General features: G+C 51.9%; 3 protein-coding genes across 5 annotated transcripts; 2 read left to right on the top strand and 1 right to left on the bottom strand.

Moving 5' to 3' along the window:
- Nucleotides 1-5583: 5583 nt before the first annotated feature.
- PSMG3 (proteasome (prosome, macropain) assembly chaperone 3) lies at nt 5584-9865 on the top strand. Of its 3 annotated transcripts, none has more exons than XM_012729273.1 (4): nt 5584-5648; nt 5891-5997; nt 6222-6465; nt 7068-9865. In XM_012729273.1, the coding sequence occupies exons 3-4, from the start codon at nt 6250-6252 to the stop codon at nt 7218-7220; spliced, it is 369 nt and encodes a 122-aa protein (XP_012584727.1). In that variant the 5' UTR covers nt 5584-5648; nt 5891-5997; nt 6222-6249; the 3' UTR covers nt 7221-9865. The 3 variants fall into 3 exon arrangements, with proteins under 3 accessions (XP_012584727.1, XP_004688407.1, XP_012584726.1); XM_004688350.2 differs by having other exon boundaries at nt 5891-6076; nt 6228-6465; XM_012729272.1 differs by having other exon boundaries at nt 5891-6076; nt 7068-9864.
- A 7949-nt stretch (nt 9866-17814) lies between these two features.
- On the top strand, nt 17815-25843 carry TMEM184A (transmembrane protein 184A). Its single transcript, XM_004688349.2, has 9 exons — nt 17815-17856; nt 18548-18766; nt 21092-21257; nt 21685-21775; nt 21874-21949; nt 22139-22230; nt 23166-23335; nt 23872-24069; nt 24748-25843. The coding sequence occupies exons 2-9, from the start codon at nt 18548-18550 to the stop codon at nt 25005-25007; spliced, it is 1272 nt and encodes a 423-aa protein (XP_004688406.1). The 5' UTR covers nt 17815-17856; the 3' UTR covers nt 25008-25843.
- Nucleotides 25844-27103: 1260 nt separating this feature from the next.
- Nucleotides 27104-39206, bottom strand: MAFK (v-maf avian musculoaponeurotic fibrosarcoma oncogene homolog K). The gene is made up of 3 exons (XM_004688348.2): nt 39045-39206; nt 31130-31209; nt 27104-30441 (listed from the first exon to the last, which is right to left on the bottom strand). The coding sequence occupies exons 2-3, from the start codon at nt 31163-31165 to the stop codon at nt 30010-30012; spliced, it is 468 nt and encodes a 155-aa protein (XP_004688405.1). The 5' UTR covers nt 31166-31209; nt 39045-39206; the 3' UTR covers nt 27104-30009.
- Between the last annotated feature and the right edge of the window lie 18128 nt (nt 39207-57334).

The raw sequence follows: 57334 nt of genomic DNA, 5'->3' as shown, positions 1-57334 counted from the left end.
GTAGTTTCCATGTGGCTCTTCTTTGATATACATCATTTAGTAACATTTAAACTGAAATTGTTGTACATTAACTGTTGTACAGTGCTTTGATCAGATGTGGCATGTGGTCCAAAAGTGGCCAATAAATATATTCCATCCCCAGTAAGGGACTGGCCAAAGACAGGCACATGACCCAGGTTTCTCTAAGATTGATTACTGAGACATTTACTGGCAATACTGGGAAGAAAAGCTACTGAGGTATAGAAGCTGGAGGTCTATCAGAGCAAAGGGACAGACCATCTGAGAATGAAGCCAACACAACAAAGACAGAGATAAGAAATGGAAACATGGGCTCTCCCTGGTGTCCCAACAGGTTAAGGCTCCACAATATGAAGCTCTGGGAGGTCACTGCTGCATGAGTTCGATCCCCAGCCAGGGAGCTGACCCACATGGCGCAGCAGACCTCTCCCGGCCTGCCCACTGCTGCCCTCAGCAGTGTGTTTCAGTAGATCTGCCTGTTCTGTTCTCCGCTCTGTCTCTGGTGAATCCTCTCACCCACCACACCTCTGACCTGTACTATAAGCATAAATAAATAAATCTTTTAAAAAAAGAAAGAAATGGAGAGACAAATTGTCTGCATCTCTGGGTCTTTTCTGCTATATGAGCCCCTCTATTTTCCCTGAGAGGAAAAATTTTTCACATGTGTGTCTGTCACTGATGCTTAAAAGAATCCAATAGATACATCTTCAAAAATACCTAAAAGTCTAATGCCACTATCTGCTGTCTGCATCACATAAGTAGTCTCCAACTGTCACTACCAGCTCCTCTAGGAAGATGATGGAGTGACAGAAATGACAGTGGTTGTCATTTAATTATGTAGTATTAATAATAAAAGGGTTATACCTATTAACAAAACCTCAGAGGGAATGTTGCATCTATAATTGGTTATTCAGACAAACTCTGGGGGCTCCCAGGGCCTTCAGGCAATGCAGGTCAGGGGTACCTAACAGTGCCTAAATGCGAACCCAAATTACTCCCCACCTAGCATGTAGCTATAGAATTTTATTTATTGAAGGACAAGAGAACCACTGATTAGTAATAAATGCTATAGCTAAATGCATAAAGTCCTAGTGAATCACAGTACAAGTATCACCTCACTCAATCCCTGGGAGGCACAACTGTTATCTTCACTTCTAAGCTGAGAAACTGAGGCCGACAGCGCAAGCTACTCTAAAGAGCAAAGGACCAAAGAAGTTGGCTCTGATGCCCCAGGTCCTCCTCATGGCCAGCCTGGTATGCCTCGGGGTCCTTACTGCTGAAGTTCAGTTACCTGAGCACCTGCAGTGGTGAGACTGCAGAAGAAAATAGAAATCATCCCAACAAGGGCCTCTCTGGTGGCGCATGGGGTTAAAGTGTAGCACTATGAAGCTATCTGCAGCCACTGCAGCACCAGTTGAATTCCCAGCTAGAGAGGTGACCCACATGACACAGCAGACCTCTCCTGTCCCTCCCGCTGCTCCCCTCAGCAGTGTATTTCAGTCAGGATGCCTATTGTACTCCTTACTCTGTCTCTGGTGAATCTTCTCACACACTCTTACCCCCACACCTCTGACATACATCCCAGCTCTTGTATGCACAAATAAATAAATCTTTAAAAAAAAAAATAACCTAACAAAAAGTCCTAAGAGTTAATTGACCTGTTACACAATCAGGCTCCACTCAAATACCCTTCCTACTATAGCTCCAGAAAGTTCCCATCCCCTGTATTGAAAGGCCTAGAAATCATAATAAAAATCAACTGCAGAAACAAATTGCAAATCGAATGAAAGCTGCAAGATTTCAGGAAGACCACCAATGAACTAGAGGATGTGCAGACCCAGCCCTAAACCAGTGGCAAGTGAGAGAAGGCCTAGCAATGCCAGGCAAGCCTGCAACTAAGAATGAGGAAACTGACAAGGCTAATGACAGGATAGCATATCAACAAGAAGTGATTTAAATATCAAAGGATTGAGAGAGGCTCTTGGGGAAATTGATGGTGCCCTTGTACATTATAGCAAAACCAATCCTCTTTCTAACAGAGCTAGGAAAATCACACTTAATGTGAAGAATAATATATTGAGCTATCATACAATTTATTGGGAAAATTATGATCCTATCAAATCAACGCTTGATTCTTTGTTGATTCTACAAATTAACACATAATTGCATTCATAACCTGAAAGTCCTTGACTAAAAGATACACTCAAGATATTTTCCAAGATAAATTCTTTTTTTTTTAAAGATTTATTTATACATACAGGCCAGAGGTGCAGGGGCGGTGAGAGGATTCACCAGAGACAGAGTGGGGAGCAGAACAGGCAGATGGACGAAGTACACTGCTGAGGGGAGCAGCGGGCAGGTCAGGAGAGGTCTGCAGCACCATGTGGGTCACCTCAGGGGCCAGGGATCGAACTCACACTGAAGCAGCTACGGCCAGCTTGCAGTGCTGCCCTTTAGATCTCTGCGCCACCAGGGAGGGCCACAATATAAATTCTTAAACTCTTTTGCCCCAGCACTGACACTATTACTATTTGATTCCCATTTTAAATGAATTCATTTGATTCCCATTTGCAGTCTAGTTACCCACTACCTAGCACTGGGAACAGTCAATAGTAGGCATTATTTTAAAGGTGTAAATTCTGCCCACACATCCATTTAGCCCTCCAGAAAGCCCCTTTGCTGGACTATGGAGGACAACCTGCCCACCTTGTTTCCTTCATATTCAATCTTTACCAAAGATCTACACTAAAAAACAGGCAAAGTGCAAGCATTTAGTTTCTTAGCATTGTCATCGAAACATCATCCACTATGTTCTTCAACACCTTTTGTAAAGGTGATAAGTTTATTTCAAAGTTGACAGGTCTTTGGGGGATGTCAGGTTTCACTACAAAGAGAACATGTATAAGTAGGTGAATTAAAGTGAACTTTTTGAAGGTTTCACATGGTAAAGCAATACATTGGCAATTTGCTTTGGGTGTGTGTGTGGGTGGATGCATGTTTAAATTTAGAACCAGCAAAAATTTAGACTCTCCTTGGAAATTGATATGCTTCCTCCTTTTTGAGTCTTGGAACCATGAAACGCATAATCTTTCCCTCTGTGATTTGGCTGCAAGAAAGCTCAAAAACAAATTTCCTCCTGTTCTTAAATCTATTTTGATAATGTTTTGTATACATGGCTTTTATTTTAGACCAGCAGAAATCATTTTGGCAGGAGCATGCTTCATTTGACTTGACTTGGATTGTACAAGGAGTCATTAAATCAAGAGAAAAGAATGAAGACTTAGGGATGCCAAGGCTTCCCAAGGAGTAAGCGGCATAGACACATCAGGCCCTGCTGTCAGAAAACTGGACAGGAAAATTTCTGGGGGTAAGGTTTAGGGGGTGTAAGGAAGTATTAATCCCCTGAGGAAGAGGCTCAGGGCTGAAATTACTATAGTATCAGCCCAACACTCTCCACCCTACCTCAGCTCTCCTCCAGCCTGCCAATAAAACTTCCAGCTTGAAGAAATGGAGGATAAATGGTAAGGAACTCTCAGGACTCCCCAGAGGAACCAGAAATCATCCTGTTCCTGGCATAGCCTTGGTGCTGCCTCTTTCCCCTTGCCTGGGCATGCATGAGAGCATTATTAAGGGCAACGGCTTGAAGCCCAGAGCCAATCCTTATCAGCTTCATGACCTTGGACAAATTCTCTGAACCCGAAAATCCTGTCTATAGAAGCAGTAATAGGGCCCTCCCTGGTGGCACAACAGGTTAAAGCACAGCACTATGAAGCTATCGCAGCCACTGCAACAAAGTCTGATCCCCAGCCAGGGGGGTGACTCACATGGTGGGGCAGACCTCTCCTGACCTGCCCACTGCTCCCCTCAGCAGTGTTTTTCTGTCAATTTGCCTATACTGCTCTCCACTCTGTCTCTGGTGAAGCCTCTTACACCCTGCACCTCTGGCCTGTACCCCAGTTCTGTATGCATAAATAAATCTTAAAAAAAAAAAAAAAGAACCAGTAATAATGTTTCTACTTTAAGGTTAAGATCAAATGAGTTACACATAAAGTACTTAGAACAATGTCTGGCATTGTGCCAAATGATTGCCATCTCTTTGTATTCCCTTGAACATGAACAGATGTCCCTCATGGGCTTTTGAGGTGCTAACTTTGTAACTGAGGGCAGTGGGCTCTGACAAAGAATCCATCTTACATAAAACTTTATTCAGGTTCCCCTAAACATTTTTAACCCTGACGTTTGGACTTGTGTTCCAGCTCAGCATTTTCCAGTTTTACCAAGAATTCCATCCTCCATAGCTGGTCACCCTGGATACCTTAGTTTCTCCATCCCCCAACACCCAGAGAGTATGACTGGCCCTGGCGTACCTTTAGCAAGTATCCTGTTAGGTTGATTTAGCCAGAACCCCAGTCAGTCCTGAAGTTTCCTTAGTAGTTTCCCCATGATGGGGTTCTGATGAGATGTTGGGTTCAGATGAATGGGGTCCTTGAGTTGCCTGAGAAAAGTTTCCAGTATCTCTTTCAGCAGCACACAGCAAGTTTGCAGAGGAGATAAGGATGTTTGCACAGATACAGGCAGGAAGAAAGAGCTGCATTTGAAAGGAACAGGTTTGTTCAGAGTTGCCTGCAGAGACACAGGAAGGCAATCTTGGGACAAGAGCTGCATTTTGCCAAGAGAGAAGTTGTTCTTACAGTGTTCCCTTTTGGGGGGAGGAGTTCATTCCTTTGAGAATTTTTTATCAATTGTTAAAATTAATCACTTCTAGGGGATGACTGGATTAATTTATAAGGACCCGTGATTTTCTCCATATCCCCACCTTGCGGTGCCTACAGATATTTCCTATAGCAGTCCTTTATAATGACTGAGTTTCCATCTGTCCAAGCAGTGCTTAAGGATTTTTCATTTCTATGGTTAGTTTACTGGTGATGTTAACAATTTCTACACCCCCTCGCCCCACCCCTCACCCCCAGCTTCTGGTCATATGAGGTTTCCACCCCAATTTTCTATTCTATGCTGCAACAAACCCCACCTGCCCTGGCTGTAACTGTATTCGGGATTGAGTGGGGCTCTACACTGTCATCTCTCTTGTCCCTTATTACAATGTTCACAAATCTCTTTTCAGAGCTTTAACCACTTTCCAAGTCCGGTTTTTCTCGGACAGACACCAGCGGTCTCCATACACCGATACAGCGTCCTTGTTTAAGTGTTCCGGACCCTCCGCCCAGAGCCCATTTCTGAGGGTCCCCTGACCACAGAGCCACAGCAACGTCCAGGATCTCCCTACGGGGACCCGGTGGTCCCTTTACCGAGTATCTGGGGCCGAGGGGCTCGAAGCCGGTAAGTTGAAGCCTGCTAACGCGCTTCCCAGTCACCCAAACCTCTCCTCAATACACAAACCCACCACTCTGGGGCCAGAGGCCCGGGCTCGGGGGCGGAAGCCCCGCCGACTACACTTCCGGCGGGGGCAGGGGCGCGAGCGAGTGGGCCGGGCGCGCGCGGGCGGGGTCCCGTCGGGAAGGGCGGGACAGGTCTCGCGCTTACGTCACTTCCGGGCGCGGCGCGGTGAGCGCGGGAGGCATGGCTACCTGCTTGGCGTGGCTGGCGGGGCGGGCCGGCGCAGGGCGGGACGGGTGGGTGTCCCGGCGACCCCCTCCCCCCCAGATGCCCCTAGCCGGGGTGCTATTGCGTCTCCGCGCTCCCTGATGGGTGGTGTCTAGCGTCGTCGGCTGGGGCGGTTTTCACCGACATAAGCCCGCCGGGGGCGGCGGGGCGGGGGACGGGGAGGATGCGGATCTTTGCTCTCGCTGCGGCTATCGGAGCTTTACGCTTATGGTGATGGCATGGCTGAAACCCCCTCTCTCCCACCCCGCAGGATTCTGAACCGCTCTAGCTTGGGTGTGGAGTCTTGAACGAATGCTGAGCGCGTGGGAAGTGCTTCTCGCAGGAGGAAATGACATACCTCACTTCATAAAGACAGAAGTGTGTTTTGACATTCCATTCTCTGCTGGGCCTGCTTGTATATACATGTGTGTCTAATCCTGAATCCAGAAAGTCCCAGGTGAAATCTGTATGGGCGGGCAGACACTTGCTTTTTTGAATGAGCCTTCTTGTGTTTCTGTTTTAATGCCAAGTGATACATCGTTTGGAGCCCCAAGGCATTTCTGACACTGATTGACTCGCTCCCTTTTTCTTTTTTGCATAAGTTAAAGGTGCCATTGAGAAGACCCAGCTATGGAAGACAAACCTGTGGTGATATCAAAACAGAAGACAGAAGTGGTGTGTGGGGTCCCCACCCAGGTGGTCTGCACAGCCTTCAGCAGTCACATCCTTGTGGTGGTGACCCAGTTCGGGAAGATGGGTACCCTGGTCTCCCTGGAACCTAGCAACGTCACCAGTGACATCAGCAAGCCCATGCTCACCACTAAAGTCCTCCTCGGGCAGGACGAGGTAAAGTGGTTGGGAAGGGAGCCCCACCGTGGAGAAACAGCTCCTGTGTCTGTAATTTGTCATTGCAGACATAGAATATCTGGTAGCTAGCCTCGGTAGTTATTGCGTTTTCCGGATCCTTTGTGGGTCAGAGGGTGTCCAGCTGCCCTTGGTGGATACTTTCCCCAGTCCATTGCATTTTATCCAGCAGGCTTGTGGAAGTATTGATTTTGTAATGTAGGCCTTCCCCTGGGTTTGACCCTGCCATGATATATTATAGTAATGAGTGGGTGTCATGTGCTCAGTTCTGAAAGATTATCTGTGCAATTGTACAGAGTCCCCCCCCACACACACGTCTGTCTTTGATGAGTCCTTCCAGATTACAGATAGCCGGAAGAGACAGGCAATCAGAAGGCACTAAGAAAATAAATGTAATGATGCCTCTTTAGCAGTTTGTTTATGACTGCAGGTGTTCTGGGAATCTCCTGAACTCTGAATCATTGTTGCATCAGATTTATGGGGTGCAGGAAGCCTGTCTGGATTCCTAGGGGTTCCTAATGAAATCATTAAGAAAGAAGCAGGTTTCTTGCAGTGAAAATGTTTTTCCCCCTATCCTTTACCAGCCTCTCATCCATGTCTTTGCAAAGAACCTGGTGACATTTGTGTCTGAAGAAGCCGGAAACAAAGCAGTTCTCCTAGCCATGGCCATGAAGGACAAAAGCATGGAGGGGGTAAAGGCTTTAAGGGAGGTAATCCAGATGTGCCAGGTGTGGTGATCTTGGAATTAGCAGACACACCTACTCAGGAGAGCCAGATGGAAATAAAACATCATCTCAGTGATTTGAAGACCACCCCTACCCCCTTCATTCCCTCAGAAGGAGGAACCCCATTTGGCTGTAGCTCTTATATTCAGAAGAAAGGCGCACGTATCAGGCAGACTCTCTGTTAGGTCACTAATAACATCAATGAATGGGGGTTAGGGAGAAACATGGAATGTGTCGGGGGCGAGGGAGGGGGCAGCGGGTGTTGTGAATGGTTCTCACCAGGGTCCAAATCCAAATCCCTGCATGTGTTTGAAAATGGAAAGAATGAGTCATCAGACATGAGTCATGGCCCTTAATGTGAAATATCAATTGTTGGAGGAAGTTTTTTTATTAAAAATAAATGTATCCCAAAATACTTCACCATCCTTCTTACAATACTGAGAAATTTCATTCATACAGCACAGTTCAATTTAGAATACCCTAACTGGGAGAAAAACTGGTTTGGCACAAAGATCATAGTTCAATCTGGACCAAATGAATCCCAGAAGTTGATTCTGTGAACTTATCTTGCTCCTCCTGTGACTCCTTCCTGTGACTTCTCAGCATGCCAGGATGTCATCATTCCACAAATACTTCTTGTCTTGCTTACAGCTGGGGGCACAGACCCTAGTCTCAGCAATCATATCCTACAAGGACAGGAAACAGATGCTTGTTACCCCTTCAGGCGTGGGGCTGCTAGGGGAGGGCCAGGTGAGTCAGCCACCTGACCTCACAGAAGCAGCTGTAACCACTCTCTGCAGTGGAGGACGATGGGAGAAGGTGACTCCAGTGAAGGTCGGGAGGAAGAGCACAGCCAGGGCAGGCTGCTGAGAGCAGACCATGGGATGTGCTCATTTGGCTGACCATGAAGCAGAGGTGCAAGGACCTTCAGCGCTCTACAAAGGCCTTAGCACTAAGTCCTCAAAGCTTCAGGATGGCATGTATGCCATATCATTCAGTCTGTGGGTACCTGAGCTGATGGAAGGGGTCCTGGGGTCCACCTAGGTTCTCCATCTTCCCTCTAGCCACAGTTGCACATGTCGCCAGTTGTACCTGAAACCAATTTAGGTCTGTGTCATTGACTCAGAAGAAAATGGGGTGACTGGAGAGTAGAGGTAGGACATATCTAGCAGAAATGTTGGGATCCAATAGCAAACATCCAGGACATCCTTTGAGAAAATTTAGGACTCACTGCTAAAATTCATGTAAAGAAATACTTTATGAGATTAGATAGGGTATTTGTATTTGGTTTCTCTTCAGAATCCACAGCCTTTCCCCAGAGGGAGAGCTGCCTGGTGTCTAGGACATGATAGGAAAGGGGGCTCAAACCGTCGGTCCATTGTAAAAGGATTTGGAGAGTGACTTAACTGAAGATGGACCTGAGGAAAGCTGTCTTCAAGGGCTCGTTCCCTCAACAGGTGAGAGCCTGTGTGTACCACGGGGTGCTGGGCCACCCACAAGGTCACTAGTAGCCAGGGTCCTGCCCTTGCAGTTCACAGTCGCATCCAGTGGAGAGATGTGTAAACCTATAGACAGACAACTTGTGTTCTCGGGACGCGAGGAGGACCAAGACTTGTGAGAAACCCTGGAAGACCCAGGAGTCTGATATGGCCAAATTTGGCTCAAGGACTCCCAGACAGCTTTGCCCCATCTTCCTGGACACATGACTTTGGCCCCACCTTCCTCTTTCCCTTGAGGAAACACACTGCAGTCTTATGGCCCCCACAAACTTTTTGCTCTTTCTACTTGTTCTCATGCCAGTGTGTCCCCTGACAAGATCCTGCCTATGGAGGACTAGACTCAAGTTTGAAAGTCCACAAGAGACTTTCAAGAAGGGACAGGACTTTCTAGACACATGAGGACCCCTGGGTGATCCATGTGTCATGGCATATGTGACACTAATGCCACTGATGAGGTAAAGAGAACTTGGGGCATGATCCACACTGTAGGGCTCGCACTCAGGCAGTCTTACTTCAAAATTAGCACATAATTAGGCCTTGGAGACAACACCATCGCCGGACCCCCCACATTGTGTAACCCTGGTCAATCCCACTGTGTTCAACATTGCTGTCGGTGGTGAACCCTGGGCTGTGTCTCCTACAGCAGAAAACTTTGGTGCTCTGGGCACTAGGAAGAAGATTCGCAAAAGTTCCTGCTTTCACAGAATTACCCCAGGATTTACATACCAAGGTGGTGACTTCACATGCCATAATGCATGTGGCAAGTGCATCTGGGGGGAAACTGGATGATGAGAATTTAATCTGGAGACTTGTCCGTGGCAAATGCTGAGCACGACACAGACTGAGGGGTTGAATGGGGAGCGTGGGGTCTTTGGCAAGGTGAGGAGGGCATGAAATTTGTGGAAGCCAGGAGGCTTGGGTCTAGGAATGGCAAAACTAGCAAGAAGATCACCATTGCAGACTGTGACCAAATCTAATAAATTTGACTTGTGTTTTATCCTAACCACCAGACCATTCATTCCACAGCTCAGGAGATCACCTCTTCCTTCCCATCTGCTCAAAATAGCCTATAATCTGTATGCTCTCCCTTCAGTGCTTTGGGCTCCATGTTTTCCTTATCCCCTTCCAAAGCTAGCTGGTTGCAGTTAAGTTTATGATTATGAAATAAACAATAACAAAAAATAAGCACATAATTACTCTTGTCATCTAAAAATTAGATGTTTGTGGAATTATAGCTTCTCTCATTTAACAAATGGGAAAATGAAGACTGGGTAGGATTCCAGTGTGAGCCTATATTCAGATCTGAAGCTTTTGGTTTCCTGATTCAGTCCCTAAATGCCGAAGAACTCGTGCTGCCTACGCCAGCCAGGTGCAGTGATCAGCCCACACGGTAACTCACCTGATCTTCACCGCAGCCCGGGGAGATTACTCAGGCTGTGCGTGCGACAGGTGAGGAAAGTGAGGCACAGTCATACACTGCCACTGAGTGTCAGAACTGGAATCTGAACCCAGACACAGGGCCCTGGTCTCTACTCTCCATCTGTCACTGGGCCCCCCTTTATCTCAAGCTGCCCAGTCTGCACAACAGTCTCTTAAGTGGGAGGAGAAGTGTTGCCTTGTCCCCGCATGGGACCTCATACGCCAGGCCCTGGCAGGGTCTGTACCATCTAATTGAGACCTCATGCCACCCTCACAAGAGAAGTACTGGAGAAATTTGAGGCTTGAAAAGATGGGGTGAAGATGGGGTGAATGACTTGATGACACCAGATGATAAGTGGTGGCCCCAGGATGTAAACACAGCTGTGCCCTTGTTATTTGCACAGGGAGGTGGCGGTGTATAATTGAAACCAGGGTCCAACGCCTCTCTAAGCCATACTTACGGCTGCCTGAAGCTTTCTGGTAGCTATTAAATAGAGACCAAGGCTTCTGTCTTTGCCACCAGTGCCTTCCTACTCTGCCCTGCCTTCTGAATGAAGATGTAGGACGTACGTGAAAGGCACTAGGCCCTTGCTTTCCTTGGTGCTCTGCTCCCAGCTGCTATAATTCAGGAGGCGAGATACATGCTCCAATAAAGATCTATAAAGCCGGCAGCTTCCGCAGGCAGGGCTGTCTGCTTTGTGGAAATTGTTACTCCTTTAGCTGGAAAGGCTGCATATGGCGCTCACCCAGTGATCAAACTATAATTACAACTTCCAGCAATTTACAGCCAAATGTAAATAATGAACACTGGGCTCATTTGCCAGCCCCTGCGGCACGTCTGGTAAATGAAGTTGACTCTTTCAAGGCCATACCCTTGGACCAGCACGGTGTGACTTGTCTACATTTGCTGCTGTGCTGCACACAGAGTCCCTCATCCACCCCACCCTGTTCCCTCCCACTCCCTCCCAGTTCCAGAGTGGACACAGGATGTGGTTCCAGCTCAACTCTCAGGGTAAGTGGGGGCCTTGGGGGGTCATCGAAGGGCAGGGAAAGGCACTCACCCTTGGCTGTGGTTCTGAGCAACTCAGACCTTGACAGGCCTGGACCCACCTTAACCAGAGATTACAAAGAACCCATGGAAAGACTGGCACCGGACTGACTGAGTGCTCTGACATTGGCCATTTTGTAGTGAAATTGGAGATCGGGAGAGGGCACTGGGCAGGTGACAGCAGAATGGCCCAGTCAATGGACTCGTGGAATCCGAGAGACAGAATGATGTGGAACTGGTTGCAGGGAAGTACTGCCATCACTGAGGAAACAGCACAAACCTGCGAGGGGAAAAGGGTGACTGGTGAGCATGAGGACTCCGATTCTAGGAAGACTGTGAGATCAAAGGCACAGAGCCCTGGAAAAGAGGGCAAATTTCCAGAAATAAGCCCAAACTTGGGGACATTTTGATGAAGACCATCTCTGAGTCCCTGGCTACTGTGAGGATGACAGGACAATTGCTGGCTGTCCCCCTGGGCTGTCTCTCCTGAAAGTCTAGAGCCCCCAAGTGGGCTACACAGAGCCCTGAGCCCCATTTCCTGGTGAAGATGGAAAATTGCCTGAGGGTTGGAAATTGTTCACCGGCAGGATGGCTGAAACCAGACTGGCGGAAGGTAGGATAGGGATATGCTAGGAGAAACCTGGACTGGAAGAGGACGGGAGGGAGGGGTGAGGAGAGACTCGGATGGCAAAGGAGAGGGGAGGAGAGAGGAAAGGCAAGAAAAGGGAAATAGGGGGACAAGGAGAGAGAAATGGGCCAGACACACAGAGTGGGGTCTCAGAGCAGAAGAACGCAGAAACACCAGCCCTACAGCCTGTCTCCCCAAGCCCACGGCCAGTACCCAGACATGCAGGCTCTGCTCAGCAAGTTCCATCGGTTACCTTCTGGTGAGCCCACCTCACATGTGGGAAGACTGAGGACCAGAACCAAGTAGGGGGAACAGCCAGGATAGGGGTGCAGCAGCCCCCCTGCAGGCTGAGTGTCCTCCCTGTCCCACGCTACCTAAGGAGGCCCCAGCGTGGGGTAGTCCCGTAGGCAAGTAGGAGAGCGCTCTGGTCAGAGTGAGGCAGGTGAGCTTGTTGAGACTGCTGGCCCCCTGATGTGTGACTGTGAGGAGGAAAAGGAAGGGGAGGGAACAGAAGGAGAGCTGAGGGCCACTTAGAGATGTCAGGACTTAACCCTGATAAGTGGGACCCCCGCCCCAGATGGACCAGAACGATGGCTCCAGCCTTCCAGAGCTGCACCTGGTCATTGATCCAACAAGATCCACACCCAAATGTCAGAGGCTACAGCCCAGTTTGTCCCCCCGCTGGCAGTGATGGGACAGACATCTGGTCCCAAAATCTGGGCAGGGCATGGTGGGGGTGTGGCCCCAACTGTGCCGGACAGGTAGGGCCGGCCTGGCAGGGCAGGCAGGGCGAGCAGAGTTTTCTAGGTCTAGGGAGAGGCCAACTTCACAGAGCAGCAGTGTCTGAAACAGGCAGGCTGCCGCAGTGCTGGACAACAGCCTCAGAGACTGGAGGCTGTATGGTGGGGCCCACCACCCCCACCACCCCCTTCACCCCCATCATCTCTCAGGGCTGGCAACCAACAACAGACCTGCCCAGGGGGCCCAAGCAGACGGCTGAGGGAGCCACGGGGGAGGTGAGCTGCTATGTGTGTGTGTGTGTGTGTGTGTGCGCCTGCTTCGTGCACGTGTGTTTGTGTGCGTCCATAAGAAGGGAATGGTGACCAGGTTAGGGCCCGAGTGCCCTAAGGGGGTGGGGGGTGGGGTCCTGGAGAGCCCACAACTTAAAATTGAGAGTCATAGCCCCTCTGCCCTACCCTGTCTCTACCTGAAGCTGTACCCTCTGCTAAACCAGGGATAGCACCTGGTAACCACAAAGGGTTGCAAGCCAGCCCAGCCAGTCCAGACCCATGTCAGCACCCTAGCCCCAAGTACACATGGACAGGTACCCCCCAGGGCTGGCATCTCTCTCTGGGGCAATGGGCAGGTACAGACAGGCCCCGGCAGACATCTGGTTCCCTTTGGAGACTGAGACAACAGAGGGAGGTCACAGCCAGCACGGATGGACCCAACAAAGAGGACAAGAACCCCAAACCCCACCCTGATCCCACAGGGCGGACAGGAAGCAGAAAGAAGCCCACCTGCAGTGCACCTGTTTGGCCAATGCTAGCCCCACCAGTCAGTTAACCACACTCTTTGGGCCTTTGAGACTGCTGATAGGAGGCCTACTCTTCCAGGCCCCACTCTGACAAGGGCTGACGGGCACAGCCCTGGCATGTAGGGGTTCCTGGAAATTGAGCCTGAGACCCAGTTTTGCCTAACACAGACAAAGGGAATGGCCAAGTCAGAATCCCTACCTGAGTGCCCTGTGCCCTTGGCTTTGGGGCCAATGCCCTGGCTGGGAGTCAACTTATTAGCCTCCAGGAGACAACATTGCCAGCCTGTGCACCCCCGAGGAGTCCCAGAGCCAGGACAAGAAGGATTCAAAGTTTCCCTGCCCTCCTTTAAGAGGGAGGGAAAAAACAGCTCCATCCCCCCAGGATGAGGGTGGCCAGGCCAGGACTCACGTCCAGGCCTACTTTGTAGCCTGCCACATGGTGCTGGGGGCTGGAAGCCCACAGCAGCCCTTGCTCCTCCCTCTCTGCACCAAAGTTCCCATGTGTGTAACCTAAAGGCCTGAGCACCCAGTGCCTGTGACTGATAACAAGCTCCATCCCAACCCCCTCCACCCTGCAGGCCAAGGGCTGTGGTGGATATTAGTTGAGTCAGTGGCTAGTGGGTGGCTTCAGCACAAGCTCAGTGGCAAATCCTGTCTGCCTCGCTCTGGGGCCAGAACATGAGGACCCCAAGGGGAAAGTCAAGGAGCCTGATAGGGTAAGCTGGGGGCTTAGGGTATTGGAATACCCTAAACCGCTGGTCCTACCCCCGCATTTCTGTTGGCACAGAGCAGCTCTCAACTGCCGGAAGGGCTCAGGACAGTAAGAAGAAGGGGAGAGCCTAGCTGTAGGAGAGTAGCCACAGGCCTCCAGTGACACCCTCAGATGGCAGGCTGGCTGAGAAACAGGACTGACGTGGTGTGGGGCAGACCGAGCTGACCTGAAGGAGGGCATTCAGTGATTAGGGTGAAAGGCAGACACTGAGATGAGAGCACTGAGCTCTGCGACTGGCCAGTGGCTTCTCAGCTGCCCCACACCCTGGCCAGGAGTCACCAAGTAACAGGTCACTTGGTCACAGTGAACAGTGGTCATAGGACCTGGCTGCCCAGATCTGGGCGGGCAGGTCTGTCCTGTAACAGGCCCCAAGTAGGGAGCTCCAGGCTGGCTGGCCCGGCCATCTCTCCTGAGAGGGCAGGCTGTGGTACCAGCCACAGGGGGTCAGGCCTCATTCAGTCAGCGAGCACCACGGGCCACCAAATGATCTACCTCTCCCTCCCCAGGACCCAGAGGCTGAGTCCCTGGCTTCCCCAGACCCAGCCCTGTTCTCGCCTGTGCACAGGCTTGGGATGGCCAGCCTCTCCTGGCACAGCCACTTCTCATCCACCCACAGCCTCCTGCCTGCTCCTGGGTATGGCCTGGTCAGAGGTCTGGATTCTGAGAGGACAATGTGGCCAGTGACCTTTCCCAGAGTTCTTAGCATGTGAAGGGACATTGTGCCAGGTCTCCCAGCAGCATTAGGGACTGCATGCTGAGCCCTGGGAAGGGGCTGGAGAACACCAAATTCATCTTTACAAATGAGAAAGCAGAAGCCTGGAGAGGTGAAGGGCCTATTGGGGTGGCAGGACAGAAGGCTAAGGGCTGAGGATGCCCCTAGAGAGACTGGTTAGAAGGCAGAGAAGAAAGAGGGTGGAGATGACAGAGGGCCGCTTCACGGTTAGAGCCCCAGTTTTATAAAATGTATACTAGGCTACCTGCTGGAGAAGTGCAGGCTGCAAACGAAAAATGTCCATGAGCAGTGAATTCCCAACGTGTGCAGGAGGTTCTGGAGAAAGCCAGCTTAACAGCCTGAGCTCTCTGGAGGCCTTCCTGGAGGCAGTGACGGTTTCGAGAACAGCCAGAAGCAACATGGGCCTGGCCACCACCATTAGAGCAGGTATGTCCTAGAGCAAAAGGGCCTTCCCAGGGATCATGTACCCTCGGAGCAGTGGGACAGATGGGGAGATCCCCCAGTTTCTGTACCCGGTCAGAAAACACCCTTTTATTACAGTATAATCTGCAAGGAAACACCCTTTTCTTACAGTATAATTGTTTTAAAAGATATATTTATATATACAGAACTGGGGTATAGGCCAGAGGTTCAGGGGTGGCGAGAGGCTTTATCAGAGACAGAGTGGGGAGCAGAACGGGCAGATTGAGGAAGTACACTGCTGAGGGGAGTAGTGGGCGGGTCAGGAGAGGTCTGCCATGCCATGTGGTCACCTCCGGGGCAGGCAGGAATCGAACTCATGTGGAAGTGGCTTTAGCTTCTCAGTGCTGTGCTTTAACCCGCTGCGCCACCAGGGAGGGCCTCTTACAGTATAATTTGAAGAAGAAAGGGAAGATTTTCCCAAGTCCCTCTATCTGTGTTTGGGTCCAGACCTTGAGTCACCCCAAAGCCAGAGTCCCACAGAGCCCTCCAGAAGTCTGGTTCCCAGTGACTCTACGTAGGGAAGTCCTTTTGACATCTAACCATCAATGTGCCCTGCTGTGTGTCCAGTCATTCCCTAGCATCAGCCTGGAAAAGATTTAGGCTTCAGTTTCCCTGCCTATACCTGAACCCCTTCCAACTATGTCCACCTTCCCATTTTTGCATCTTCACGCTCAAAGGCCCTGAGGCATTGTCACAGGGACAATGACAGGTGCTACCTTTATAAATGTCCCTAATGATGATACCAACGCCCATGGCCAGTGCTGCTCTGCATCCATGCAACTCCTGTAGGTGCTGGGCACCGTCAGCACTGCACCGTACTGTGGTTGGGCTGGGGCCTCAGGCGAGCACCTTTGGCACCCAGGAGGAACTCACTTTGGACAAGGTATAGACCACCGCTCCCACACCACTGCCTAAGGGGGAGCCTGCTGTCCAGAAGGCCACCCACACAGCAAGGCTCTTGTTCCCCACTCATCAGACCAAGCTGAGCACAGCACCAGCTTCCAGAAGCTGCCATGGAGAAAAGGCAGGCAACACACACAAAACCAATAGGTAAATTGGGAATTTCAGAAGGAATTATTTTTAAGATTTATTTTATTTATAATAAATGAATTATGCAAAACCTGGGGTGCAGGCCAGGGGTGTGGGATGAGAGGACTCATCAGTGACAGAATGGGGGACAGAACAGGCAGATGGACTGAAATACACTGCTGAGGGGAGCAGCGGGCAGGTCAGGCGAGTCTGCTGTGCCATGTGGGTCACCTCCCTGGCCAGGATCAAACTCGTGCTGCAGTGGCTGCCGATGGGTTCACAGTGCTGGATTTAAGCTGTTGTGCCACCAGGGAGGCCCTTCGGGAGGAATTCGAAGAGGGTGATGGGACAGAGAAGGTGACCAGGAGATAGCAGGACAAAGAGTCTGCCGGTAGAAAAGTTGGATCAGAGGTTCTGACCTAGAAGGGGGGTTGGAGAGAGGAGGGGCAAGGCCTGAACGTTTTATCTGGGAGTGAGGGCACAGCGTCAGGGCATGTTCTGGGCTGGGGGCTCCAGAGGGCACGTGCAGCTGAGGGGCTGAGGGAGCAGGGGCTGATGCATCCCAGGGGTTGATAGGCTCCGTCCTGCTCACGCATGTGGCTGAACCTCTCTGAGCCCCAGTTCCCACCAGCAATTCAGGCTTTGCAGCCTATGGCCCAGAACTGGGGGGCATCAGGGGGTGTGAGGTTCTGTCGTGGGCACGGGGCAGGCACCTGACGCAGGTCCTGCAGCACATTGAAGCTGGAACAGGGTGGGGGGTACCCAGAGACAGGTTGAGGCCCCCACCCCTCCTCCCCTGCTGGGAGGCAGCACCAGGGGTATAGGGGAGACCACTTTTACAGGGGCCTCTGGACATGGTTGACCATGGAGCAGGAGGAGTCAGGTCCCCAAACATGACCCAGTGTGACCTGCTTCCTTCGTCCCCCACCCACAAACGTTTCCATTGCATTTCTCAGGACTGGACTTTGTAAACTTTTTCACTGAGGTGAAAGTCTATAAACAAAATCTGCCCAGTTTTTTAAGTGGATAATTCAGTGGCGTTGGGTACATATACTTTATTGTACAACCACCAATTCTGTCTCATCCCAGAACTTTTTCATCGCTCCAAATAGAAACAGTGTTTGTTACAGAGCCCACTCTGATCCTGTGACCCCTCCCCCTTGACTCAGGTCCTGGCAGCAACTGCCCGGCCATCTGGCACAGGTAGGTGAGGGCACCGGGCGCCTGTAGGTACCTTGGAGCCAGCTGCTGCTAAGCAAACCCCAGGGAGGATAGAGTATCAGCATGGGGAGGGGACAGGCTCCTCCTCCTCCCCTCCGGCCCCTCCCTGCTGCCCAGGGCTCAGGTGGGCCCTGAGGTAAGGCCGTGGCCCCTCCCTCAGCCTGGTAACGCCTCCAGTTACTGGCCTTGCCCCACCCCTAGTGCAGCTGCCAGGAGGCCACGTGGCCAGGCGGATGACCAGCCAGGCTTCCCTGAAGGCTGGGCCTCCCAGGACGGAGCAGGAAGCTTCCTGCCTGAGAGGTAGGCGCTGGGCCCGGTGACCACAGGCTGGTAGGGGAGGCAGAGGCCAGATAGGGCCTAGAGCAGGAGAGAAGGGAGGTAACCGGTGCCCCAGCAGGTGGGCAAGTGGGCTGTAGGACAGGCACCAGGGCTGGAGAGAGGGCCTGTGGCGACCCTGGGAGCCAGCAGGTGCTGGAGAGCCCTCCCCTACCTTCTGCAGCTACAGGCAGCACCAGCCTGGCCACTCCCAGATGTAGCCTGGCCCGGCGGGGGCTCCCCCACGTTCTGAGTTCTTTAGTCTCTAAAAAGTGAATTCCCCACAGGTCCAAGGCAGCAGAGGTAGGTTTTCTTTTACGGAGACTTAAACTAAATCTGGAGCCCCTGACACCTTCAGGCAGCTGACTTCTGGCCTGGGTGGCTGAGCCCTGGGGACCCAGGGAATTCCAGGGTGGGCCCTTGAGCAGAGGGGGTGCCCAGGGCTGCCCAGGAGCAGGGAAGGTAGCACAATGGCCAGTCTCCAACTCCCTTGAATAGGACAGTGATCAATGCCCAGAGCACCCTTGGGCGTGTCCTAGGCCGCCTGGAGCCTCCCACTCAGCCTCCTCCCTCCCGCCCCTCCCCCACCCCCTCCCCCTCACTGGCGCCTGGGCTGCTGCGGCTGCCGCCTACACCTTGCCCCTACTCTTTCCTGCGCTCTCCTTGGCCTCTGCAGATGACTAATGCCTCGGGGCTTCTGGGGACGGTCAGCGCCCCCCTGGAGTTGACAACCTGGCCTCCGCCCAGCCCCCCACTGACTGTTCCTGCTGAGCCACAGATGGACCGTGTGGGAAATGGCTCCCAGGGGGCACCCCAACTCTTCCTCACCACCTCGCTGGCCCACGGTATCTCGGGCATCTTTGTGTGGAGCGCCCTGCTGCTCACCTGCCACCAGGTGAGTCTTCATGCTTCCCTCAGGTCCCACTTTCCATGGGACATGCCCTGGTAGGGCACCAGGACTAAAGGGCCTCAGGCTCTAACCTTGGTGCAGACAGGAGGGGCCCAGCTGGACAGAGGGGTAGTGCCCAGAGGCTCTTACAGGTGGCATGTGGCCAGGACACAGGGGCAGGAGAGGGGCTTCCTTCAAAACTCAGCAAGTAGGAGCTGGGCCTGAAGAAGGGGTGTCTCTATCAGGCAGGGGGCAGCGGCCGTCTGGGTGCCAGCTCTTCGCCAGACACTTGTTGGCCTTCAGCCTCATGCTGAGTCCCATCTCAGACAGACACTGAGCAAGTCAGCCCAGGGTCTTCCCCGTAGCAGGAGTGGGAGGGCCTTCCCTCCGGAGGACAGCTTGCCGGGAAAGCAGGTGAGGGCTGGACTTTGCTCTTAGGGAGCAGAAGCCACGAGTAGGAGCTGGGTGTGGGCTTGGCTAGCTGGCCTCAGCAGGGCTGCCCTCAGTTTCCTCATGAAGGAAGCAGGGGACAGAAGCCGGGCTCAAGTCCTGAGCTGCACTAGCCCCTCCCCAGAGCTGCACTAGGAGATGAGACAGCGCCCCAGATGGAGGTGCACCGTGCCCCCCAGGAAGGGAGGCAGGAAGTGGCAGCAGGAGGGGCCCAAACGCAGGGGCGGGGCTCACACACAAGCACAGGCCGGGGAGAGCTTGTGTGGCCCGTGAGAGGCTGTCCGGGCTGAGGGTGTCTGTCATGGCACTCGTGACGACTTGAGGACACTTGAACATTCGGGGTGGTTTGGGCCACAACCTGGGAGTGCTGGGGACTTGGGGGGCTGGGAGCAGAGCTGCCTTTAAGGTAGTTCAGCTGGCACTGGCATAGGGAATGGATTGCTGGGGTAAACCGCGGGCAGAAGAGAGTCAGGAGACGGGCAGGCAGGGAAGGAGGTGGCCAAAGGCCGCCAAGGCAGCAAGGTACAGATACACTTCTTGGTGAGAGGCTCTGCCTCACAGCCTCAGATAACCAGGACACAGTGTGTTAGGCAGGCTTGGTGCATTATGGTGTAGAAGAGTGGGGGGAGGGGCAGTCCCTTCGGGGTGTGCAGCTCTACTGCCCAGGGCACCGTGGCATGGATCACGTGGGCTGACCCTACCCTGATCCTCCACACAGCCAGTTCCTCTTTCTTGAGGAGTTCCAGGCCATCCACCCATTCAGAGCCCACAGGACAGCCAGAGGCCAGAGAGGTCTTCAGTTGGCCAAGGCCACCTGGCCAGGCAGTGCCAGCACTGGGGGCAGAATCTCCCAGTGGCGATCATGCCATGTCCTTCCCACAGCACCAACGGGGAGGGAGTGACTGATAAGGAGCCTGTGCCTGCTACCAGCCAGCAGTCACCCCCGTGATGTGCCCCAGGGAGCTGGACCACATGGTATCTGCATACACTGTTTCCTCCCCTTGGCCTGTCCTTCACTTGTCCGATTTCCACCTCCACTCAGGGCACACCTCCAGGAAGCCTGCTGGAGGTGCTATGGGGCCTTTGTGGCCAGCTCTCCATCTCTGCTTCTTCTTAAAGACAGTGTCACTGTAAAATCTGCCTGTTCTGCTCCCCACTCCATCTCTTGTGAATCCTCTCATCATTCCCCACCTCTGGCCTACATCCCAGTTCTTTCTTCTATGCAAAAAAAAAAAAAAAAAAGGACAGTGTCACTATTTTGTCATGTCCTCATAGAAATCACTGGAAATCTAAGGTTTACAGACAAAAATGGGTATCACCATATTGCTCAGGGATAAGACTGGGATGTGTTTCACCTTTTCACCATGGACTGGGTCCTGCTGCATTTGTCAATGTTTACATATCACATCCTATCGGAGAATTTCCCCACATTGGCATTCAGGAGTATCATTTTACTGACAGTATAATACTCCCCTGTGGTTGTGCACAGTGTCAACAGCTGAGCCTACCGCTCTGTGTGGGTCCCCTAGGGCTCTGCACATGCCTCATACACAGATCTTTTATTTCTGAAGAAATTGTTCCATAGGACAAATACCCAGGAGGGAGCAGAGCCCTTTTATGCCCCATTTGAAATATAGGGTCATTTTTCCCCATGCCCGTGCTCCCTTGTGGGCTATAAACGCCCCATCTACCCCTAGTAGAGCTCAGAGGCTTCTCATTGAATGAATGAATCAACGAACGGATGAATGAATGAATACAAGGCCCCACTGCAGAGCATCCTACCAGGTGAAGGGATGTCTGGTGCCAGGAAAGACCCCACTCAGGCTGCCCATGTAGCATGGCAGGTGCACCTGTTTCCCAGCTGCTCTTGTTCAAACCCAGATCTACCTGCACCTGCGCTCCTATACAGTCCCCAACGAGCAGCGCTACATCATCCGCCTCCTCTTCATTGTGCCCATCTATGCCTTCGACTCCTGGCTCAGCCTGCTCCTCCTAGGGAACCACCAGCACTACATCTACTTCGATTCTGTGCGTGACTGCTATGAAGGTGAGGCCGCCGCGCTCCAAGCCATGCCATGACCCCCAAAGGGTGCATGGAGAAGCTTCCAGGGGCATGAACTCCCAGCACCAGCCTGGAGGCACCCCACACCCCTGAAGGGGTTGCCTGATTGCCAGGATTAGCAATGCCAAGGGTGAGCTGGCCAGCATGGAACCAAGACTCCTGGGTTCACAGAACAAGACAAACAGGGCTCTAGATGAGTGGGGGAGGGCATTAGAGCTGCAGTGGACTGCCACGGGTCCTGCCCCTGCTGGGTGGCATGTGGTTCCAGGGCCAGGCTGGGAGCATGTCCTCCATGAAGTAGGTGTCAAAGAGTCTGTGGGGGCCAGAGTGGAGGGTGGGGAGGGGGGATCCTTCATGCAGGTTGAGAACCTGGTGGACTGCTGGGCCCATAACCACCACCCCTGCTCCGCAGCCTTTGTCATTTACAGCTTCCTGAGCCTCTGTTTCCAGTACCTGGGGGGCGAGAGTGCCATCATGGCTGAGATTCGGGGAAAACCCATCCGGTAAGCATCTCACCTACCAAGATGAGCCTATCAAGGCCCCTCCAGGCCAGGCAGCCATCTGGGCTGGGGACGTGGCCTCAGGGACTTCCCCTCTGCAGGTCCAGCTGCTTCTACGGCACCTGCTGCCTGGGGGGCATGTCCTACTCTATCGGGTTCCTGCGCTTCTGCAAGCAGGTGAGACAAGGCTTGCTTCTTTCTCGGCCCCTTCCAGCCACCTCCCACTGTCTCTTGCTGCTCAGTGTGTGTGTGGGTGGGGGGGGGTGTTGGGGGTGGGGGGCTGGGGTGGGAGGTGTGCTGGCCCCATACACCATTCCTAAGCCCATTAAGGTTGGGGCCACAGCCCTCCCACCTTCCCCCTCCCAGGCCACACTGCAGTTCTGCGTTGTGAAGCCCATCATGGCCGTGATTACCATCATCCTGCAGGCATTTGACAAATACCACGATGGGGATTTCAAGTAAGGACAAGCTGCCATGCCAGAGGGAGAGGTGGGCTCAGCCTGTGGGGGTGGGGGTTGGCAGGAGGTGGTTGGAAGAAGGCAGGGCTCAGTAGAGAGCTCAGCGCGGCTGCATAGTGAGCCAGGAAGGGCAGGTGCTGGTTCCCGATGCAGGACTCCCTCTGCAGCAAAGTCTCCTTGCCTAGCCTGCTCCCTTTGTCTGGGAAACTGGCAGCCTCCCACATCTCCAACCCTGCAGCAGCCCACCCCAGGGAGAGCACAGGGTGGATTTAAGGACACTCAGGCCAAGGGAGCAGAGCCCTCACTGGCCACTGGGGCAGCGTAGAAATGGGCAGGGCTGCCCTGCACACTCTCAGAATTCTGCATCGAGTCCATGCACTCACCACACACACACGTGGGAGCACACACATGCACACACTCACACCCTATGCAATTGTATGTGCACACACAGTTTCACACGTGCACACACACACGGGGACTCATGCACACACACACTCACTTATACGTGCACATGCTCCTGCCCACCTACACAAGTACCCAGTAACGCACACATGTACGTGCGTGTGTACAGCCTCATGCACTCACACGCACAGCCACACGCTCACACAAGGACACATGCCTGCCTGTGTACCCTCAACATAGAGGCCAAGGCTTTCAGGCTGTGCAAGTGGTTGGGGGAGGGGCAGGAGGGCAGCCCCACAGCCTTGCCATCCTGACACCCTCCTGCCCACACTCCACCCCCAGCTTCTCGGTCACTCCCCTGACACTGGAGTCCCCTCCACCTGTTAGCCCGGGGAGGATCGAGACCTGGGAGGCTGGTGCCCAGGTTCGAGGTGGGAATGGCAGTGGGGCAAATGGCATCACTGATAAGGATGGGGAAAGCAGAAGAGGGCAGGGCCGACCCTGCCTCTCTTGACACCTGCTTCCACCCTCAGCATCCACAGCGGCTACCTCTACGTCACGCTCATCTATAACGTGTCTGTCAGCCTGGCCCTCTATGCCCTGTTCCTGTTTTACTTCGCCACCAAAGAGCTCCTGCGGCCCTTTGAACCTGTCCTCAAGTTCCTCACCATCAAAGCAGTCATCTTCCTCTCTTTCTGGCAGGGTAGGTGGGCTTTCTGGGGTAGGGTTGGAGCCCAGAGATCTCGGGTTCAAGTCCCACATCCACCCTCAGGTCCGTGGTGCCCTCAAGCCCAGCCTGTTTCCCCAGGGAGTAGAAGGGGAACAGCAAGCTCTCCGCTTGGCAGGTTTGTGGATAGGACACACAGAGGACAGGGGGTGCCCTGTCCCCATCAGACCCTGGTCTGGAGGATGGGCACTGGACAGTTGGGGTGGAGCTAGGGGTGCACATAGTCTGGAGTTACAGAGGTCAGAGTGGGCACTTGGGGAGTTCCTGGGTATCGCTGTGCCAACACCCCAGCTTTGGAGGTATCTGGCTCCTCTGACTTTGGCTCCATGGAATGGGAGCTCATGCACCATGGCACAGGGCTGGTTGGTAAGCCTCTAGTGCAGGGTGGCCTCACCCTCTCCTCAGATCCCTGCCATGCCCATGAGGCTGGCCTCAATAGGGCTCATGGCTGGGGGCAGCTCTGCCCACCCTCCTATCCAGGAGGGTGCCTGAGGGACTGTCACCATCCCCAGGGATGCTACTGGCCATCCTGGAGAGGTGTGGGGTCATCCCTGAGGTCCAGGTCGTCGATGGAACCAAAGTGGGCGCCGGCACACTGGCAGCTGGCTATCAGAACTTCATCATCTGCATCGAGATGCTCTTTGCCGCCATTGCTCTGCGCTACGCCTTCACCTGCCAGGTGTACTCAGAGAAAAAGGAGAACTTGCCAGGTACGTTGGGTCCTGCCAAGAGAGTGGAGCGAACTTCACAGTTGTGGTCCTGAGATGGGGGTGACAGCCAGTTCTCCCCTCAGTGCTGTCCCACTCATAGGCTGGGAATTTCTATTTGGTGGGCAAGGAGATATTCCCGTGGATAAAGTGAGCCCAGGACAGTTAACTTGTGTGCACGTGGTCCAGCTGGAGAGGCCAGGCAGGCTGGCAGCTGGTATGAGGTGGGCTAGACCGGATGTTTGAGCCTGGGGACCTCCAGTGTCAGGGGCTTGATGCTTCTGCATCTGGGGTGTCCCGCACACCACACCCAGGTGCTTGGCCAGGCCTGGCCGGAGAAGCCAGGGTGTTGTTGGTTGGTGCCAGTGCACCTAGTGAATCCTGCCCAGGTGGCTACTAGGCAGCATGGAATATGTGGTGCCCTCACCCCAGGCCCAAGAGAAGATGGGCGTCAGTCAAGGCATTCTTCTACTGTGGCGCCTGTAGGGATTCCAGGTTGGGGCCCCAGTGCTAGGGCTTAGGTTTGGGGGCTCCAGGCCCACCAAGGCTAGGACCTAGGCATGTAGGAGCAGCATCCCTAGGTATCCCCAAGGCCTGCGGGGAGCAGGGTAATGTCCCCGGGGGGCTGACTCTATGACAGGAGTTGGGAGGTCCTCACCACATGCTGCTTGCCACCCCCAGCACCTCCGGCGCCCATGCAGAGCATATCCAGTGGCCTCAAGGAAACCATGAGCCCACAGGACATTGTGCAGGATGCCATCCACAACTTCTCACCCGCCTACCAGCACTACACACAGCAGGCCACGCATGAGGCCCCAGGACGCAGCCAAGGAGGGCACCCTTCACCCAGCGCCTACCCCAGTGCTGTGGGTGGCTCTGGTGGGGGCAGGAAGAGTCGCAAACTCGAGAAGAGGATGCTGATCCCCTCGGAGGAACTGTAGAGGGGCCATGAGGTCACCTAATGGGACATGCAGACCAAGCCTGAGGGAAAGGACAGGGTCCCTGGCCCACCAGCCCTCTTGCCAAAGGTCAAGCATCTCCCAGGAGCCCTCTTGCAGATCTGTGGAGCCCACTGCCCATCCTACTGCCCACTGGCGGAAAGGGGCTGAGAGACTCTGCTGGATGTCCAGGGGCCACCGAGTGGGTCTGCAGTCCTAGGAGAGAGCACCTGAGCGTATCTGGGGTACCAGGGACCCTCTGGATCCACTTGGCAATCAGGTCCCTGGATGGACAAGTTTCAGATTGGTCAGCTGCAGAAAGAACGAATGTGTGGAGGGGAAGCACTGGAGAGATGAGCACATCGGTGGGTGGGGGCCACACTACTGGAGGTGAACTGACTGGACAGGGTCTTGCTGTGGCCCTCCTGGGTCTGTGAGAGGAAGGCTTAGGTTGCTCCACAGCTCCCAAACAGCCTACCAGACCCCCAACCTCAGAGTTCCCCCACCCACAAGGCAGGTCTGAGAAGCCCCTGGGGGCTATTTTCAGGGAATGGAGCTTATTTATACACAAACACCCTGAGTTCCTAGTGGTTCTTTGGCTTCTGTTCTTGCAGGGTTAGTGCAGTGAGGTGACAAGCGAGGCTACTGAGGTAGGTCAGGGTATGGGAGGCTCCCAATCCACCCCAGCAGCATGGGGCAAAGCATGCTGGTTAAAACCAAATGCACTGCCTGCTCACAGGGATCCCAGCTCACCTGCCCTTGAGACTTCTGCCTCCATAGAACAGGCCCCCTGCCAGCCTCGCCAGCAGTACATGACGAGGCTGGCCAAGGCTGGGAGTGCTCAGGCTCTGGTAGGGAGGCCTTCCTTCACTTGTTTCAGGGTGGCCAGCTGGTGTCCAGGATGAGAGCTCAGGGATCCGGAGAGCGGAGCCTGGGGCACAGGCTTGCCTTTAGGACACTGCAGTGACTGAGGGAACCTGGGGCCTACTGCAGGAGCATGGGAGCACATGGGGAGGGGCCGCAGGGGCAGAGGCATTGCAGTGGGGTACAAGTCATGGCCGGTCTGTTTGTCTGGGTGTGTACTGGGAGGGGTGGGTGCTGGGGGAAGGGTACAGGGGAGATGGCAGGGGCCTGGGCGCCAGAGCCTGCTGCCAGGCCGATGCAACAGGAAGGCCAGGCGGGCACCACCCAGTGAAGCCTACCCCACCTCCTGGCTGCCAGCTCCCACATTCACAAGGGAAGTGGGAGAAGCACTGAGGGTCTCAGAAACTCACAAGAGTGGGAACTAACCAAGCATCCATGCCCGAAGGGGGTCACCCCTGCCTCCTGTCCCTGAGCCTGGGGGCTCAAGGCCAGCAGCTTCACACAGGGCCCAGCTGGACGGCCTGATAAGATAGGCAGAGCCTCCTCCTGCGGCGCTGCTGGCAAGTCTCCACTGTCTTATCAGGGCCTTGGAGCCTGGCAGACCCACAGCGGGCACCCACCCCTCCCCTGTGGCTTCCATGGCCAGGTTCTTGCCCATCTCAGTCAGCAGAAAGACACAAGGAGCTCCCTGGAGACCTGGCAAGCAAGCAGGGAGGTTATCTGGAGGGTGCAAGAGTCAAGACGCTGCTCAGCTGTGTGTTTTGGGGGCGAGAGCAGTCTTTACCTGGAGGGCTGCCCCTTTGGGGCCTGAGTTGCACAAAGCTATGTACAGAGGATAAGTGGGTGCAGGAGAGCCAGGGCTCGTACTGTTGGGTCAGGCCCATCTGCTGGGATAGCCTTGATGGGCTTCATGAGGGGAAGGAAGTGGGCATTTGCTCAACACCCAATGTGTGCCAAGGATTGGGCCAGAAGTCTCGGGGCCACTGGTCTTTACAACAGCTTCAACCCAGCGAGGTTGAGCAAGGTCACGGAGCTGCAAGAGGTGGACCAGCTCCACAGAGGTCAGCCCTCCATGGTCACAGTCCCCACAGGCAGTGGTGGTGACAATAAAGGCATGAGGTGCCTTGGGTCAGTCTTCCCAAGGGCATACATGGGTGCTTGTATAATCTCTAAAGCAGAGCTCTCCAACTCCAGGCTCCCTGTGTGGGCTAAGCAGAGGCCCGACCCTTAGCTCTGGTTTTGGTGCTTACTTCAGGTCACCACACAGGATGCTTTGCTCTCTGCCCTAACAGTCTTGTCTTCTCAACACTCTGCAAAATCCCCATCCCTGACAAAACCAGGTGAGGTCTGGCCCACAACTGGTGGACACTGCCCAGGGAGAGAGCTGCTCTGACAGGAGCATCTGGTCAGGGCAGAGGGGACAGCTGTGAACTCTGCCTACCAGCCAGAGTGTACCTAGGTTGCCTCCAACTCTTGACACACCCCCCTACCCCTGGTGGCTGTCCTATGGAACCCAAAACATCCAGGTATGCAGGGGGGAGGCCCTTTCCAGAGTGCTCAACACCAGGCCTGGCGTCCAGGTGAGCACCAGCAACGGGGGACCAGAGGTAGAAGTTGGGGTGGAGGACTGCAGCACCATGTGGCATGTGGTCCAAAGTACCAACCGCAAGAGACAGATCTGAAACCAGAGAACTTTATTGAAAGGTACAAAAGCGTCACAGCAGAGACATACGGCAATAAATTAGGTGGTGGCCATGAGGGGACAGGGCGGGCATGGGCACATGTCACAGGAACAAGGATCACAACACAGGATCTTTTCAATAATTTATAACATGATAGAAGCAGCACAAAAATAAATATTGAAATGAAACTGCTGAGCGGCCACGGAGGCGAGGAAGGTGGTGCTGAGCTTACAGGAGGCCCTGTCACCTGGAAACGGCCAAGGCGAGCCTTCACTGGGAAGGACAGGTGCCAGAAGCACAGGAGACAGGAAAAGCGGCCTCCACCTGATAGAGGGCCTTGCCTTTTTTCTTAAATTAAAAAAAAAAAAAAAAAATCCATATATTAAAACTGTGACAATGAAATTTCAATGATCCGAAAGGAAAAGCACAAGGGAACGTGCTCATCGTCCGCCCCAGGCCCCGGGAAGGGGACAGGCAGGGGCTGCGTCCTCACCGCGTGGCCACAGCTGCTCCCTCCGGCCTAGAGGCGAGGGCAGCAACCAGCACCCTGTCTCAAAGGACAAGGAGCTCCAAGGACCCTATACTGGACAGTGCTTTTCCCAGGGGTGTGGCAGCCCAGCAGGACACCAGACTGGGGTGGGGGAGGCAGCCCTGGGACCCCACTGGGAAAGGCAGGCAGGAAGACCAAGGGAGGAGGTGCACGCAGCCTTCCTCCTCAGAGCCCGGAGCTGGCTGGCATGTGGAAGCCAGGAAAGGGCACCTCACCCCTATCCTACCCACATTCAAGTGCAGCTCTGCACTAACATTTACAGTATCAAACAGGAAAAGAAGTTACGAAAAATCTGTACGATAAAATGTGTATATAATTTTATATATATATACTATATATATATATATACTATATATATATATACTTCTCTCTCTCTCTTAAATATTTCCCCATGGCCCTTATTGACATCCAATGTGGATTACCTACCATGGCTATGGTATCAACAGCTTTTTTTTTTTTTTAAACACCAGGTCGTTTGGGTGCTCCCAAACCCTTTTTCTTCACCAGAACAGGAACAAGGTTACAAGGCTTTCTATTGGCTGCTGACAGTAGACACAGAAGCAAGACACAGCCCTTGGGGCCAGCTGTTCTCAATCCTCTCCTGGCATGGCTGACACCTGCCCAGGGCTCTGCAGCTTGCTGGGGATCTTTCTGGGTGGTGGGGATCAGGTCAAGTGGACAACAGGAGCTGGAGCCCTGCAGCTTCCAGCCTGTGGAAGGGTTTTCAGTTCACCCAGACCAGAGCCCCAGGACCCAGTGTCTCAGCATCTTCACGGGAAGGACAGGAAGAGGTGCCCCAGCAAAGGTCACCAAGATCATCAATGGCTCAGAGCTCCAGAAAGAAAGAGCAGGTGAAGGTTCCAGGCAGTTAAGCACCAAAGTTGCAGAGTCCCCTTGTCCCTTCTGAACTGACCAGCCAGGTGCCCCTGGGAGCAGTCCATGCTGTTGTCCTGGCCCAGTGCCCGTCTCTGACCCCATCTCACCTCATCCTCTGACCCCCACCTGTCTCCCTGCTCACCTGCTTCCTCCAACAGAGCCACTCTGCTCCACAGCCACTCCTGAGACCATCTTCAACGTCACACCACCCACAAGAAACATCTTCCCTTTCCCACATCCCAGCCCCCAGGGTCTCCTTGGGGCAGCATCTGGGCAGGCTGGCTCCTATGCCAGGCAGCTACTGCTCCTCACTGGGGACCTCCTGCAAGTCACCTCATCATCACAGGAAAATTCTCAACACTTATGCCTGAGCCCCCACTAAGTGACACTGGGGTCCTGGTGTGACTACAGGCACATGTATGAGCACGGCGAGCATGTGTGTGCAAGCACGCACACATACACATGCACATACAGAAATACACACACCCCCTACGCAGCCCTTGTTACACCCACCCAGGGGCAGAGGTCTCTGGCTGAGGCCAAAGCAGGGTCACGGTGCATGCTGACACCGGGGGCAAGCGGCTCTTCCTGGGGTGGCCGAGCTCAGTCAGGGCTAGAAGGGGTCAGGCACCGGCCTGCGGGCAGTGGGGGCCACGCTGCCTGCAAGTGTTGACAGGCTGCTCACAGGAGGGGTGGAAGACTGATTCCTGCTGATGGGTCACAGTGCTGGGGGACAGGACCCTTCTGAGGACCTTGCTCCCACATCCTGACGTCGCCCCCTCCCAGCATAAGCCATTGACCCCTGAGAACAGTCTGGAGAGCCCTGGCTGAGCCCAGAGAAGGCGGGGTGCATGTGCGTGTGCATGTGGGAAGGTGTGCAGCACACAGGTTCCCAAGACCCTAATCTTCATCCTGTACCTATAGCCTCGCCCCAAAAGGGAGAGCTGGGAGGCTGCTCCCATGGGACCCTCCAACAAGCATGAGGGACATGTCCACCACCAGTGCCCACCCCTTTGCCCCCATCGGCCAGGCACTAGGATGCGGCCGAGAAGGGCACAGAGGTGGAGAGCTCAGTGGACTTCACGATGGTGATGACACTGGTGGTGGCCACCTTGGTGGGCGTGATGGGCCCGCGGGCCACAGTGCGGGCGAAGGTCTGAAGGGCCTCATACTTGGAGCGCAGTGCATCCAGCTCCAGCTTCATGGTGCTGTTTTCACGCGCCAGCTTCTCCACCTCCTGCTGCAGCTCCACCCGCTGCCGCTCCAGCTCCTCCTTCTGTGTGACCCGCTTGATGCGGCAGCTGGCGGCGTAGCCACGGTTCTTAAGTGTGCGCCGGCGCTGCTTCAGGCGCACCACCTCGTCTTTGGTGAGGCCCCGAAGGTGCTGGTTCAGCTCCCGCACCGACATGGACACCAGCTCATCATCGCTGAGCACTGGGGCGTTCTCGCCCACCTCCTTCTTGACCTACAGGGGCCACAGCAAGATGTCAGCCTAAGGAGCAGCTCTGGGAGAAAAGGGCCGCAAGGGTCCTCACCACAGTAAGCACCACTGTAGTGAAGATCCCAGATCCTGCAGCACAGAAAATGGCCTGTATTCCCCATATGCACCCCGAGCTGGCCTTCACTTTGCCATGAAGGGATGGGCCAGTCAACAGTGTCTACATGGAACAATACAGGTCATCTGAGGAGGGGGCATTCGCCATATCTGGCCATCATCCCATTACTACAGGCCAAGCCATGGCCGTCCTCTGGACATCTCCAGACCCAGCACAGGACCAAAAGTGAAAAGTTAGTTGCCTATCCTCCTCCCCTTGGGCTTGTTAAGGTGAAGCCAGGTCTAGCAAGACAGGGCTACCCCTGCTTGGTAGGACCTTGGAAGGGGCTAAGGTCAGCTAGCCCTGCCAGGAGTTCTGTGAGGCCAGCTGGGGAGTCAGTACTTCTGGCAGCCAGGCCCTAGGTAGGATGCAGTCCTTGCCAGCAGGCAGCCACCCCACCAGCCCCTCTACCGGGAGTCATTTCCCTGGACGTCCAAGGCAGAGTGTCTTTCTAGGCCAAAAAACCACTCCTTCCCTGGTGCTGGGGGTCCGCCAGGGCTAGAAGGGGCCTTTCCAGGCGTGTGCCCAGGCAGACAAGCCTGGCCCCACCTCACTTACCTTTAATGCCTTGTGAGGTTTGGGAGTAGTCGTCATAACCTGGGCACAGTCACCTGGACAGAACCACTTGGAAATCGTGACTAGAAAACCACAAAATAGAACAAGCTGGTTAGGTCCTGGCCAGGCTGCTGTCACAAGTGACCCAAGCACAGCAGGCCCTCACAGCAGAGTGCTCCCAGGAAACAGTCTAGACTCTTCACTGGCCAGTCACAATGAAAAAAGGACCACAAAACCAGACAGGGCCCCATCCATCCGAGTGGAAGACATCCCGCCAAGGGTGACAAGGCAGAAACCTAGCTATACCCCCCAATCCAACATCAGCTCCCACAAAGTCCCTGACCCACAGCTATCCCTTGCTGCCCCCTACCCACCGGGCTGGTGCTGCAAGCTGTCAGTGCTGGGGGTGACACCAGGTGTGAGCAGGTATCGCTTCCTGTTCTGACTCCCTCCTGAACTCCGATGTCAGCACTTGTGTGGCATAAGACGCCACATTTAGGGTCAAAATAGCAGCAAAGCCCTGAGAACGGCACAGCATCTGAGAAGCTGTCAGGGACAGAAGTGACCCTGCAAGAGCCCTGCACTCCAGGCCCAGACAGGATCCTCAAGAGCAAGGGTCCCAATGGGAAGCCTTACCCTTGTGAAAGTCTCACCCCAACGATGGATGTAGAGCCCTGCCCAGCCCTCGCCGGCAGACCTACCTCCGCAAAGGGCACTGCAGCTGTGACATCACCACGGCCTCTGGGGCTGCCCTACAACCATGACTGAGGCCCAGGGTGGGTGGGGGCTCCCAACAACAGGGGGAGACCAGGAGAGGCAGGGAGCTGCCACCTCACTGAGCTTACTGTCTGGTGGGAGCGGTCCCAGCCACCCACCGCCAGCCCCCGCCCTTCTCATTCTCGCGTCTGCATTGTGTCACACATTCTAATCATTCATGAAAAAGCCAGCCAAAGCATCCCAAGCATGATTCCCCTCTGATAGTTGTCATGGCGACCTTGGGAAGTAGCCAACCCCTGATGGTCGTCATGGAAACAGAGAAGCCCAAAGCAGCCATGGCTTCAGGCTGCCCGTGCAGACATCACGAGGTTGTAGGACAGTAAACAGGCTCAGTAGGGCAGCAGGAGAATGGGGACCAGATTTGCTGGCAGGTGGTATCACCAGCTTAAGGGATCAAGGTGTATACTGCCCACATTCCAAATGGCAGACAGGTGAACTGAGAGATGCACTTGGGCCCAGGGGACAGAGTCACAGCAAAGTCTCCCTCAAGGGGCATGAGCAAGACAACTATTCCACCTTCCCTTGCCCAAAGCCAGGGCCCCTGGCACCCTTGTGCTGACCATCCTTTGCTCCCAGAGGATGCACATGAGACACAAGGGCTTAGCAACACCTGGTCACACTCTTGAGGGGAGGGATGGATTATGGAGTGGGCAGCAGCGAAAGAAGGGCAGGCTATTGCCTTTAGGAGTATCCTCTGCCAGGCCTGCGCACCCTCATGAGGTCATACTCAAGTCTGAAAAGGACAAGCAGCAGTATGGGGTGATCCTAGCAGGGAGGCAAGAGCTGCTTCTGATAGCCCAAAACCCACTCTTCCCTCCCGGTACTGGGGTCAAGGCTGTGCCAGAGAAGGCTGCCAGGAGAGCCATGAGAAACTTTCCATGTTGAGAGGAGGGGCTGGCGGGCATCTCTTCCAGCCCCCTCAGCGTCAGCACACGGGCCTGGAGCCGCCAGGGCATAGCTGTGTGGTGAGTCACAGCTGTTTACAGAGCTGGGAGCTCACATTCCCACAGAGCCTGAGCCCCTCCCACCCCTATAAGGACCTGCTCTCAGCAAATGGGAAATAAAAGGTTCCAGGGAAAGAGGGGTCTTTGCTCACATCCCCAGGCCAGATTTTGGGGCTATGAGGATCTGCCTGCCATGACACATGGTGTGATGGGACAAGGTGACTGGGATATGCAGAAAGACCAGGCCATCATTCTCGTGGATTCTGGTCCTCCCCTCCAAGCAAGCTCAAAAGGTGTAGTCACCATCAGCAAGGTCAAGGTGGCCTGGGCACCTCTCTGGACTTCTGGGGAGCCAGGACAAGAGATGGGAAAAAGATCATTTCAGAGTCCCACTTGGGGTCCAAACAAAGAGGAACACTTCTCTAGAGATGGCATCAGAGTCTGACATCGGGGAATTTTTTTTTAAGGATTTATTTATGCATACATGAACTGGGGTATAAGCCAGAGGTGCAGGGGGGAGAGAATTCACCAGAGACAGAGTGGGGATCAGAACAGACAGATCTAGTGAGATACATTGCTGAGGGGAGCAGTAGGCAAGCCAGGAGAGGTGTGCTGCACCATGTGTGTCACCTCCCTGGCTGGGGATCAAACCCATGCTGCAGTGGCTGTGCTTTAACCCACTGAGCCACCAGGGAGGGTCCAGACCTCAGGGAAATTTTAGTTCCCAAACCTTCTGTTCAAAAATTAAGTGAGGGCGGGACCTCCCTGGTGGCCTAGGGGTTAAGTCTCAGTGCTTTCACTGAGACAGCCCGAGTTGGATCCCCAGCCAGGGAGCTAACACATATGGCACAGCATAAATGTAGAGGTGATGTTATCATCACCTTGAGAGAAAGTCGGGGAATGGTTAAGTAAACCATCTTCTTTCTATGGGCCTTACTCTCTTAGGAAAAATGTGGGGTTCCAGGGTACTGTCCAGCTCTGACAGATCTTTGATAAGGCCAAGAGAATGACACTGTAAGAGAATCTGGCTTGGGCTCCCCTCTCAAACAAACCTTACGGCTTGTGCCAGCTCCGGCCACCACCTCTCTCTCATTCCACCCCTACCAGAGATGCAGTGAAGGTGGGTAAGTTCCAGGCTCCATGCTCATAAGCATGACCCCACTGCCGCAGATGCATCTGAAATCTGATTCCATTTTCAAAACCCTGCATCCACACTGGGAAGTCTTGACCACCTGCAGGAAGACTAGCAGGCACCACACTAACTCAGCAGTTCTCCCCTTTCCCCTCACTGTGCACAGGGAGCACCCTCAGAACAGCACTGTATCACTTCACACAAAAGACAGAGGTGTAGTAGGTATCTAAAGTCATTTTAACCAGGAAAATGACAGCTAGCTTTGAGAAAATGGTACAGAATAGTTTCCTACCCATGAAAAGAGTTTTTAAAACAACTGCTTTCAAATGACCTACTCTAAAATGGGTGCTTGTAACTCACTGAGACTCGGGCAACTTCTGCAGTCACAGCAGATAGACTAGGATTCCAGGGAACCCAGTTGGGGTTGACAACAAAGCCCTCCCCTCACTGTGGGCCTGAGGCCAGCATGAATGCTCAGCACCCAAAACTGCCCTTCCATAGCATCAAAGGCCGTGCCAGACCCTCTGTCCCATGTAACAAACTTTCAGCAATGCTGTATGCAGACAATTCCATGTGCTTCTCTGAGCTTCAGCCAGTGCCAGGCTGGGACGACGACTGTACATCTACAAATGCGCTCAGGTTCCCACTAACCAATGTGAGAGCAGAAGGGCTCAATGCCCACCTCCCAGAGTCTGCCCTGTCAGCACTGTAACTTGGAACAACTTCCAGCCAACTATTTTTCTAACTGAAAAAGTTATTTTCAACTCAAAGCCAGAAACTTCACTCTAATACACATCTAAGCCAGGTTAACAGGAAAGATCATTTCCTCTAAGAGAAAAGGAAACATCCCAGTGGCCCAGAGGGAGTCAATCCCAGTAACTATATATTGCAATTTGGAAAAAATTAAGAGGAACCCAGTCGGGAGCGTTCCAGGCTCCACAAAGAGCAAAAAAGTGCTGCTGCACCCAGGAGAGGCTCAGAATTCTGTCCTGGGCATCCTGAGGGTAGAAGCAGGTGGCCCAGGTTCAACAGTCCAAAACCACTCTTCCAGAGGCAGGTGAACAGAGGCCTTTCGGTTGGCTTCTTACTTTCTACCACCCAGCAACATCTATTGTCAGTTCACTGTTTGACTTAGCTCATCTGGGATAACTCATCCTCCTCACTGGGCTGGATTTGGGTTCAGAACCCAGAGGAGTCCACTTTTCCATAAATAAAGCCAGGTGCTGATGGGATCAATGGCCTCACCAAACAGCCCTATGTTTAGATCACCCAGCAGAAAAGGCTGTCTTAACAGTTCCTGAGGATTCTACTTCTTACCTAGATTAAACAACTCATCTATGCCCTAAGTTTTGTGTAGGGAGAAAGCCAGGCACCTTGTTGTAACCAAATCTCTGAGGTCTGGCATGGGGAACCCTTGCAAACACTTGTTCCTGTCAGAGTGCAGTGCACCCTCTTCCACCAACCCCTTCACTCCCCATTCTCCTGGGTGTCTAAGAAAGTTAAAAGGGCAAAAGGAAAGGACAGCAGGAAGGAGGAGGGAGGGATCAGTTTTACAGGATCAGTAGCTGACTCACCCTGAGGGTGCAAATCTCAAATCCCGGAGACATAATGTGACCAACTCTGCTCAGGGGAACTGGAGGTCTTTTCACAAGTTAACCCCAAACTGAGTGCCCTCCAGTGGCCACCTAACCAGAACAAGTCACCAGCAGCCAGCTTGTCGAAACAAGGTCCCAGAACCAGGGTTCCCACCCCACCCACCTCTGCCCACCAGGCCCTAACCCCCCTGCCCCTGCTTCCCTCAACTGGGGGTGTGGGGGGGTGCATCCTGCTATGCTTGTTGGATATCCCATCAACCCAACCCACACCCAACCTGCAGGCTGGTGCTGGCTGGCTGCCCTCCAGCAGGACGTGACTGTCTGCCCAGTTGGAGGACGTCTGTCACTTGCCTTTGCAGTTGGAGGAAGCCGTGTCATCCTGGCTACATCCTGAGGTGACTCAGGGCTGGGGGCAGGCTGATACCCTATGCTGGGCTCAACCCTTGTAACAACATGGTGGTCACTCCCACCACCAGTTTCAGGCCACTGGCTTCCCCTTTTTTCCCTGCTTCCAGTCTCCCCGCTTCCAGGGTGCCTCATCCTTTCTCTAGACCACTAAATGGGACTTCAATCTATTCCCAGTCTTTACATCAGCCAGGAATGTCCCTGGAAATACTGACATGTTGCACATCTGACAGGCCCAAGACTGGCACCCTGAGTCTCCCTCTCAGCTGATGCCACTGCATGAATCACTTGGAAGTTGCCCTAAAGCCTCGCTTAGTCTCTTCTCCACAACCACTTGCTGACCCTGGCCTGCTGGCCTCAGACTCCCTGCAGCAGTCACCCTGGCTCCCTATCCCCCCTGCTTCTCCAACTGGGCTCCGATCCAGGTCCCTCAAATGTAGCCTCTAACAGAGAGAGGGATCCCCTGGCCACCTGGTGCTCGTCCCAGCCTGCACCTCTGGCTTCTCATAGTACCCTCCTCATATGTCCTGGGTGCCTTCCCACTTCTCAGCTGGGCCCACTCCTCTCCCCTCGCTTCACAAGAATGTAACCTCACGTCATGCTTGTCCTATGTAGCCAGCACATTCTCCTGAACAAATATTCAGGGTGGCATCCAGACCTATGGGCACCCAGATCTCTACCCACAGGTCTGCCCCTTCACTGGATGGAGAATGAAGGACACTCTTAGCCACAGGGGCTCTTACAACTCACAGCAGGTAAAAGAACTACTACATAAGAGATTTCAGTCCTTCATCGGAGGTAGTGAAGTTTCGGGATGGTTTGATAATGACCTCTTGGTCCCTCTGGAACAGAGCACCCAGATGGGAGGCCCAGAAAAGCAGCAGAATGCCACACCAGCCCCTGGACTCTGCTTCACAGGCCAAAGGAAACCTTGGTTTCCTCATCTAAAATGGGGGGGGGGGTGGACCATACTAACCCCCTCAATTCACTGCTACCTGCTCTTAAATCCTATGATTTTTAAGGTAACACTTTCAATTTCCTGAAACTGTAAGAAAGAGGAAACATGAGAGTGTGTGACTTATAAAAAGCAAAAGTAAATACCGGAGCAATACATCTTCCATTAGAAGCGAGCGGGGAGGCGGAGCAGGAGGGTGAGTCACTGTTTACTGCTCTGAGGAGCAGTTACGGAGTACGCTCCCAGCTGGCCAGGGCACCACTTCCCGTGTGGACTGGACCCTAGATCCAGAAAATCCACTTCAGAAACCTTTAGACTCAGGCAGGCCTTCTTCCAGGTGACCAGAGACTATAAACAAACTCTCCAGCTATCTGTGCACATGTTCTGGGTGGTGGACAAAGAATGGTCTGGAAAACGACCCCACACAGTGGCAGCCTCAGAGTGCAGGAGCAAGACTGGAATGCAGCAACCCCATACTCAGCAAGAGCCACTTTCCCAACTCACCCCGATTGGGCTCCCATTTTTAGCAACCACCTTGAAAGTAATCAACTCAGAAGTTGGAGCAGAGCCCTTAAAGGCCAGCTATGTTCAAGCACAAACGGCAAATGGGTTCCGGGGCGGAGCGTAACTCTGTGATTTTTATTTAGTAGACATTTCTTTTTGGAATGACCAGAGATCCAGTTTTTAGTTGTAACTAAACCCTCCCACTTATCCCTCACCGTGATCAAACTGGAACATCCCTACCAGGTTATACAGTGAGGAAAGTGTTCTTAAAGGTACCCACAATACAACAGGTTGCAAGTGTGCCCTACCCACTGGCTTGGCCCACCTTCAACTTCCTAGACCATAAACACCGGCTCAGGCTAAAACTTTCTTAACAGGTTCCACCCACCTGAAGACATTAGGCTTGAAGACACAATCTACCAAGATACTTTTACATATGGGCAAAAACTCAATGCCAATGACAGGGTAAGGGAAGGCCAGCCCCACTGGCATAGGAGCCCACTGATCCTAGCAGCCTTGCCCCACGCAATCTAGAGTTGCAGGCACTTCCCAGGCCAGGCAACCTGGCAAGAGAAGGTGGCCAAGTACTGGTCATCTGCTGAATGAATTGTTAGGGGGGAGATCCCATTTCTGCCTTGGCTATGAGAGCTGTGTGAAAGGCAAACAAGAGCATAATCATTAACACAAGGTGGGGGAGTACGAACTTCCAGCAACCCCAACATGAACTGCTCCACCAACTGGGCAAGTGTCACACTGTGAAAAAACACCACATCAGGCGGCAGGTGAGAATACTATGGAAGACGGAAGGCAAATAACTTGCTTTTCCTAAGGTAGACGTGGATTCTCATTTCCGAAATGTCCTACTCCAGGTAACAGTGTAGAAGCAGACTGACTGACACACTATTTCCTGACCTCTGACAATAAGAAGAACCGCATTCAGAGTTAGACGAAAACCCACTCACAGAAGAAAAAATGATAATCAGCAGTGAGCTTTGGGGATGGCGACACCCAACCCCTGGTCGCTCCGTCGGCAAGTCGTAAAGTGGTATCGGCCAGTCAGCCTCCTTTCCCCGCTCTGCCCCACCTTCCCCGAGCAGTGCAGACCCAGCCCGGCGCTCAGTAGTAGTGACCGCAGGGGCAAGATCTGGGCGTCGCCAGCAAGACTAGCACCGGCTGAGGACGCAGAGCCAGCGGCCAGGTGAGAGAGGCCCGAGGCGGTCCCGCGCTCCCTTGCACGTGGCGCTTTATTTTCGCCCCCGCCTTCCCGCCTCCTGCGGCCCTCTGGAGGCCCGAGGCCGCACTGAGGGCAGGACCATGGAGGGGGTGCCGCCCCACTCCCCGCTCTCCTGGGGGCACCGCCTCAGCCACACTCGGCGCTGGGCGGGGGGCGCGGGCCGGGAGGAAGACCTGCCCGCCCGGCGCGACCCGGACTCCCGCACCTCGGCGGCAGGTGCGCTGGCCGACCGAGTCTGGGAGTTCCGCCCGACTTTGCCGCGGGTCCGGCGGGGCGCGGCCGTGACTCAGCGGCGAGAACCTCGCGCCCCGCCACCCCCGCCCCCTCTGCCCCCTGACCCCGGCCCAGCCCCGCCGGCCGGCGACTCCTCACCTGGCGTAGCGCGGGGGGCGCGGCGGCTCCTCGCGAGCACGCGTTCTCCTCGCCTTCACTCTCGCGCTCCCTCCCGGCCGCCGCCGCCGCAGCCGCCGCCGCGCGCTCCGACTCCGACTTCTCGAAGAACAACAAGTCCCCCCACCGCCAGCCCGCCCGCCAGCCCGGCTCCCCAGCATCTGACACCGCTTCCGGGATTGGCGTCGGCGCGCGTCACTCGGCTCCACCCACTCCAGGCCCCGCCCCCCTCGCGCCACCACCCGGCGACCCCGCCGCCTCCCCGCCTATTGAGCGCGCCGCGCCGCCGCCCCGCCCACCGCACACATCATCGCCACTCCCACCCCGCCGCTCACCGGCCTGCTACCGCCCCGCCCACCGCATACACTTTTGTCCAGCCTACCCGAGTCCCGCCATCTCCAGGCTCACTGGGTGGGTTCCGCCCACCCAGCGCTATCGCCCCCGCCCGTAGGGTTTCCCCCTTCACAGGCCTAGGCCATCCCGCGTCCTCCCTCCTGCTCTGGTCCATAGCTTTGCACCTGGAGAATAGCGGCTGTGGGGACCGGGGCAGGACGCCGTGTCCCCAGCGCCCACCTGTGCAGAATCATCAGGCTGCTGCACCTGTGCTGGCGCGCACTGCCACCTCCGTGGGCACTGCCACCTCCGTGGGTGGGCTCCAGCAAGTATGGCCCCACAAATGGCGGCAGTGGCCTGCAGGCTGCAAAGGGCCTGGGGCACCCCTGTTTGCCCTCCAGGGCTTCCAGGCCCCGGAGGGGCAGACCCCACCTCTAAGCACCCCACAGAGCCCCCAAGCTCAGAGCCTTATTGAGGCCCCCACTTTTGTTCCCAGGGTTGGACCCACAGCAGGTCCAAGAGTGAGAAGGGACTCAGAAGGAGGCTACCCAGCGTGTGTTCTCTGAGGGACAGGGCTCCGGATGTGACCACTAGGAGCAGAGTGGTGTGGCTTCCCCATCAGAGCACCCGCGGACTGTGTCAGGGGCATAAGGAGCCCACGACAGAGAGGGTCCTCACATGCCCTGCTGGCAGGGACCCCCAGCTGTCTTTTGATTTCTCATTTTTGACTCAAAAATAGGTAACGAAAATGATTTCTCTTCCATAGGCAAATCAATAACATAAAATGGTTGTAAATGACTGACCCAGAGCCTTGGCGGCAAAGGATCTGGAGGTGGGCATCTCAAGCCCCAACTGCTGGATGCCAGGGAGACGCAAACACAAAAGCAAAAGCAGACACAAAATGGGCTGAAGGCTCTCCTGGCCTCAGAACTTGGCCTCCTCCTAGAAGGGGAGCTGTGTGTCCTGTCACCCACTAGTCAAAGTTGGAGAGGTGAGGGGTCCAAAATCACAGGGCTCAATTGCCCCCCACCCCACCCCCTAGCACAGGGAAGGGAAACCAAGCCTTTAACGGCTTCTGGACTCCTCCTTCAGAAATACTGAGTTCTGAACAAAGCAGGAAGCACACCCAGGCGCTGAGAGTGAGGCAAGCTCCCCTGCACCCGTTGTAAGGGGTTTTGCAGTTTCCGGGCCCAGAGGCCTTCGGAAGTATCCTGGGAAACATGGGAAAGTGCCAACAAATGTGTGGGGCTTCCGTTGGCTGTTAGCACCGCAGCAGCTGTGTTTAGGAGGCCACACGGGCTTCTAGCTGAGATACCTGGGCTTTCCTCTGAGCGACCCCCTCCCCTTGCCCTCCTGTGGCACACCTGCCTGTGCACTAGTCGGTGTGCTCACTGCTCACAACAACAGCTGCAGTAAACAAACGAACAGTGGCCTAGTCCCATCTCTCAGGACCTTTCTGTGATTTCCCCCTGGGATTCCAAGGTGCCTCCCCTTTGTGCTTGCCTGCGCCCAGTCATCAGATGCAAAGCTGCAGCTCTTCCAGTCTGCTCTGCAGGATTCCATCCAATGATAGGGCACAATTTCCTTTCTCATGTCCTCATTTCCCTTACTTGATTGTAGGTCTTTTGGTATTAACTTTGGTTACTAAAGCACTAACTATTCTCGTTAACTCAGAAAGCAGGATGTAGAAAGGTTGGCATTAGGCAGCATGGGAGATGGAGGTGACATTTAATGTGTGACTTTAGGCGGATAAGGGGGGCTTCTTGTCTCTCTGAGACTTAGTTTCCTCAACTTTGAAATGGATGGACCTGATAAGATAGAAGAACTTTTTTATACATGGTCTTGGGATAACGTTACCATTTAGGAAAAGGTTAAAGCAGGGTCCACAATTTATTCACATCACACAGTAGAACTATAGATTTCAGAGAAATAAAATTAACATTTTAAAAGGAAACCTAAGTGATGAAAACGTTCTGGACATAGGTAGTTCGGATGGTTGCAGAAGGATGTGATTGTACTTACTCCCACTAACTACATTTTAAAATGGTGACAGTGTTAAATATCACCTGAGATATATTTTACCACAATGAAAGTAAACTTAAAAAGCCATTTAAATAGCGTAGAAAACATGAGTAATATGCTTTACAACTTTGGAATAGGAAGGGTTTTTCTAAACATGATTAAAAATTCAGACAACATAATGAAAATTTGAAGGTAGAAATCACCATAAGCAAGGTCGTAACAAAGTATATGCTAGGAAAAATATTTGTAACCACATCACAAAGGACTCTCTCCTATATACTAAGGACTCTGAGATATATGAACAGGAACAAGCGATGAAAAGAGGCCAAGGATAAGAACAGAGTTCACAGAAGGAAATCTAATTGACAAACAGGACAAGCTGTTCATAGCAAGAGAAATGCACATTAAAATGACATTGCAATTCTGTTTCTTATCTACAGAATCCAAAAATCAGACCACATCCTCTGAGTACATTGCTGATAGGGTGAGGTGGAGCTGAGGTGTGCTGGGGGTACTTTGTTGGTGGGGGAGTTGTGGGGTACTTTGGCAGCTGGGGCATGCCGGGGGATCTGGGCGTTACTGTAGTGAATAGACGAGTAAGCTCCTGTGATGAGGGACCCCAAGGAGAGAATAATTTGTTGGGGTGTTTGTCCCTGCCAAGGAAGAATGGGGAGAAGAAACAGCCCATCATTAGGGTTTTCCCGGTGGGCATGGTTAAGGGCGGACAGGGTGAGCATAGCAATATAATTTCTCTATGCAAACATCTTTATTTTGACAGTCACCTTTGGACCACATAAATGTATTCAAAACTATATCATTTTAAAAAATGAAATAAAATAGAGGGAGGCATGCATGCCTCACTGGACTGTCTTTAGGGTTCCATTCCAAAGGGCATGAAGACCTGCTATCAGGACCTGCTTCCTGGTTGACCTTGACAAATGTTTCTTTTAGTGCTTTACGGTGAAGGGTACATATACTGCCCTTCTTTGGTCCTGGAAAGACTCCTTCTTTGGACCTGGGACTGGGAACTGACAGGACTAGGGAGAGGTTAACCTGGGGCCTGGGGGGGGGGGGGCAAGTCCATAACGCCAGACAGTATAGGCAGGGAGTACCAGAGAGACACCAGGGAAGGAAAGAGATGGGGCAAGGGCCTCCAGCTGTTACATCATCTGGTATCCCCACAGATACCCCAGCATCCCTGACCCCAAGAATGGTGGGAGTTTGGGACCTTAGGTAGATCAGACTTTGGGACATCCTGCTATGTCTCCCATAGGAGGGCTGAATGGAGTCAGGTGTCTGCACTCCACACTGTACGTGACAGTCTAGCAGATGGAGTTTTGCCGACTGGAGTTCACGCACAGTTGGCCATGCCCAGGGAGGCCCTGTCGATGACTGCCCTTTAAGCATTTGTGCAGGGATGCCAAGGAGACAGGCACTTGCCTGATGTAGCACTTACCTCTGCCTCTGATAGTCCCTGGCTCTCTGGCTTGGCTAGGCCAGAACTGCTCCTGGGAAAATTTTAGTAGGACTGAGAACTTTCCTGGAAGTGTGGATGTCTGGCCTGGATCCCTGCAGGCAATGGCAGTTGGGGATTGTCTGACTGGGGAACTTTTGCCTGTTGGTCTTCGCTGGCTTCAGGGTGAAGGAGATGGTAGATTCCTCTTGGGAAGGAGCCAGTCTTTAAGCCACTAGCTCATAGAAGGGGAAAAGATCCTCTTGACCTTTCAAATCAGAGAGGGGGAAAACAGAAGGCCCGGGAAGGGAGGCAGAATTTGGCTTCCCACGGCTGTCATTGGACAACTATGTGACCTTGGAGGGGTCCGACTGTGTCCCTAAATGGGAATAGGATTGACTTGAGAATCAAACAGAGGGAAGCTGTTCATAAAATGAAAGGGGTTCTCTCTCAGAGGAGAACCCTGACATCATGATAAAGATGATAATAATGTATCTATTTGTTATTAAACAATAAAGTTGAAACCCATTCAATTTGAGAGCAGTTCTACCAAGATCTCTAAAGAAAATATCTCCCCCCCCACATCCTGCCTCACTGCTCCTCCCATATTTACTAGGCACAGTCAATTCTCTGCAAAGCACGTTACCAGGTGAGGCTCCTGTTAATATTTTCATCCCGTGACCTCGGTCTACCCTCTGTGACAATTCACATCCACAGCTCCTCCCCACCCGGCACTGCACCCTGGGTGTCACAGAGATGCAATGAGATGACTTGATCATTTTCAGGTGCTGCATCTGTGACCAAGGGAATGAGAAAACCACCTGTTCAAGGCTACCAGTGTCCTGTACAGAGTGTTTTCATCCCTTTCTCGCTTAGAGAACAAGCCCTGTGAATTACAAAGGATGTGAGCTTGACGTGACAACAGCCAAGACCGTCCCCTTGCTCTTAGACACCTCCCCTGATGTCTCTGGGGCGAGGTAGCTATGTCCTCTTTCCTTCTTCCACCCCTGGAAACACTCCTTTGTTCTGCAATAAAAGGGACCATATCTCCCTGTGCAACTTGGAGACCCTCTAACACACATCTGGGGTGACTCTCAGTGGGGTGGTTTGGTCTCAGGGGATATGTGGCCCTATCTGGAAACGTTTTGCTTTGTTGTTGTTCAAGTTAAGGAAGAGGGTTGCAACTGGTAGCTAGTGAGTATGAGCCAGGAGTGATGCTAAGCATCGGCGACTCACAGGATACCCCATAAAATATAGAAGTATCCAATACCAAGTGCAAATAGTGTGTAGTTGGGAGATTTTGCTGTGAAGAAACACAAAGCCAGGAGTGACAGCCATCTTCCTGCCGCCCCCACCACCAAACAACAATGATATTTATAGTTGTGGAATTTGTGTCGATTTTCTGTGCCAAGCAACACTGGGCCAAGAACTCAGCATGCATTCATTAGACTCCGTTGAAGCACAAGACAGCTTTGTCATCTCAAGTTAAGAGGATCAACAAGAACCAAAACAACACCTGGATATCTGTGTGCAGGTGAAATCAGGTTCAAGGGAAAGGCCTGTGCACAAGTATTTATTCTGGCCCTTGGTAACCTCCGCAAACTGAAACAACCCACATACCCACCAACTGGCGGGTGTGGCTTGTCACCGGATGTTTGTGATTGGCAACAGGCCAATAGCCAAGTCACCGTTTCATCACTGTAGCATGCTGTATTTTCCAGAGAAGACTGTGACAATATCTTCCCATGAGAGGGAGAGTGTATGGTCTCTCTGCATGGACCCGACCAGAACTTTATGTCAGCCTTGACCAACTGAGGTCAATGGAAGTGCCATCAAATGTCATTAGTTTTAGGTCATGAAAGGAATCATTTGTTTTTTCCAAACAGCAAACAATTCTCTTGTTCTCCAACAACAAATGAGTATCCAAGAATTCAATTCACTTCCCACCTCTCAGGACTTCCCACCTCTCAGAGTCAGAGCACACCTAAGGTAAAGGCTCAACCCCATAAGACACTCCTGCTTCAGAAGCCAGTCTCAAGTCCTGGGTGCCCAGGCCACCAGCACTTCTGTCAGACTGACTTAAAAATCCAGGGGTACCCACAACCCCCACCACAGGTTAGAAAATTCACTGAAAGAGAACTAATCACTCATTTAAAAAAAAAGATTTATTTATTTATTTATGCATACAGAAATGGGGTACAGCCAGAGGTGCAGGGGCAACAAGAGGATTCACCAGAAACAGAGAGGGGAGCAGAACAGGCAGATGGATGAAGTACACTGCTGAGGGGAGCAGCGGGCGGGTCAGGAGAGGTCTGTGGTGCCATGTGGTAATCTCCCGGGCAGGCGGGGATCGAACTCGCACTGAAGTGGCCACAGCCCGGCTTAACTTCACAGTGCAGCGCTCCAACCCACTGCTCCACCAGGGAGGGCCTGAACTAATCACTCTTGATGATGAATCAGAGAAGGGGGCTGTGAACACAGCTATTTTATAAGGAGGATGCAAGGTCAAATGAAACAAAAAGAGAGAACAAATCACAGTGCTCAAGAAAGCATTATACTTGGGTTTAGTTTTAGCTTTTTTTTTTTTTTTTTGAATGATACAACTCAAGTACAGTAGGTGGAAGGAATGCATGGGGCAGGTAAGAGGAGAGGGACACTTAGCTTTTTTTCCTCCCAGGCACCATCGCTCATGCACATCAATGTTGAAAACTCTTCCAAGAGTTTTCATCAATGTTTTCACTAAGGAGGCTTGACCGCTGGTCACTGAACTCAATCTCCAGCACCCCCCAGCTTCCCCAGCACCAGGTCAAGGTGATGGTGGGTGAAGTAGGATTGAAAGTTTCAACCCTATAATCACTTGGTTGGTTCCTCTGGTAACCAGCCTGGAGGAGTCCAGAGCCCCACCCCAGTCACCTCATTAACATCAACTCAAGAATAGTTAAAACTCAACTCAAGAATAGTCAAAAGGAACTTGTTAGGAACCACCTTGGAATCCCCAAGGATTTTAGGAGTTCTGTGTCAGGAACCTGGGGTGAAGATCAATGTTTCCTCGTTATGTTGCATTTACAGCAATGCAGCTGTGTTGCAGGAGATTCTCTTGGGCACCTGCTTTCAGAACCTGGCATGTTATGGTTTATGTAAGTCACATGCAGGGGCTCCTGCTCAGGCCCTGGCCCAAGCCAGCACTGAGCATGAGTGACAGCAGGCAGGTTGCAGGGGTCTCCAAGCCCAGCTTCTGTCATCTGCAACTGCATGATAGGCTGTCGGCAAGTACCACCCAGCTGAACCCAGTCAATGCCAAACCATGAGTGATTTAGAGGAGCAACATTCTGCAACCCTGAAACATGTCTTTTTGGCAAAATACTGATTTTGGAGAGGAAAAGAAAGAATGAAAAGGAAATGTAAAGAAGTATCTTGGCTAACCTCAAGGAATTTCTTAATAAGATGAAAGTTACAGAAATTAGACTTACAATCAGGTCTTAAAGATTATGACCTTGCTTTTGAAGATTCTACTCTCATTGGGACCATAATATCAAGGATATCTTTAAGATTATAGTGGCTGGCCCTCACTGATGGCCAGCAGGTTAAAGCACAGCACTAAGAAGCTAAAGCTACCTCAGCATGAGTTCGATCCCCACCCACCCCAGAGGTGATCCACTTGGCACGGCAGACCTCTCCTGCCCCACCCACTGCTCCCCACAGCAATGTACTTCATCAATCTACCTGTTCTGCTCCCCACTCTGTCTCAGGTGAATCCTCTCACCACCACTGCATCTCTGGCCTGTACCCCAGTTCTGTATGCATAAATAAATAATAAAAAAAATTTAAAAAAAGATTACAGTGGCCACTAGGGAACTCTTGAGCTTCTAAAACATGGTGTGCTAAATTTAAAACCTCAGTTTAAAGAGGAAAGAAGCAAAAAGAAGTTTAATAATAGCATGTAAACCTCCTGTATACATGGGAGAGACTCAGTAATTGAGTAACTCACCCATGTGTCTTCAAGGGGACAACTTAAACAGCTAAGCTAGGCCAAGAGAGGTTGAGGCAAGAAAGCCATTTAGGGGGTTTACTACCAAGGAAGGTACAGTAAACATAGATATGCAGATTTAAATTCTGTCTTCTGTTCGAAAAGAGATAAAGAGATTAGCCTGTTAAAGCACAGCACTAAGAAGCTAGTCCCAGCCACTTCCACTTCTTGAGTTCGATTCCTGGCCCAGGAGGTAACCACACGGCACAGCAGACCTCTCCTGTCTTGCCCGCTGCTCCCCTCAGCAGTGTACTTCGTCCATCTGCTTGTTCTGTGCCCCATTCTGTCCTTGGTGAATCCTCTCGCCACCTCTGCACCTCTGGCCTTTACCCAGTTTTCTATGCATAAATATATAAACTTAAAAAAAAAAGAGACTAGCTTAAAGTAGAAGTTTAAAACAGAGACATTTAAAGTAAATGTCTTTTTTCTCCTAGAATCACCCAACTTCACAGCCCCTCCCATAATGAATGTAGTTCGAAGTGGCAGATTTTTGTTCTCCTACAGTGATCATAGCAAAGATCCTTGTAAATAAAACTGGTTTTAAATAATTGATAATACAACAAAGGCTGATTTGCCCTTGACACCAAAATATCTAGAAACTAAACCCTTCTCTCCATCCATTGGTCTTTCTTCCATCTGAGAAAGTCACATTGGACCAATCCAACCTGGGAAATTTGTCTCTGGCCATAATTGCTAAGCCAAGTCAGGACACAGGATGCAGTGTGAGTTTGTGGTAGCACTTCTCAGTGACAAACATGGACTAGTAACTGTGATTAGGACATGCTACAACATTTATTTATCTAAGTATTTATTTATTTATTTTTAAGAATAGACCATGAAGTTATTTTTAAATTTCAAACATAGTATGTGCTCTTTGTGGAAAATTTGAATAAGACCAAACAAGGAAACAAACTCCTCCCCACTGACCCTGACAATTTGGGGGACATTTTGATAATATGTTGGGACAGAGAGACAGAAGGTATGAAATCAGAAATGCACTAGACCTGCCAAAGGGACGCAGTTCTTGCGGCACTGCCCTTCCCCTGCCCTCCCCCTGCTGAGGACAGGAGAGAAGGCAGGGTGCAGGCTGGGGCCAGGACTAAGCTTCTTGGGCTGTTGTACTCAGGGAGAACGCTTGGTCTGGGAGGATAGACCCACCCCACTCAGGCCCTCTCAGCTCCACCTGGTGTTGGCTGGGACCTCCAGCCACCTGACTGCCTGCCCTCGATCACCTCAACCCTTCTCAGGACAAGTAACTGTCACAAGGCATCCCTGGGGACTTCTACCAGTCACCAAAACAAAGAAAGTCCACACCCCATCCTCAGCCTCAGTCATCCCAGGGAGACTTGCAATTTGGTGAGGTTCTGGCTGGGAGTGGAATTTCTAGGATTCATTACACCTGAGTTCTTTGGTGGAGGTGGCCAAGCATAGGGACCCATATTGGCTCCCCCTCCCCTACCCCCTACCCCAGCCTGAGGGTAGTGCCTGGTTCTTTGTATTTGACACATGTGTTCCGTCCCCTCCCTGCCAGCCTTCTAAAGGCACAGAAACCACATCAGAACAAGATGGGATGCATTTCTTAGCCCTGTTTGGTACCCCAAAACCAGAGGTGGGTACTGAGCTCTGCCTGGGTCCTGGAGCCAAGGGTACTCAATATTGGGACCTTCAGGTAGAAGTGGCTGAACCCTGGATGCCACACCTTCAAGGGCTGCTTGCCTGAGCCTCACGAACAGAAAGGGAAACAGGCCAGAGGGGCGGGGGCACAGCTGCCGGATGTCGCAACTCCTGCTCAGTCTTTTGCTCAGCATATGGGGGCCGGGGAGGAAATCCCTCTGAGCACCCACTTTCCTCCTGCTGCTCCTTGGGAGGAAGCTATCTGCACCCAGTTCTGCTTTCTCAGCACCTTTTTTCCCAAAGCTTTAGAATGAGAGACTGAGTCTCCCGGGGTCAGAGACCTTAGATGCCCCTCCCTGCTAGGCAGCCTTCCTGGTCCGGCTTGCTGTCTTCCCGTGAGGGAGACTCATTTCCTTATGAGCCGCCCATTCTATTTTCAGACAATTGTTGGAAAGCACTTCCCCACCTCCACCCCCAGCGGTGAGCTTCTGGCCTGAGTGTGCCTGGTAGAGGCTAAGCTATGGGCCCCAGGAAATTGCTTTAGACTCTAGGGCTGCCCAGGCACCAGCCCTGGGCACCAGCGGATGTGAAGTCATTTCACCTTCTCCCTGCCCGCCTCACTGCTGTGGCATCTTATTGCCAGATTCCAGTGTTGACGCCTCTGGTAAGAAGTTTCATTGGCAGAGGGACATTTCACAGCTTCCACCTGAGCAAAAATGGGGCTCCAGATTGCTCCCATACACCTAAGATATAGGCAATTGGAGGCCTAACAACCACTGACTCATGCCTTTGAGATCCTGACGGGGCCACTGGGGCTTCCAGTAAGGTGAAGAGGTTTCCAAATTAAGTGGACAAAGTAGTGGGGGGAACTAGCTCTGCAGGGCACCCTGTGGCCATAGCACAATGTGGGGTGCTGGGGAACACCACACCTAGGTTGGGCTGGGGACGCCTGATAGAAGCAGATTGACCTGGACCCCAGAAATCACCGCCCAAGTCCAAGCCAGTGCCACAGACAAAACAGCTGCTTCCTGGCCCCAAGGCAGTTAGACCACAGCAGCTGCAGACCTGCCTGCCTCCCCTGTTTCCCCTAGGGGTCAGGCAGGCTCTGCCCCAGGAGTTGAGAGATTGGGGAGGGGCCACTCCAATCTGCCCTCTGTGGCAGAGACCCTCCTTCTTCATTCAAAGTGCCCCATTGGGGCCCAGGCAGTAGCTCGTTAGTGTCCAGAGGTTGCCTGTTCTCAGCATGGCCCCTGGTCATAGCAAGGACCTGGGATTGTATGTCGGAGGCTTGAGCTTGCTCTACCTGACTCATCCCTTCAGGCTGAACCTAGCTCAACAGTATGGCTTTTCTGCATGAGAACAACCTTGAGTCGGGCCTTACACATCCTTCATTTCCCCAGCCCACATTTACTGGGCAAAACATGCAAGCCCTGGATCCAGCTGGAGATGGTGCTGCTGGTCACATAGGACAGTCATGGAGGAAGGCCACAAATGAAGAGACAAGTAACAGATTTCAGAGTGATAAGTGCTCCAAAAGGATGCTTATTTTCAGTGTCAGCCACTGTGGTGGGGCTTGGAGCCATGGTCCCAGGAGCAAGGGAAGAAGACATTGGAGCAAAGACCAGATTTGGGGAAGGGGAAATAGGAGGAAGAGAGACCCTCGAATGCAGAGTTGATGTGTTTTAGAAATAGTGCAAAGGCTGAGGAGAGGTGGTGGGCAGGAGGGGGCAGGGTAAAACAGGTCATGAGACGCAGGGGTTCTCCATGTGGAACTGTAGTGGGCTGAAGAGTGGCCCAAATACAGGCCCACCAGACCCTCAGGATGCACCTGATCTGAAAATAGGGCCTCCATGGAAGTAATTAAGGGTCTCAAGATGAGTACATCCTGGATTAGGGTGCTCATCTTGGATTGGGGAGAGCCTCAAACCCAGTGACAAGAAAAGAGAAGACACAGACAGAAGGATTCCGTGTGACCATGGAGACAGAGATGGGGTGACATACTCATGAGCCAAAGAATGTCAAGAGCCACTGGAAGACGGAAGGGCCAAGAAAGAACACTTACCTAGCGGCTTCCGGGGTGACCTCAGCAAACCATCCTGCGGCCGCCAGCATTATAAGAAGATATATGTCTGTGGGGTTTGTCACAATGGCAACAGGGAGCTCACACAGTGGGGTCTTACAGAGGGTGGAAAGCAACTAAATGCCAATAAACTTGATAATCTATAAGAAATAGATACAGTTTTAGAACAATACAATGTACCAAGACTGAACCAGGAAAAAACAGGTAACTTGAGTAAACTAATCACAGTTATGGAAGTTGAAAATGTAATTTAAGATCTTCTGAAAAGTACGATTCTAGGACCAACCACATATGACTTTACTAAACCAGACAAGGGCAACACACACACACACACACACACACACACACACACTAATAGGCCAAATATTCCCTGGTGAACATAGATGCAAAAATCTTAGCAAAATATTGACAAATGAATTCAACAACACATTGAAAGGATCAGACACCTTGCCAAGTGGGATTTATTCCAGGGTTGTAAGGATGGTTTGACATATGAAAAACAATTTGTGTAATATGTTGGGTCAACAAAAGGAAGGACAAAAATCCACATCATTATATCAATTGATGCAGAGAAAGTATTCAGCACCCATTTATGAGAAAGACTTAACAAAATGGTGATAGAGGAACATACTTCAATGTAACAATCCAACAGGTAATATCATACTCACTGGTGGAAAAACTGAAAGGCTTTCAGACCTCTCTGGTAATGCAAGGGTTAAGTCTCAGAGCTATCAAGCTAGCATCTCACCTACTGCAGCATGAGTTCTATCTTCAGCCAGGGAGGTGACCCACAAGGCGCAGCAGACCTCTTCTGTCTCACACACTGCTCCCTTCAGCAGTGTATCTCTGTAGATCTGCCTTTTCTGCTCCCCATTCTGTTTCTGGTGAATCCTTTCACCCCTCCCCCGATCCTCCAGCCTACACCCCAGCTCTTGTATGCACAAATAAACAAATAAATAAACTGAAAGCTTTTCCTTTAAGATCAGGAACAAGACAAGATTGCCCAGTCTCACCACTTCTATTTAACTTAGTATTAGAGATCTCAGCCAGAGTAATTAGACAAAAAGAAATAAAAAGGAACCTGATCGGAAAAGAAGTGAAGCTATCACTGTTTGCAGATTATATGATAATATTATATACAAAACCCTGAAGACACCATTAAATCACTAAAAAGAAACTAATAAAAACCATAAATGAGTATAATAAAGTGACAGACTATAAAATTGTATACAAAAATCTGTGGCACCACTATATGCAGATAATGAGCAAGAAGAAAAAGAAATTAAGAAACCAATCGTGTTTACAATCATATAGAAAATGAATTAGATAGGAAGAAATTTAATAGAGGAGGTATAAGATCCATACAACAAAAAACTACAAGCTGCTGTTAAAAGATACAGAAAAGGAGCTGGCAAGATATTCCATGTTCATATACAGGGAAAATTAACATAGTGAAAATGATCACCTTAGCAACAGCAACATACAGATTTAATGCAATCTCTATAAAAATGCCAATGAGATTTTTCCAAGGAAATAGAACAAAATAATATTAAAATTTATATGGAACAACAAAGGCCCTGAATAGCTAAAACATGCTCAAGAAAAAAGAAGAAAAATGGAGGCATAGACTTTAAGAACAGTGACCAGCAGTCAAAAAAGTAAGGGAGGGTAGGGGGAAGCAAGGAAGTGTTTGAAGGATAATGGCATCGTGTCAAAGAATGACAAGCCACTAGGTGTTATATTAATCTAGGATTTACTTAATCTAGGATAATTTGAGCATCAGATAAATACAGATGCTCCTAGACTTATAATGGGTTTACACCCCGATAACCCCATCCTAAGTTGAAAATATCATAAATCAAAAGTGCATTTAATAACACCTTATCTACTGAATAGCACAGCTTAACCTGGTCTATCTTAAGCACACCCAGAACAGTTCCATTCACCTACACTTGGGCAATTATCTTGAGTTTCATCTCAAAAGTAGTTTTTTTCCTCTTTGTCTTATTACCAGAAGAAAGAGACACAGTTGGTAGACATGACCAACATAAAAGCACAATATCAAAAAAACACTGACAACACAGCACAGTGTTTGTCCTCACACAGTGGCTGGCTAGGAACTGTGTTTGCATAAATCCACAATTCCATACTGATGGGAAAAAAATGAATGAGTAAATGGGGGTGAAGGGACAGACAGCCCTTTCTGATATTAGATGCCAGTTCCCAGAGATAGACGGAATAAGGGAAGAAGAAAAGTACCTTTGTCAATCATTTTCATAATTGATTAGCACATAAATCATTACGAAATATACAACTGAGTGAGCAAACAGTTGAGGCTTATTTAGGAACTACTTTCAGGTATTTAGGAGTTAAAGGAAACCTTCGGCAACTTGTTTTCAAATGGTTCAGGAAAATAACACAAATGGATTGCGAGAAAAGAGAAATAAAGATAGTAAAATGCTAACACTTGGGGATGGAGGGTGAAGGCTATCTGGGGATTCTTTGTGCTATTTTACATATTTTCTATAAGTTTGAAATTATGCCAAACAGTCCCCCCCCAAAAAAAAAACTAAGTGAAGTAAAACAACTCCCCTGTCCTTTTGCTCATAAGCCTGCAATTTGGGCAGGGGTTGGCAGGATTGGAGGGTTGGCAGGGTTTGGCAGGGTTAGCAGGGGCACTGTGTCTCTGCTCCACACTGTGTTAGGTGAGACAGCTTTCAAGAAGGTGTGCTCTGTGCCTGCCACATTGGTGGCAACCTGGGGCAGGAGATTCAAGCTCATGGCTTGAACTTCTAAGAGGGACCCTCCTCAGGGACAAGAAGTGAAAGCTGCCAGTTCATGTAGGTCTGAGTCCACAAGTTTTGCAGAACCAGGCTCACATCTGTAGTGATCTAGGGTCAAGCACCCTTAGAGACAAGATTCAAAGGGAGGCCTGAAGAGACTGTACCTCTTCAAGTGATGGAGTCTTAGAGAACTTTTGTAACCACATTTTAAAACTACACACCATACGTGCACTCCCTGGTGGTGCAACAGGTTAAAGCACAATACTACGAAGCTCTCTGCAGCTGCTGCAGCACGAGTTCGATCGCTGGCCAGGGAGGTGACCCTAATGGTGCAGCAGACCCCTCCAGTCTTGTCCACTGTTCCCCTCAGCAGTGTATTTCGTCAGTTTGCCTGTTCTGCTCACTGCTCTTTCTCTGGTGAATCCTTTCTCTGCTCCTGAACCTCTGACCTGTACCCCAGTTCTTTATGAATAGATAAATAAATCTTAAAAAAAAAAAAAAGTACACACCATCCAAGTGGTAACTACGCAAGGTGAAGGAAATGTTAATTAGCTCAATTGTGGTAATCATCTCACAAAGTATATGTATATCAGATCATCACTTTGTGCACCTTAAATGTATTATTTTTGTCAAATTACACTTCAGTAAAACTGGAAGAAAAACATTTTTCTGCTCAAAAAACTCTCCTTATAACTCATCCATCCACTCTTTTTTCAATTAACAGCTCTGAGCCAAAAGCTCAGCCTCCTTGGTGGTGCAAAGGGTGAAAGTGCAGCACTGTGAAGCTATCTTGCAGCTGCTGCTGTACAAGTTCAGTCTCTCGCCAGGGAGCTGACCCACATGGCACAGCAGAGCTCTCTTGTCTTGCCTGCTGCTCCTCTCAGCAGCATATTTCAGTCAGCCCACCTGTTCTGCTCCCCACTCTGTCTCTGGTGAATCCTCTCACTCCCCATACTCTGGCCTATATCCCAGCTCTTGTATGCATAAATCTTTAAAAAAAATAAAGTGGGCCCTTCCTGGTGGTGCAAGGGGCTAAAATGCAGCACTGCAAAGCTATCAGCAGCAGCTTCCCCACAAGTTCGATTCCTGCCCTGGAGCTGACCCACATGGCATGCAGACCTCTCCTGACCCGCCCGCTGCTCCCCTCAGCAGTGTACTTCATTGATCTGCTTCTCTTCTCCCCACTCTGTCTCTGGTGAATCCTCTCACCCCCCTGCAACTCTGGTCTGTACCACAGTTCTGTATGCATAAATAAGTTAAATTAAAACAACAACAACAACAACAACAAAGTGCACAATTCAGTGACTTTTAGTATATTCAATGTGTGACCATCACTAGGAAATTTCAGAATAATTTCATCACCCTGAAAAGAAACCCTATGCCCATCAAGCTTTCACCAACTCCTTTCCCCCCATCCTTTCTCCCAGGCCCTGTCAAATACTTATCAGCTTTCTGTTCTATGGCATTACTATTCTGGGCTTTTCATATAACAGGATCACACAGTACAATAGGCGGTCTTTTATGTGAGTGAGAGTGAACAACAGTTGTCCTTTGCGCTGAGCTTCATGTTTTCCAAGTTCCCTCATGCTGTAACATGTGTCTGTGCTTCATTCCTCTTCAGGGCTGAATTATATTCCACCTCAGGTATTGGCCACTTTTTTTTTTTTAAGATTTATTTATGTTTTTTTGAAAAGATTTATTTATGTATGTTTGTGCATACAAAAACTGGTGTACTGGCCAGAGGTGGGGGGTGGTGTCGAGAGAATTCCCCAGAGAGCAGGGAGCAGAGCAGGCAGATGCACTGAAACACCACTGCTGAGGGGAGCAGTGGGCAGGTCAGGAGAGGCCTACCAGGTCATGTGGGTCACCTCCCTGGCTGGGATTGAACTTGTGCTGCAGTGGCTGTGGGTGGATAGCTTCATAGTGTAGCACTTTAACTGGTTGCGCCACCAGGGAGGGCCTGGCTACATTTCTTTATCCAGTCATCTGTTACAACACCTGTCCCTTGTGAACATGATTCTGTGGCTGCTCACCTGATGAGGATTTCAGCTTTCTTTTTTTAGAGATTCATTTATTTATGCATACAGAACTAGGGTATAGGCCAGAGGTATGGGGTGTAAGAGGATTCACCAGAGACAGAGTGGGGAGCAGAACAGGCAGATTGACTGAAGTACACTGCTGAGGGGAGCAGTGGGTGGGTCAGGAGAGGTCTGCCATACCATGTGGGTTAACTCCCTGGCCAGGGATTGAACTTGTGCTGCAGAGGCTGCAAATAGCTTCATAGAGCTGTGCTCTAATCGATGGCCCAAGGCTTTCTATTTTCTTGGGCACACCCATAGGAATGGACTCAACTCACTGGGTTTAGATGTATGAGAAATGTTCAAACTTGTCCACAGGGGCTACCCATCATTGCCAGCACTGGTGTGTTGTCTGGGCCACGTCCTCATGGGGCCAAATAGGTCATGCAGCAATGCCTGGGTGTTAAGTCAACAGATGCCCTGAGCTCTTATTCTGCCTGCACCAAGGGTCAATGTGAACCTTCCCTGTTCTCCAAGATGCTCCCACTCATGAGAGTGTCTTTCATGCACATGGCAGCCCAGCACTGGAGTCCTGGGGATTCCCACTAGCGAAGGACTGAAGGTTTGAGGGGCAGGGCAAGGAAAAAGTTCCCACACACTGGGAAGGTGTGGTCTAGGCTCTCAGACCTTTGTCTGGCGAAGGAGGACTCAAGGCCATCTGCTCTGAGACTTCTGCTCTGAGTATCTTGTCCACCTGCACTGAGAAACTTGGGCTCCTGTTTCCCCTTTCCCAGTGGATTTCATTCTTGTTGAAGCTACTCTTTCTCATAGGTAGATCCCACTGCCTTACCCTATCTTTACATGGTAGAGAGGAGAGAGGCAAAGACAGTGAGCAAAGGCCCCAATCCCTTTAAAAAGGCACTAAGCTTATCACGAGATTCCACCCTCACAACCTAATCATCTCTGCAAGGATTTACCTCTGAACACCATCCCATGGGTGTTAGGACTCAATATATACATTTGGGGGTAGAGGGTTGGGGTTAGAAACCTTTGGCTCTTGCAGGTAGGGTGGTCTCTTCTATCTGCTGGACCGCAGTTCCTCCTGCTCTCAGCTCTGTGACCCCATTGGCCCCTCATTTCTCCAAGGGACCTGAGACAAGTTATGGGAGCTTTGACCAGCTTGGCCTCAGTTTTGTATCCAGGGCTATAGGGGTCCAGATTTCTGAGCTCTGTGGAGCCAAATAGCAGTCAGTCATCCCTCCAGCTCTAGGGAGCTGGGTTGAGGCCTTGCTTTACCTCCTCTGATCTGAAAGGTCCCCTTCTCCCTCAAGAGCTATTGCAGAACTTTGGTTATCTGGGGATAAGGGTGCAGCCTTACTCAGTAACTTGGGTAGGTCAAGTGAAGCATGCATAGGGAAGGTTTGATTTGGGCAGATGGATAGAGCCCCAAGCCCTTGGTAGATTTTACAGGCCTTTAATGCTCTCTCAGGGAACATGGTACACAAGCATACCACGCAGGGAGGCAGGCCTAGGCTGGACAGGGGGTGCTGGGATGCAGCAGGCAAATGAGCCCCCAAGCTCCCAGGCCCCATGGATCTCTGCGCTCTTTCTCTGGCCTCTCTCTCTCATGCCATCTCATGGTCTCACCTCGGCGTAGTTGTAGTCCCGTGGCTTCCAGCCTCTTGGCACAGTTGTGAGTACTAACACATGTACACACTCATGCTCTCTGAGCCCCGGTGTCCACGTCCCTTGATCCAGGCATCCACGCTAACAGTGGGAGGGTGTAAAAAATCCTGATTTTTAACTTCATTTATCCTCCAGTAGGTCACTGCCTCCCCGACCTCTGTTCCTCTCCCCGATGAAAGCAGTGGCTGGCCTGACACCTCCCAGGACATCTGCCTGCCTCCTGGCCTGTGGCTCATGGTTTGGGGAAGGAGAATCT

This window comes from Condylura cristata, unplaced genomic scaffold, assembly GCF_000260355.1.
Source record: "Condylura cristata isolate star-nosed mole 26May11 unplaced genomic scaffold, ConCri1.0 scaffold00024, whole genome shotgun sequence".
Taxonomy (NCBI): Eukaryota; Metazoa; Chordata; class Mammalia; order Eulipotyphla; family Talpidae; genus Condylura; species Condylura cristata.
Note: the sequence above shows the minus strand (reverse complement) of the source record. Positions and strands in the feature narration are given on the sequence as shown.

Excerpts from the sequence above, each read along its gene's own strand:
- MAFK (XM_004688348.2), bottom strand. The coding sequence starts at position 31,165 with ATGACGACTACTCCCAAACCTCACAAGGCATTAAAG. Across the intron at positions 30,442-31,129 it reads AACCTCACAAGGCATTAAAG|GTCAAGAAGGAGGTGGGCGA; the intron begins GTAAGTGAGGTG and ends TGGCCCCTGTAG.
- TMEM184A (XM_004688349.2), top strand. The coding sequence starts at position 18,548 with ATGACTAATGCCTCGGGGCTTCTGGGGACGGTCAGCGCCCCCCTGGAG. Across the intron at positions 21,950-22,138 it reads TCCTGCGCTTCTGCAAGCAG|GCCACACTGCAGTTCTGCGT; the intron begins GTGAGACAAGGC and ends TCCCCCTCCCAG. Across the intron at positions 24,070-24,747 it reads GAAAAAGGAGAACTTGCCAG|CACCTCCGGCGCCCATGCAG; the intron begins GTACGTTGGGTC and ends TGCCACCCCCAG.
- PSMG3 (XM_012729273.1), top strand. The coding sequence starts at position 6,250 with ATGGAAGACAAACCTGTGGTGATATCAAAACAGAAGACAGAAGTGGTG. Across the intron at positions 6,466-7,067 it reads TCCTCCTCGGGCAGGACGAG|CCTCTCATCCATGTCTTTGC; the intron begins GTAAAGTGGTTG and ends ATCCTTTACCAG.